Here is a 72,089-nt window from a genome sequence, read left to right as displayed (position 1 = left end):
ATTTCAGTCGCCAAAATCGGTCGCCTGTTTTATTTCTTTTTGTAGTGCTATCCGCTGATTTATTTTAGAGAATAAATACAACAATATCAACTTGTTTACGGAACAATATCACACTGGGTACCAAACCAATATCAAAGAAAAAAGATTTTAACAACCTTGTCTGCTGTTATTATTTCTGAGAACTAATATCACAACAACTTACGCAAAATATCACACAACTCCTGAAACAATATCACATCTCTGTCCTACCAGCATTACATTCCTAGTCCTACTTTTGTCCTCTTCCTCTACCCATCCCTCTACCTCTATTATTAGGATTTGCAGTCGTTTGTACTGGATTGTGGGTGTTTTTGCATCATCTTCACCATCTTGTCTGGATTCAGGTAGTCTGTAAAAACAGAAATGGCATGTTATGGTTCTATGTGAAATTTCTACCTTTGTGTCTTTTGCAAATAAAAGCAGAAACGTAATGTTATGATTCCATATCAGAAATGTAAAAGTCAGGTTTTTGGTTTTTACCTTCTGATTGGAGAATTGCGAAGAATGGGTATTTCTGTGTTAATTGTTGGTATTCTAGTAGCATCCTCCTTGGCTTTTGTTTGAACATTGACCCTCTCTTTTGGCGGACCTTCTGCCATTGTTACTTCCTCTTCCACAGTATTGTCCTTCTCAACAACATTATCCTTGCCTTTTATCTTACTGCCCTTGTCTTTTGCATCTTCGTTATTCTTCCTCTTTTCCTTTAATCTATTTAAAAGCTCTCCCTTTCCCGCTGTAAATTCTTTAACTTTTCCAATCAGCGCTGTCCTCATGTCATTTATGTCAGCTAAAAGTAATGCCATTTGCTATTTCTACCCAAAGAGTAGCGCCTATGCACTTTCGATCGCAACTCAAACTTCAAACAAGCGCCCCTCATACCGAATCATGTGCATCATTAAGAAGTTTCCCGATTCAGTATTGTTTGCTTCCTTCTTTTGCCAATTGAAACTCGTGTTGACAACATCAAAATCTATTATTTCATGCGCTCTATCAACATTTTTCCCTGCTAGGAAACCACTCATGTGATAGGCCTACAATAATGAGTTATACTATTAGTCATTATTTTCTCAAACAATCATATCCATTTACTGTATACACTCAACCTATCCTAGTAACAATATGAGACAATCATATGACATGTCACTAGCAAGAATATCAATAAATCATACCACTGAATCAGCAGCCTTGTATATTTCAGTCTGCTCCCAGTTGTCGTACTCTGTATTGTCTAACACTTCAATCGTCTCGGTTTTAAAATTTACACAAACACAGAAATAGTGTTCTTGCAACACCATCTGAATAAAAACCAAATCTGCTTCCATGTTACATGGAACTGTGTTACTTCTTATGAATTTGTCCCATTCTTCGAATATCTTTTCCCTATTCGCTTCTTTGCCTTCAGTAACTTCTACTATTGATTCCTGTAGTGTATATATATATATGTATATATATAAGTTAACAAATCCTTTACATTTAAGAGTTACTACATTTTAATCAAAACGTGAATATGTATAAACAATATCACTTTTACGTGTGCTATATCACCGTTCCTGAAGTGTGAACCTGATAAACAATATCACAGTCCATGCTAAAAAATATCACAGTCCATGGTAAATAATATCAGTACCCTTCTGAACCACTATCAGAACATCATACTTGATTGTAGACAATATCATCCCAATACTAAAAAATATCACTTATTTAAAAGGTGTCTAATATGAAACAATATCACAATCATTTAAAAAAAATATCACATGTCACTGGCAACATTTATAAATTTAAAAGCCCTACTTATTTTTCAGTATCAATTTAACAATATCAACCTGCGTATGTAACAATATCACACTGTGTACCACAACAATATCAAAATTAAGTGAACAAAAATCAGAACAATATCTTTCTTTATGTGACACTTGATTATATACAATATCATGCCTTATACCAAACAATATCACATATTTAAATGGTTTCTACTCTAAAACAATATCAAACCCATTAACGTACAATATCACATGACACTAGCAACAATATCAACTTTTGTAATTCTTTTTTCAAACTTAGATATCATTGCAAATATTATCAGACCATTAATAAAAAAAAGTTGCACAAAAATATATGTTTTAAAGAACCATACTCTAATGGGAGAATGTGGTCGTCTAATAGGCAGTAGTCAATCACTTCTTTCCTCATAGTCAACATGTTTTCACACAGCGACTTGTTTGCCTTCATAATCTTGAGACGAACTTCAATTTAGGATCAGCCACACCACAGTTCAACGTGCATCCAAGGCCATCGGATTTCCCCCTTTTACCGCTGCCAACGACACTGGCAGAACAATCTTCTACAGTAGCTAGAAACATTTTATATTACAGTATTCAATATATATTTTGTATTTATAATAATAATAAAAAAAAATTAGGACTGTACAATGTAGAAGTCAGTGTTTTAAAATATAACCTTTTATTTTCGATAGCGGCGTCTGAACTTTGTTTTGCCCACCCCTTTCTCTCTTGCTTTGGTTTTTTTTCTCTTTGTCTTTTTGCCAGCAATTTAGGTAACAATATACCTTTTGTGGCATTAAGGGCTGTAACTCTCTTCCATACCTGACTCCTATCTTTATTCAAATCACTCAATTCGAGCGTTGCTGCAATCTCTCCCATGTATAACTGTCTCATCTTTGCATCGCTTAGTTCAGAATCAAAAGGCTCACCAACAAAGAACATCATGTGAAACATCATGAATAGGCCACAGTCCAGGTTCAACTCTTTTAATTGCCAATGAAACTTCACATTATTCATTTCGTAGTCCTTCACTTTTAGCCCACTTTCAGTACCTTTCGTGTTGAGGTATTCACCATAAAGAGTCCCCTGTATATTATTAATGTAAACAACTTTTCAATTTCAAGCTTATCGAACAAAACCATTATACCATTAGTTCTTTGTTTTCAATATTGTACTTACAGCCATATGAGCCATGTGTACGTGCTCCTCGTCTTGGAATTCATCATACTCTCTGTTGTCCAAATAGAACATTTTCTGCCTCTTCAAGTCAACACAGATACAGACGTAGTGCTCTTCATAGACCAAATGTATGAACACCTTTACATGAAACAATAATATTAGGAAACAATATTACAAAAATATGAATAAAAATATCACAGTACATACTAGTCAATATCATTCTTAATAATATTTTTTGTCCCTCTGAAGTTTTTTTTGTATGTTGTAAAATAATATCAACCAGTGTACTCAATAATATCAGAGTTTGTACCGAAACAATATCAAAGTTAAAAGACTTTTAAATCCATATCCACTGTTGTTATTTTATTAGAAGCTATAAAACAATGTCAACCATTGTACATAATAATATCACACTGTTAAATATTAGAAAAAAAAAGTCATTCATTTTCATTTTTTGGAGACAATATCACAATTAAGAAGTAACAATATCACACAATATTGTGCACAATATCACAGTTGAATTTAAGAATTGTTTTTAAGAACAATATCAACAGTAACTGCTAACAATATCATACATTATACATAACAATATCACTGATAAAAGTAGAAATGTCTTACCATATATGAATTCAAATTCAGTGGCTCCTTAAAAAGAGCCGACCACGTATCCCATGTGTCATATACTGTTTGCTTAAGTTTTGCCAATTCATCAATATTATCTTCATCGAATTTTAAGATTTTTTCTATATCACCCTGTTGTTCATAAGGGCATCTTATTAGTCTCCATAACACACATTCTACAATACCTAATTTAAAAGATGATAAATGTGTGTGTGTTTAAATACCGAGTGGGCAATGCCATAGAAAATTCTTGTCAATTTGTCGTTTCCCTTTTGAGCAATTTGGAACTCATTGAGCAATATTGCCCATGCCTCAATTACCACTGCTTCTATCTTCGTGTTAGGCAACAAAAACTCAATATCTTCCCTTTGTATACAATGGTAAGTTCCAAAGTTGCAGACAATTTCTCTATACCATGTTGCAAAAATATTAGCATATTAGTTATTTTTTAAAGTACTAATATGGTGCAAATTAAGTCATGTCTTACATTTAAAAAATTGTTTAAAGAGTGACTTACAACTTGCTGAACGTATGGTCCGTAAGGAAGCAATAATCCATGATGTCCTTCCGATTCTTCAAGACAGGTTCAAATAAATTTCGCTTCGAACATTGATTCTGATACAAGGATATCATCTTTGACTGGCAAACCACATTGAAAAGTACACCCCAAATTGTGAGGTACCATATCGGCTGAAGCAGGTACTCTGTCTGAGTGCAACAAATTTTCACTGATATTTCCCTTCCCTGCTGTATCTAAACCAACATTTGTTAAAATTTCTTTTAATTTAGTCACCACATTACTATCGTCATTCATTTTATCAACCACAAGATCTGTTTCAACAGGCTCCTTATCAACCACAACATCTTTTTCAACTCCCTTCCCTGAATTGAACTGATTAACAGCCTCGTCCAATTGAGTCACCACATCGGGAACCTCATTGGCCTTCTCTTTCTCGGCCTGCACTTAGTCTGAAATTCTGTTCCCTTCTTTTTGTGTACCTTAGGCTGCTCAACTTCTTCAATTGCGACTTCTTTGTTGGTGTTTTGTTCCACCAGCTCCATAGTATTGTGTTATTTGTTATTCTTTGTTTTCCTACGTTTATACTTCTTTAATGTTGTTTCTTCAACATTATCAATTGCAGCTATTGGCCTCTTTTCCCCAATGGTTGTGTTAGGTTCATCTGTAACTGCCAGTTCCATTTTCTTGCTAGTAACTATCTGCATTTAAAATTTTAATAGTATCACATTCTGTTCATAATAGTATTAGATCATATAAATAAAAGTATCACGTTACAGCATAGTATCACAACCTATCCTTAACAGTGTCACACCTTATACTTAACAGTATCACTGGTTAAAGAAATGTTTCTCAATTGACCTAAACTATCAAATTTAAATAGTATCACTACCTAGTCTTAATAGTATCACACTTATATCAACAGAAAACGAGACATTCCTCATTAACAAGTCGAAATTTACTGGTTAACACTAAATTTCACATTGAACAATAGCTAACCCTATTTTTCGCGATTGAAAAAAACAAAACAACTAAAAAACATCTACAACTACAATCGATCATAGTTTTTTGTTCAATGTATCCATGTTATCAACAAAATACTGTTTAAACTCATTAACAACTAAGACATTGTATAAATTTACAACAACAACTTGAAAGTAAGCATTTAAACTCATTAACAAGTCGAAAATTAGTGCTTAAATGCTTTTTTTATCATATATTTGAACTTGATTACAGTAATTAAGAACAAAATCAATATGTATAATCAAATTAAAACTGCAAAAGATGAACAAAAATCGCAAAAATGTAATAGAAAGTGATTAGAGCGTACCTCGACGATTCTTCAACCTAATTTTGAAATTCAACTGATATTATGCAAAGGATTGAACGATTGAATCTATATTGTTGAAATTCAGTTGATATCGTCTTTGAATCTTAGGTTTTTGCGGATTTTCAGTGAGATTTTTTAGGGAGTATTTGTTTTTGTGTGATTTTTAGAGAGAGAAACAGTTTTTTAAAAAATAAACGGTTTTTCTACTTTTAGAAGTTTAAGCGCCTTTTTTTCTGTCAGTTTTTAGCGTGATATTCTTTCGCCTTACGCGTGATATTTTGGATGGACTTATGGACTCAAATATTTAGGTGGACTCACCGGATCCCGCCTCAAATATATATATAGAAATTGCATCCGGTGAGTCTAGGTATCTTAGGCGAGTCCGTCCTGCGAATCTCAACCACTAGATTTAAAACAAATGCGCGGCTGAGATTAATCCTCACAAATTATAATTAATGTATATAAAGTTTAGATTTCATAGCTTCCCTCATAATTCAATTTTACTCTCTCTCTCTCTCTGCATTCACTCTCTTTCTCTCTCTACGAATTTGTCTGTTTCTTTCGTCGTCTTCGCGTTCAATTCTCGAATCAATTCATTCAACAATTCAATCAACTTTCTATCATTTCGTTCAATTCAATCAACCTAATTTCTATTTTCAATTCATTTTTGAATTCAGTACGTTCATACAATTCCATTTTCCTTGTTTTTAGCTTTTTGTTACTAGTATGGATTCCGATTCTACAGAGAACACCATGTGCGCAGGTAATTTCATGAATCCTTTGCTTTTTAGGTTTTTTATTCTTTGATTTCAGGTTTTCATTGTTGTTAAATTGATGTAGCTTTGCAATTTCTGTTCATACTTTTTATTTCCTACTATTAAGTTTCAGTTATCATTAATAATCGTTCAACATACTGTGCAATTCTGTTATTTTAGCTCGAGATTACGATTTTCCGCTCAATCGCATCAGACCTAGGTTTTGTTGTTGTTCGTATGCAATGTTTTGATTGAATTGATGTAGGTATACAAATGAATTGCAATTATGCTTTTCACTTTCTCATTCGAGCTTTTCTGTATTGTAATTTGTCTCCTATTTCACATTAATTTATAGACATCAGCTGAATCTTAGGTCAATCAATTTAGAAGGATTTAGATTATATGTGTTCTTAGTGTTTGTCAAAACAAATAGAGTTCTGACATTGTCATATTAAAACCTTTATTTGTTTTCATGAAATTTTTAGTAATTATGGGGATTAAATCAGCGTTCTTAAAATATTCGACACCTGTTAATATAATATCATTACTATAACATTACAACTTGCTGTCAGCACTGAACTTGAAATAATTATGAAAACGTGTTACTGTATAATTGTGTAAGTACCTTCTTTTGATGAAGTTTTAGCTAAATGATAGTGTTATTCCCACTTTAAAATTGCAGAGTCTATTACTTTTGAAGAAGTTTTAGCTAAATGTGTACTTATATTGTGATAGTAACAGTGTTACTGTAACATTACTTCCCTTTTATATTACAGAGTCCAGTATTGTAAATCTAGTCCTTTCTACGCCAATCGCACAACAACACCCCAATATTCAACCAAATAATCAGCTAGTTTTGTCTCATACACCTAATGGAAGCGAGAGGTGGATTCGTATAGTTGAGAGCAAGTTCAGACCTACAATTGGTACAGTTTTCAGCTAACTTGAGGCAGGAATTGAATTCTACGGGGTTTACGCATGCGCATGTGGTTTTACTCCCAGGAAGTACACTGCCAAAAAACATCGAGGTGGTATAGCACACCAAAATTTTATAGTCTGTAATCGTCAAGGGTTTAGGGGAAATAAAAAAAAAATTGCGTTACATTCCTGTCAATGAGCATAATAATGGTGACAGCTCTTCCACAGTTGAAACAGTTAAAAGGCGCATTAAAATCACAAGAATTGGCTCAGAGCTTACGTTAGATTTGCCCTTCTTAATGGGCTTGAGGGACCTGCTATGATTGACGACTTTTCTGAGTTTCATAACCATCATCTAACCTTTGTTTATAATCGAGATCTCGAAATGATTTTGAGATGCCTTGACATGTTTCACAAACAGCTTATATTGGACAATTCCAAGTTGAACATCGGGGCTTCAAAGACTCTCAGGCAGGTTAAGCATGCAGCTTGTACATGGGTATCAAAATATAGGTGCTACATTGGTGGACTTAAAAACCTTTCAAAGAGATATCAAGTGTTATATAAGGGAAAGAGATGCTGACCTTTTCCTTGATTGTCTTGAAAAGCTTAAAGCCACCCAGCCCCATTTTTACTTTGCCTACGAAGGTTATTTGGGCTGATTCCATATCAATTAGAAACTACTCATTCTTTGGGGATGTTGTGAGCTTTGACCCCACCTATGGCACAAACAAGTATGATATGGTTTTTACACCATTCATAGGTGTTAATCACCACAGAAAGTCGGTGTTTTGCGCTGCTTGTTTACTGTTACACGAAGATGAAGAGTCCTTCAAATGGACCTTTCAGCATTTATTGACTGCTGTGGGTTAAAAGGAGCCCCATTTCCTTATCACGGATCAATGCCCTGGTATAAAAAAGCCCCTCCCCTCTGTGTTCAAGCAAGTTTGGCATCGTTATTGCATGTGGCATATAACGCAAAAGATCACAGACAAAGTGGGTTTAGCACTCTGCAAAGACAGCGACTTTCTTACTCGCTTCAACGCTGTCGTCTGGGACTCTGATTTGGAACCGTTTGAGTTTGAATAAAAGTGCCAGAAACTTATTTCAGATTTTCGACTGGAAGATAATGACCGCTTATCTACAATGTTCAATGACCGAAACCATTTGATTCCTGCCTACCATCGTGACCTTCCCATGGGCTGCATATTAAGAATAACACAGCGATCCGAATGTTCAAATTCTTTTTTCAAACGGTATGAGAATCACTATGGTACATTGGTCGAATTTTGGATGAGGTAAACAAACATCTCTGTTCCTTTGGTTACAATCTCTGTAAATAGATTACGTTACAGTAACACCATTATTGTATCATTGTTACATAATTCATATGTTGTTGTGCCCTTGTCACATTATTACTAGGTTCCAAACTGCTATGGACCAGCAGCGCTACACACAAAGGTGCGATGATTATGACAGCGACCACTCATTACCTAACCTAGACACAAACATACATTTAGAAAAACATGGTGCTATTGTATACACACATGCTGTGTTTAAGATGTTCCAAGAGGACGTAAAGGCTGCTATATCATGTGGTGTCGCTGACTTTGTCAAGGAAGACAATCTGCGGATAATTTTTATGGAAGATGCTAAATCAAACACAACTTTTAAGGTGACGTTTAACCTTTCAACCATGGATGCAGAATGTGCTTGCAAACTCTTCGAAAGAATAGGGTTACTTTGTAGACATATTGTGTGGGTGTACAAGGCCAAAGGAATTTGGCAAATACAAAGCAAGTACATTTTAGATCGTTGGACCAAGAACTCTCACGCAACTAACAGATTAGATTCGAAAACATTATCACTGACATATCTCCTTTCTTCCCCTTTAAAAGTTCGTACTCAAATATATTGTGACAGTGACAGTATTTTATTACGAACTTTGGCTTACTCTTTCACTTTGAGTCCTCACTCCAATAATTTATTAAAGTAACATTTTTACCATATAAAGCAGTAACATGCCGTTTCATTATCAGGCTTGACTTCAATGGGAATGTCATCGAGGATTCAAATATGGCACAGTCTGATAAAAACCATGTGTGCAAGCTAAAAGCAGAGTTCAGTGCAACAGTTGGAGTTCTCAAAACTTTGCCTACGGTTCACATGGACGAATTAGCATCCCTCCTAGTTGAGTTCCGCGATAAGTTATCTGTCAAACCACTTACAAAAGATCAAGAAATTGAGATGCTCTTGGGCTGCAGCTCGTCGTCTGAAGTCACTACCCGGCCTCCGGTTAAAGCACACAACAAGGGCAGCGGAGAAAGATTAACGTCAGCAAAAACACAAGCCATTGAAAAGGCAGCAAAGCCAAAGAGACTATGTGACTACTGCAAAGAAAAAGTTGACCACGACAAGAGAACATGCCCTCTTCGCATAGCTGAAGAAGCAGCTGTAAAAGCATCTAAAAAAATAGTACTCTGATACTGCCATGCTGTTACAGTTACATGTCATACCAAGAAGTAGTAGGATACTGTATTGTTGTGACACTAACATACCACAGCAAAAAGTAATCAATTTCTGATGATGAAACAATGATTTTTCATTCAAGAATTCACATGGAAACTTAATATTTCAACTACAGTACGTTTGTTTTATCCAACTAACTTCACATTTTTCTCTAGTATTAATACCTTTTAAATTAATAATCCTTATATATGCTGAAAGTAACAGTGTTACTATTTAAACTTGTCTAAGGAAAAGGGTTTAGGGTTGGATTAGGCGTCTCCGCAAAGCGGTGATGCGTAATCCAACCCTAAACCCTTTTCCGTCCCATTTAAGAAGCGTATTTCCCCTCTTTTAATCCCATCTATGACAGGGTATAACCCGTCCCTCCATAGGGTATAGTCATGGGTTTTTGCACTAGGAACGACGTTTGACTAAGGAAAAGCGTTTAGGGTTGGATAAGGCGTCTCCACGCCTAATCCAACCGTGAACCCTTTTCCTTAGTCAAACGTCGTCCGTAGTGCAAAAACCCAAGTCTATACCCTAGGGACTTCGCGGTGACGCCTAATCCAACCCTAAATATTTTTCCGTCCTGTTTTAGAAGCGTCTTTCCCCTCTTTTAACCCCATCCATGTTTTAGAGTCACAGTGTTACTATATGTTTCATTATGAATGACATTTGACAAAGGAAAAGGGTTTAGGGTTGGAGTAGGCGTCTCCGCGAAGCGGTGACGCCTAGTCCAACCCTAAAGCCTTTTCTGTCCCGTTTTAGAAGCGTCTTTCCCCTCTTTTAATCCCATACATGTTTTAGAGGCACAGTTTTACTATATGTTTGATTATGAACGACGTTTGACTAAGGAAAAGGGTTTAGGGTTGGATTAGGCGTCTCCGCGAAGCGGTGACACCAAATCCAACCCTAAACCCTTTTCCGTCCCGTTTTAGAAGCGTCTTTCCCCTCTTTTAATCCCATCCACGACAGGGTATCACCCGTCCCTCCCTAGGGTTTAGTCTTTGGTTTTTGTACTACAAACGACGTTTGAGTTAGGAAAAAGGTTTAGGGTTGGATTAGGCATCTCCACGAAGCGGTGACGCCTTATCCAACCCTAAACCCTTTTCCGTCCCGTTTTAGAAGCGTCTTTCCCCTCTTTTAATTCCAGCCACTACAGGGTTTAGGCGGCCCTCCCTAGGGTAGGGTTTTTTCACTACAAACGACCTTTGACTATGGAAAAGGGTTTAGGGTTGGATTAGGGGGCTCCGCGAAGCGGTGACGCCTAATCCAACCTTAAACCCTTTTCCGTCCCTTTTTAGAAGCGTCTATCCCATCTTTTAATCCCATCCATGTTTTAGAGTCACAGTGTTACTATATGTTTTATTATGAACGACCTTTGATTAAGCAAAAGGGTTTAGGTTTGTATTAGGCGGCTCCGCGAAGCGGTGATGCCTAATCCAATCCTAAACCCTTTCCATCCCGTTCTAGAAGCGTCTTTCCCATCTTTTAATCCCATCCATGTTTTAGAGTCACAATGTTACTATATGTTTGATTATGAATGATCTTTGATTAGGAAAAGGGTATAGGCTTGGATTAGGCAGCTCCGCGAAGCTGTGACGCCTAATCCAACCCTAAACTCTTTTCTGTCCCGTTTTAGAAGCGTCTATCCCATCTTTTAATCCCATCCATGTTTTAGAGTCACAGTTGATGCGTGCATTTTATATAAGGTTTTTACCCTATATTTACACGCATTTCTGTGTTATTTATGTAGTATCTAGCTACAAATGCCCCCGAATAGTCTACTTTGGTCTGTCTTGTATTATTTGCAGGTATGAACCGGAAAGGAGCATAATCAAGCCTTAACCAGTCCCGTTTGGATGCATTTTAGAGAAATAAGAATCGGAGTCCGGAATTTGTCACCTAGGGATGCGTGAAGTGGCTTCGGGATGTGTTTTGAGTTCATCTATGCTGATATAATGCTAGCTATCTCGATCGACTAAATTGATTGCCAATACTGGTCGATCGAGTACTTTTGGATGCAGAGAACCATCAATCGAGTACTTGCGGTACTCGATTGAGAAGGGTGTTTGCTGAGTTCCTCGATCGAGTACTTGATTTACTCGATCGAGAGGTTTGACCTTTATTCTGCTCGATCGAGTAGTTTGTTTCCACTCGATCGAGTACTTTTTGACGTTTAAAATGTTTTTACGCAATTTTTTAGATTTGCCTTTTGGATATTTTTAGTTCTATCCTAGAATAAAAGAAAGACGGAAGAGATAGAATTAGTATCATCTCTTTTCTGGCACTTTACCCTTTTAGACCTAAAAACTCTATTTCTTGGAATTCCTTTGTATTCGGTATTTTTCGGATCCTTAATTTGAATTTATTATTTTGTTGCAATTATTCTTCTTGTCATCTCTTTTCTCTATTGCTCTTTATCTTGTTTTCTTTAGTAATTTATTATCATGTTCGAGTTATTTATCTCGTTTGTCTTTATTGATTTCTCAATTTACATTAAGCATAGCTAATTTTCTTATGCTAGGACATAAGGGGAGCCATGGTAATTATGGAGATTAGGATTAGGTGATTAGACATGGCTAGAATTAGGTTTGTTTTGTTAATCACTGCATTTAATAGCAATTAGCTGCTTGAGTCAGCGCATTTAGCTAGTTGATTTTATAGCCTTGACCTAGATCGGAAGATTGAAGGGGTGAGATCTACAGTGAGCATTAGGACATTCTAATGAGGGCGGAAGCTAAGTTAGTAATGTTTTAGGGCGAATAGCAGACCGAAAGGACCTTTTCACTACCTTGCAGACCGAGTTCAAGCTGACCTTTGACCTTAGATTTGATCTCTAGAAAACCATGGTGAATCGACTGTCCTAGCTGTTTCTCTCTTTCTGGTAATTTCATTATAATTCATTGCTTGTTCCTTTATTATCTATTTTCTCTTTATCTCCGTAGTTTAGAATCAATAATCAACCCCCAAAGAAATGGTTACTTAGGCATACTTAGTTTAGCATACATTATTCCCATCTCCCTGTGAATTCGATACCCGAATGCCTCTACAACATTTTATAGAGACCGGTTGGTTTTATTTTTTATAGGGTTGCGACAGCTGTGTCAAATTTTGGCGCCATTGTCGGGGAAGTGGTGTTATTTTGTTTGCTTTATATTAAGTTTATCCCCAGTCTCAAGGAATTTGTTCCTTGAGACAGTTCTCATATTTTTCTCTAGTACTATAGTTGTTTTGCAGGTGATCCGTCCTAGAAGAGGGCACTGAAAGATCTGCTATTCTTAAAACTTCATTTGCTAAAATGCCTAACATTGCTAGTCACTCGGAACCCAATGTAGATTCCTTACCCAAAGGTTTCCTGCTTCCTGCTACAGATGCTTGGAATTCATCCATCCTATATGTAGTTGATTGAGAAGAATATTTTCAAGGGAGTAGCTGGTGAGGATCCAGGCAAGCATATGGAGTTGTTCACTGATTACTGCTCCGCCATTCCTTTAGTTGGTGGGGTTACTGATCGGTCCGTTTCGTATTCACAAATAAATAGATGTGGTCGTTGGTCACGGTCGAATCAAAACACAATTTATAGCTTAACAAGCAACTCTACAATTAGTAAAGAGGCAAGTAAAGGTCGGATCCCAAGGGACGGGAGTTGAAATGAGATTTCTATTGTAACTAGCGGTATCTAAGGGGTGTCACAAATTGGGTTGATGTAGAAGGTTACTAAACTAGAATAACAATGAAAATAAACAAGCAAGATGAATAGAAAGGGGGTGTAAACAATTGATTAAAGGCACTAGGGTGTCATGGGATCATAGGGGAATCATGGGAAATGATCATACAAACATGTTCTCAAATTATAAGCAAGCAATTATTGTTGTGATGGATTGAGTTGGGTTATATCTTACAATCCTAGGAAAGTTTGGGTCCCGGAGCCGAATCGATTAGATTGTACAACACCTACAAGTCGCCTTAATCTTCCCTACTCAACAACATGCATGGTCTAATGGGACTCGAGTTGGGTTATGTCTTACAAGTCTCATTGAAAAGATAGGAGATGATAGTAAATGCAAGGATTCATAGGCTTAGCATTTCATCAAGTATAACATGTGCATGAGTTGAGATCAAAACAAGCAAGCAAATAAAGCATGAAAGCATATTAATTTAAGCATGAATCATTCCCCATGTTGGTTTCCCCTAATCACCCATTAACCCTAGCTAAGAGACTACTCACTCATTATCATGTTGATCATGCTAGCAAGGTTGTCAATCATACTAACAATATGAAACATGATGAATAAATGAAAGTAATTAACAATAATTAAAAAGGGATTAAGAGATTATACCTACTAATGATTCCAATAATAAAGCAAGAATAATAGAAGTACTTGAATGCTAGATTGAGAGGTTGTCAATCTCCCAATAATAACCCAAATAATCTTCAATTACCCAAAATAAAGGATGAACAAAAGAGAGATTAAAGAACTAAAACTTGGATTAAAACTTGATTAATACTTGATTACAATATTGAAGAGAGTTTTGATTGATATTAACTACACTAATTATTGATAAGAAGAACATGCTCCTCTAATTAGCCTAATGGGGTATTTATAGTGATAATTAGGGAGGATGCATTAGGGTTAACTAAGGGCTAAACTAGTAATTACACTTTTTAAGTTGAGCAAGGAGGACCCGGTATTTTCTGAGAGAAGGGCTTCTCTTTTCGTAGCTTGAAGAAGGCAATCCGTGCTGTGAAGAAATCCGGGCGGAATAAGGTCGGGACGGCCGGATTTGGGCGATGGAATCCGGACGGATTGTTGAGGGGGAATCCGAGCGGATTCAGGTACGGGACGCTCGGATTGTGCAGGGGCTGGACGGGCGGATTGCTGGCAATCCGCTCGGATTGTCGATCAAGCATAGTAACTTCTACTTTTCTTCCCTTTTCTTCATAAATTCCTTGGGGATTTCCTTGGGGACTCAAGGATCTTTCCTCAACATTGCTCTTCTACTATGATATGTACAAAGGCCTTCTAATCTTGTCTCTCCTTGATGCTTGGTCATTGAATTCGATCAATTTAGTCTCGTTTTGCCATGAAAATGCAAGATTCTTACTCCTTTCCTACCAAGGGATCAAAATCTCAAAGAATATGCAAAACAAAGAACTAAAGATAAGACATGACCCAAATAAGCACTAAAAAGCATGGAAACAAGGCTAATTCGGGGGCTAAATATGCGCCAATTATGGTCACATCAAATATCCCCAAACCGAACCTTTGCTCGTCCCGAGTAAAGAGGTGACAAAGACTAGGACCAATACTAACCTATCCTAATAATATAGCCGATATGAGACAATTAGCGGGTCTCACTCTGCCCCTTCAACTCACAACAAGACAACCATGAGGTAGGATGCCTTCTTGCAAGGCAAGGTGGGTCTTGCCAAAATGGCGACGCATCCAAACATTAAAGCACACAAAAACACATAATGGATGCATCTACAAAAGAATAGCCACTTTCCTCATCTAAGTGGCGGAAATTATCTACAAGGGAAGCAATTCAAGGGTACACAATCCTTCATAGATGCAATTTATTCAAACTACTAAGCCTAGAAGGATACCAATAAATCACCTCCAAGTTGTGTCAAGCTAGGGTACCTTTGTCCTCAATCGTTAAATGCTTTTATCAAGAGTAGACTCCCTATGGCGTTAGAAACACTGGAGGATCGCGGAATTCCCCCTCTTGCCTAGACAAGAAGAAGGGTCGTCCCCTCTCTACCATGCACAAAAATGGATATGATGGATAAAGGGATCGATAGATATTTGAGTTTCATTTTGGGAGTTTGCTTTTGTTTTTGTTTTTGTTTTTTCCCCCCAATTTCTTGTGGCTTTTGACATTTGAGAACACTTTCTTTGCCATTTCTTTTTGATTTTTGGCATTTCAATGCTTGATAATTTTTTTTTGCATTTCTTTTTGAACATTTTCAAAGTCACCCCAATTAGTAACGAGGGTGCCTTGTATTTGAAGCTTAGGAGTTCTATTTTTGCTCCTTTTTTCTTTTGATGCATTTTTGCAAACTTTCTTTCACTTTTCATTTCATTGAACTCAAATTGATTTCTTTTTGTGCCCATTCCCTTTGATGACAAAAATGTGGTAGAACATGGATGAATGATGGATGGATGCATGGTTTCAAGGGTCACCTTGGAATAAACGGTAGCCAAGGAGTTATCACACCACAAGGTACTCTTGACTCGGCCTTAAACCATGGGTCAAAGGATACTAGCATGACACATCCTAGGGTGTTTTACAAGTATTCTAACAAGCAAAGTCTTAAGAAGAAAAAGCATCTACTAGGGCCTATATACACTTGTCAAGCTTCCCAAGTAGACGGTTTCGCAGAATTTTTCTAACATGCAAACTACATGCCATGATGCAACTACCATATAAACATCCTAATGCATATGATTCTACCAACTAATATGACAAACAATCTAAATGCAAGTCCTAAGTTCACATTGTTGTACCGCATCAATCAAAATGAAGCCACATAGTCATTAACATAAAGAGGAAAAAGGAGATTGGAAAGATCATACCATGCGGTCTTCAATATCCTCATGTCTCGGATGTGGCGTAGTCAATCAATGTGAACAAGGATAAAACAAACACAATATATACAAAACAATATACAAAGGAAATGAACTTGTTTTTGGGTTTTTCAAATTTTTTCAATTTTTATGATTTTTGAAATAATAGTTAAATGTTAGAATTCCCATCCCCACACTAATATGGGCATTGTCCTCAATGGCCAAAATGATGGAAATTATGCAAAGATGATGCATGATTTCTACACTAAATGCAATTCTACACTAAGTTACACTACATGATGCATGGTTTTTGTTATGACGGAGAGGATAATTTAGATTACCTCCCGTTGCGTATGCATTAACTTCCCCAAACCGAGTGAGACACTATTGCTAATGTCCAAGGATGGGTATAGTTCATGCATACACTATGCTTATGCATGAAACTAGTTTGTCATTTTGGATTTTACAAATGGGAACAATAAAATAAGAACACCTCAATGGTACCGAGGTGTGAGTCCTTTGATGTTGCTAGGACTACTCCAACAATGATCAAAATTAAATAGAATACAAAGAGATATAGACAAACCATGGGAGTGTAGGAGTCTTCAAGGCTTGCTAGTCTTCCATCATGCTATCATCATCACCACTTCCCTCATGAGAAGTGGTCACATTGCCACTTTCCTTGTCATTTGCTTCTTCACTTTCTTCCTCATCTTCCTCTTCACCATCCATTTCTTCTTCACTTGCTTCTTCCTCAATATTATCATCAACTTCTTCATCATTTCCAACAACCTCATTGTCTCCCACCACGTCCCTAGATGCACCCGGAAATAAGAGTTCTCTATCCGCCCAACTAGGCAAAGGACAAGATGGATCAAGGAGTCCTTGCCTAGCTAGATGTAGGAGGGGTGGATATTGAGCCAAATACGCATTTTTCCGATCTTCATGGGCTTGCTTGTGCATTGCTTGCATGAGGAGAGTCACATAGTCTTTCCCAATTTCAATTCCTTCCGGTTTGAACTCTTCATACTCAAAGGGGTAAGGTGGTATGACAATGGAAGAGGAGGGAGCTTCAAGATCACCCTTTTGTTGTTGAATGATATACTCGGCTTCTTCGGAAAGGGGAAGTAGATAATTGGTCCGGTGGACGCTTAGGCGACAAATCTTCGAGGGCAAGGTGAACGATCTAGCTTCACTAGTTAACCATCCATATTTAATGTCAAGGGGGTTATGAGCAACCCACTTGAACTTGTGAATCATAATATGCATATCAATAAGATGGCCACCTTCCTTTGCTTTGTACTTCTTATCCTTATTGAAATTAGGATCAAAGTGCTTGGCTAGGAGTGTGACTAGGCCGCCATTGACAATAACGGTTGTGCCCTTCTTCCCATTATCAACATTAAGCCATCTTTCTACCAAGAGCCACAAAGAATTGTAAGGCTTGGTATGAATTCTTCCGATATTCAAAGCCGATTCAAGGAGAATAAAGTCAAGTCTTGTGAAATGATTGGTGTCTTTCCTAGCAATTATGGTATTTCCCACAACCTTGTGCCATACTCTTATGCCCGGATGATGGACCAAAAGAGCACGACATGCATGAAAAGCCTCAAATTTCTTCCCGGAGATTGCCTCCCAAAGAGGCTCGGGGTCATACTTTCCATAATGCTTAAGATAACTTGATTCATCACTAAGACCCAAAATTTCACCCGATTCCGTAAAGGTAATGTGTCTACTAACATTAGCTAGACGAAACTCGAGAATTTCTCTATTCTCAACTTTGGTGACTTTTAAAGAACTTAAGAATTCCAAGACAAGGGAGGGGTATGTCAATTCCTTTGTTTCAAACAATTTCTCCAACCCCATGGCTTTGAAAAAGGCTTTTGTTTGTTCAAGAACACCCAATTTTTCCAAGGCATCTTTACATATGAATTTGGTGGATTGAATAGATTTCATAGCAAACTTGACAAAGGTATTTCTATGGGTATCGGAAATAAAAGTTACCTCCGGATAATGCAAAAGTTGATTAATTACCGGAGTAGAAGGTGTTGATGGTCCCATAGAAGGTTGTTGTTGTTGTTGCACTTCCAAGTTTTGTGTTGCCACCACCATAGCCAAAGATTTCTTTGTTTGAAGAGCCTTTTGCCTTTGTGAGAGTGCCTTAGCCTTTGGTGCCTTTGTTGCCTTTGTTGCACCCTTAGTCCTTGCCATTGATGAGCTTAACCAAGAAAAGAGTGAAAAATATTCAATTTTTAGGATGCCCAAATCGATTTGAAGGTGAAAGGCTTTGCCTTTATGAAAACAAAAATCGACTCAAAGGTTGAAGATTTTGTTCTTGGTTTTGGTTTTTGTTGAAGAAGGAGTGATTAATTTGTTGTTAGAAGGGTGGTTTGATTTGTTTTTGTTGAATGTTGTTGAGGGTTTTTGTTTTTATGATGGAGGGGATGAGGGTTTTGATGTTGTGGGTAGTGTTTATGAATGAATGAATGAATGAATGAAGGTGGGAGGGGTTTTAAAGAGGCCGAAAATTTCAAAACTGCAAGGGCAATCCGTGCGGATTAGGCTCAATCCGTGCGGATTCTGCTTCTTCTACCTTTGCAAAAGCTCGCCTAAAGACGGGCGGATTTGGTACAATCCGCTCGGATTTGCTGAACACGGGACGGGCGGATTTCTCCAAAGACGGACGGATTTCTGTCCAGAGAAATTTGCTTGTTTTTCTCAGCTGCAAAGACGGGCGTCTTTTTCCCAGGACGGACGGATTCTGCAGGACGGGCGGATTTTCAGGAATCCGCTCGGATTCTTTAACAGTCAAGAAAATTTCAAAATTCAGCTCAGTTCAGGACGGGCGTCTTTTCTGCAGGACGCTCGGATTGCATAAGACGGGCGGATTCTTGGGAATCCGCTCGGATTCGTCCTCTGTGTACACGGATTCAGTTCCACCCGTGCACAGCGCTTTCCCTTTATCATTCTTCCATTCTTTCTTTCAAGTCTTGTGTTCTTCTTTGTGGGGGCACTACTAAGGCATGGATAGCCTAGGCAATTGCCATCCCCACACTAAGGTAAAGCACTACACATCAATTGAAATTGTTAGTCCCTCCCTCACTTCTCTCTTTCATGACAATTATTTTGATCAAAGTAAATAAAAATCCAAAGATGACAAAAATGCAATACAAGAATTGAAATGTAAGTTAGGGAGTTAGAAATATTTACAAGTGGTGGTTTAGGGAGGACTCCACCAAACTCTCATTCTTGATGAGATGTCAAGGGGGCATGTTCAAGGTGTTGTTGATGTTGCTCAACACCTTGAAAAAGTAATCAAAAGCTTGTTCATTATTATGGTAGAGGTCCTCAAAGACCGTGGCCCTTGTTGTTGATCATGATCGATGGCATGCCCAATGTAGGGATTAAAAAACCTTTCAAACTCGTCGTCCCAAAGACCACAAACTTCATTGAGTTGATCATTGAAAATCTCTTGCTTAGATGGAGACAACTCTCCCAATTTCTTCTCTTGGCCAATGAGGCCATCCTCTTCTTCCTTGGTTGATTTTGATGAGCTTTGCAAGCTCTCCTTGTCATAATTCACTTGCTCTTTGAATGGAGCATCTTCAACTTTCTTCCTCCATTGGAGTTCCGATTTCTTCCTTTCATCTTTTCGGCTATAATGATCAATCATGAAACACGGCTCATGCAAACGAGGAGCTCTCATAGTCTTGTCAAGATTAAAAGTTATGCTTTCATCTCCCACTTCTAGAGTGAGCTCTCCATGTTTCACATCAATCACCGCACCGGCGGTGTGTAGGAAAGGTCTTCCTAGGATGATTGGAATGTTGGAATCTTCCTCCATATCAACAATGACAAAGTCCACCGGGATGAAAAACTTCCCATTCGCCTTTGGGACATCTTCCCATATCCCTAACGGTGTCTTCGTCGATCTATCGGCCATTTGGAGTGTGATGTTGGTGCATTTAAGCTCTCCCATCCCCAACCTTTTACTTACCGAGTACGGCATGACACTCACACTAGCCCCTAGATCACATAAGGCTTTGTTGATCGTTGTGTCGCCAATGGTACACGGTATTGAGAAGCTTCCTGGATCCTTTAACTTTGGAGGTGAACTCCCTTGAAGTATTGCACTACTCACCTTAGTGAAGGCGATAGTCTCAAGTTTCCGGATCGACTTCTTCTTTGTGAGGATTTCTTTCATATACTTCGCATAGGCCGGAACGTGATTGATTAATTCCGTGAAAGGAATTGAGACTTCTAAATTCTTCACAATTTCCATGAACTTTCCAAGTTGATCATCAAATTTGGGCTTGGCTTGACGACTTGGAAAAGGAAGTCTAATCACAATGGGCTCCTTCTCTTTGGCCTTGTCTTCACTTTTCTTTGAACTTTCTTCTTTTGTTGATTCTCCATCTTTGGAGTTTTGCACAATTTCTTCCTTTTCACTAGCTTCCACAAATTCATCCTCAACTTGCTTCTTCGGTGCTTCATACCTTGTACCACTTCTCAAGTGAATGGCACTAACCGTTTCATGTCTAGGGGGATTACTTTGAGGTGGTAATTGCCCCTTTTATCTTTGTGAGCTTGAAGATGCTAGTTGAGTCAATTGGGTTTCCAACATCTTGGTGTGAGCTAGAATGTTGTTGATGGTGGTTTCTTTTGCTTGGCTATCTTTTTGCATTTGGGTGAAAAATTCTTGTTGATTCTTTTGCATTTGGAGGACCGCTTTCTGGACATCAAAACCTTGGTCATTTTGGTGATTGTATGGATTTTGATTTTGGTAACCTTGGTTTTGATTGTAAAAGGGTCTTTGATTTTGGTTTCTCATGGGTGGTGGAGTGTATGTTGTTTGAGGGTTTTGAACATTTTGGCTTTTGTATGAGAGATTTGGATGGAACTTGGTGTTCTCATTGTAAAAATTGGAATAAGGGGTACCACTCTTGTAAGCTTGGAAAGCATTAACTTGTTCGGTTGTTCCCCTACACTCACTTGGGTCATGACCCAAAGTTCCACAATTCTCACATATCCCACATGTGATTGATGAGGATGCCATCATGGCATTGACATGATGCTTCGATGATTTTGAGTTTTCCTCAAGTCTAGCCATAGCTTGTTCAAACTTCAAGTTGATTGTGTCAATGTGAGCACTAAGTTGAGCACCCAATTGAGTAACGGAGTCCACTTCATGCTTTCCTCCTCTAGTAGCCTTGCGAGGTCTACTATATTGTGAGTTATGGACCGCCATTTCCTCAATCTTGTTCCATGTTTGATTGTCATCAACTTCGGTGAACATTCCATTTGATCCCATATTGAGAATGTTCCTAGAATCTTCATATAAACCATTCCAAAATTGTTGCACCAAAAACCATTCGCTAAGTCCATGGTGAGGACATGAGCGACAAATACCTTTAAACCGCTCCCAAGCTTCATACAAAGACTCTTCATCCCTTTGCTTAAAACCCGTAATTTGAGCTCTTAGCATGTTGGTCTTTTCCGGTGGGTAGAATTTTTGTAGAAAGCTAGAGCCAACTTCTTCCAAGAATCTATTCCAAGGGTGGCCTTATCAAGGCCCTTCAACCATTGCTTTTCGGTGCCGATTAAGGAAAAAGGAAATAAGACCCATTTAATTTGGTCTTGAGTCACGCCCGTTTGAGAGATAGCATCACAATAATCGCAAAAGGTTTCCATATGAGAATGAGGATCCTCACTAGGCATCCCCCCAAATTGGCTCCTCTCAACTAGTTGGATGAAGGCGGACTTGGCAATAAAATTTCCGGTGAGATGTTGCGGTGTAGGAGTACCATTTGGTAGATTATCCTCGATGGGTACGGAGTGTGACGAGAATTTTGGCATTGTAGGTGGATTTTGTGGGGTATTGTGTAATGGGTTTTCTTCTCCTTCTATTGCGAAAGGATTGACAAACTCACTAGTGGGTTGAACAACTTCACCAACACCTCTCAAATTCCTCCTAACAAGTCTCGTATTGTTCGTCAAGGTTCTTTCGATTTCACGGTCAAAAGGTAACAAATCACTTTGTAACCTTCTAGACATGCAAAATATCAAACAACTCAAAAACAATTAGAACAAACCTTGAGGAGTTTTACTTCCTCAAGATGAAGAAAGACACAACTAATAACAAAAAGAAGAAATCTAAATCAAACAAACACCGTCCCCGGCAACGGCGCCATTTTTGATCGGTCCGTTTCGTATTCACAAATAAATAGATGTGGTCGTTGGTCACGGTCGAATCAAAACACAATTTATAGCTTAACAAGCAACTCTACAATTAGTAAAGAGGCAAGTAAAGGTCGGATCCCAAGGGACGGGAGTTGAAATGAGATTTCTATTGTAACTAGCGGTGTCTAAGGGGTGTCACAAATTGGGTTGATGTAGAAGGTTACTAAACTAGAATAACAATGAAAATAAACAAGCAAGATGAATAGAAAGGGGGTGTAAACAATTGATTAAAGGCACTAGGGTGTCATGGGATCATGGGGGAATCATGGGATATGATCAAACAAACATGTTCTCAAATTATAAGCAAGCAATTATTGTTGTGATGGATTGAGTTGGGTTATATCTTACAATCCTAGGAAAGTTTGGGTCCCGGAGCCGAATCGATTAGATTGTACAACACCTACAAGTCGACTTAATCTTCCCTACTCAACAACATGCATGGTCTAATGGGACTCGAGTTGGGTTATGTCTTACAAGTCTCATTGAAAAGATAGGAGATGATAGTAAATGCAAGGATTCATAGGCTTAGCATTTCATCAAGTATAACATGTGCATGAGTTGAGATCAAAACAAGCAAGCAAATAAAGCATGAAAGCATATTAATTTAAGCATGAATCATTCCCCATGTTGGTTTCCCTAATCACCCATTAACCCTAGCTAAGAGACTACTCACTCATTATCATGTTGATCATGCTAGCAAGGTTGTCAATCATACTAACAATATGAAACATGATGAATAAATGAAAGTAATTAACAATAATTAAAAAGGGATTAAGAGATTATACCTACTAATGATTCCAATAATAAAGCAAGAATAATAGAAGTACTTGAATGCTAGATTGAGAGGTTGTCAATCTCCCAATAATAACCCAAATAATCTTCAATTACCCAAAATAAAGGATGAACAAAAGAGAGATTAAAGAACTAAAACTTGGATTAAAACTTGATTAATACTTGATTACAATATTGAAGAGAGTTTTGATTGATATTAACTACACTAATTATTGATAAGAAGAACATGCTCCTCTAATTAGCCTAATGGGGTATTTATAGTGAAAATTAGGGAGGATGCATTAGGGTTAACTAAGGGCTAAACTAGTAATTACACTTTTTAAGTTGAGCAAGGAGGACCCGGTATTTTTCGAGAGAAGGGCTTTTCTTTTCGTAGCTTGAAGAAGGCAATCCGTCTTTGTGAAGAAATTCGGGCGGAATAAGGTCGGGACGGCGGATTTGGCGATGGAATCCGAGCGGATTTGGGGAATCCGGACGGATTGTTGAGGGGAATCCGAGCGGATTCGTGTACGGGGACGCTCGGATTGTGCGAGGGGGCTGGACGGGCGGATTGCGGCAATCCGCTCGGATTGTCTGTCAGCATAGTAACTTCTTCTTTTCTTCCCTTTTCTTCATAAATTCCTTGGGGATTTCCTTGGGGACTCAAGGATCTTTCCTCAACATTGCTCTTCTACTATGATTTGTCTAAAGGCCTTCTAATCTTGTCTCTCCTTGATGCTTGGTCATTGAATTCGATCAATTTAGTCTCGTTTTGCCATGAAAATGCAAGATTCTTACTCCTTTCCTACCAAGGGATCAAAATCTCAAAGAATATGCAAAACAAAGAACTAAAGATAAGAAATGACCCAAATAAGCACTAAAAAGCATGGAAACAAGGCTAATTCGGGGGCTAAATATGCGCCAATTATGGTCACATCAGTTACACAAGATAGAGTCAAGGAAATTCTTTTTCCTTTTTCTTTGACTGATGACGCCCGGGATAGGTTGAAAGATATGGATATGGAGGCTGCTGGGGTGACTAACTGGAGTTCTCTGGCATTAGCCTTCTACAGAAGGTATTTCCCACCACAGCGCACCAACACATTGAGATGCCAAATCACTAACTTGACAGAATTGGCCACTCAAGATTTGAGTGAAGCTTAGGCTAGGTTCAAGAAGCTAGTTCGCTTTGTAACTCATTATGGTTTTCAACAATGGTTCTTGTGCAACCAGTTTTACAATGGGTTGTATGCCGATTAGAGAGCTGTTTTGGATGTTGCGGCTAAAGGAAGATTTCCGAAAAATACTGAAGCCAATATGGGATGCCATCTTATTGAAGACATGGCCATTCATGTAGATGAGTATGGGAATCCCAGAGGAGGTAGGCGAATGAGCGAAAGAGTTGGTGAGTCCCTTGTAGCTGAGGTAGAAGTTCTTAACGGGGGTGTGACAAGTCAGAAAGTCCGCCAACATTGGATGATATTCAACAGGTCCATGCTATGATTGAGCAAGAGGTGATTTGTGGTAGATGTGGCGCGGATGGACATATGATCCTATCACTTGTATGGCAGAAGTAGAGCGAGTCTGAAGAGTCTATCACACCCGAAATACTCGAGAGTGGGGGGGGGGGGGGGAATTGAGTATTTAAAAACTTATGCCTACTTTTTATTTTATATCAAGGTAATTAATTACTTAAAGTTTATTGATTAAACTTTAACTAATTAAGTTAAATGATTATGAACATAATGAAATGAAAGAAAGAAAAACTGCAAGGACACACGATATTTGAAGTGGTTCAGCTTCACACGTCGAAGCCTACGTCCACTATTCTCGATTACTAATTTTAGTACCTTACTCCGGGTTACAAAATTATCAACCCAACTCGTATAGCTAACTCTAGGTATAACTCAATTTGAATATCACTAGATATTCGGTTTTGACTATCTTAAGTTACTAAGAAAGCACTTGATTGTTCTTCTAAGTTTTCACACAATTGAACGAGTAAGAAACAATATGAAGTACTATTATCTTATGACGTAACCTTAAGAAAAATAAGCAAATTAAAGAGCACGACTTTTCGCAGATTTTCCAAACGCAAAACAATAAGAATAGCCAATTAAAAATTAAACTCAATTTTGTTTGCAAGGGATTTTTAATATTTCGAAAAGCTTAACTAGAATAAGTGTGGACAAGGCCCTCGGGAACTGCGTCCGCGGGATCCACACTAGGCATAATCGACTCGAGGTTCTTTCGAATCGAATTAAGACAAATTAGAGTCGCCACCAAGTTTTTTGGGAACTTGGAACCGTTCAAGTCAACTTTACACCTTTCATCGAAAAGCATAAAGCCAATCGACTACGAGTGATTAAAGATAAAGACTTGTACCCTATATCACTCGATTTGAATGACTCTCGTAATCCAATGGTATTTAGACGGATCCACAAACCATAGATCTTGAGTAAGGGGTGAGGGTACGTGTTAGGAAGCCCATAAGGACACCTAACCCCGCCCGTCAATAACGGCCTCTACTAAGTCAAGTGTCGGATTTCAAACAAGGTCATAGCTACTACGATATATGATATGCAAACATCGTTTTTAAAACCCTAACATGTGACAACAATTTCTATGTCGTTTTAGATGCAACTAAACTAACTTTGTCAAAGTTGTAATTTAGCATGTGGGTTGATTTATCTAACAACATGTAAAGCAAACAAACAAGGCTTGATGGGAGTGGGGGAGCCGTTGGGATCTACCCTATTACAGCCCAGGCATTTCATGCCGACACAACGAGAAATTAAAGATACAACTCGATCTAAATACAATTTCTATATACGACACCATACACGACACATGGCCATTCGGCCTAGGAAAACGTGCACAAAGGGGTGGCCCACGGCTTACATGACTCACGGCCTTGGGTCACTCCTCGTAATGTGTGCTTTCACTTAATCTCATCGAATTAGACATAAGGCCACGCACCAAAGCATGCATTAGCATAAATCGGGCCATGTTGCTTTAAACAACATGCGATTTACTACGCTCTTACTTGCATTGGGGCACAACCGTCTAACCAAACAAGACTAAGGTTTTTGAAAGAGGTTTTGACTCGATAAAAGAAAACTAACTTGAAAATTACAACTCGATAACAAACGATAAATTACAAGCGACAAAACAAATAAAGAACAAATGATGTAAAACAAACGAAACAAGAAATACCAAAGGACACGGCCAAATCACGGCCAAACCAAACACGGCTACCCTAGGTCTTAGGTCAGGTTCATTAGTTAGATCAAATGATTGCGAAACGAGCTCGAAACAAATTAGAAAACAAGTTGAAAACGACGTTGATCGATTGAGATGATGTCGCGCAAAGGTGCATTCTATACGGCCTAAAAGGGGTCAAATTAGGTCAAGTTCGCTAATTAATTTAACTCATCGAGTGTTAATAAGAAGGTTCTAATCACGCACTCTTATACTAGCGAGAAATTAGGTGAAAGAGAGATGCATTCGATTAAATTACAGAATCGTCAGTTGATTTTTAAAGCTTATGTCGAAGCCACCTATCGTGTCTAATTAGGTTATTAAATTGACCTAATGTCATCTAAATAAGTTATATGTTAACAATCAGAGGTCATACTAACATGTAAATGATCCTAAGGTGGGTCGAATCACACGAAACAAAGGAGGGGTCAAAAGCGAAGAACGAAGTCAGAAATCATTTTATCAATGCCCTACCTTGATCACGAGGATATGTAAATGAGACGGGGGTGTACGACCGACTGATGTAGCGGTTTCTTTCCCATCTCAAGTTAACGCGGGTGTTCATGGTGGTACTTTAACTCATACTCGGACTAAACTAGTTTCATAGTTAATTAAACAACCGATAAACAAAAACGATAAACGAATAAAAACAAACTATAAAAAACAAACATAAAAAACGAAATAAAAGGGAGAAAGAGGAGGATTTGATGCACCCTCAACCTATATGTATCGTTGACACCGTCTTGGGTCGTAATCGATGGTAGATTTTATCTCGAGAGGCCGTCGTCGACGAAGAAACAAAGCAAACAACACGTTTTTGGCAAATCTGGACAGCAACTTTCAAACAGCGATTTCTCTCTCGTTTCACGGTGAAAATTAGATTTAAAAGATGTTTTGAAAACTAGAAAGAGAGGAGAACAGAGATCTTAAAGCAATCCCTGCTCGTTTTGAGTTATTGGGCACGAAAATCGAGCACAAACAGAACTGCACAGACAGGAAAAAGCCGCGAAAACAGAGTGTATAACACTCTGTTTTTCGAGGGAATTCGTGTACTCTCAAGGGCAATTTGGCTCGTAAATCTTTGTCTAATGTGTAGATGGATGTTGTATGGTTAATTTGGAACAAGAAACTCGAATTTTGATGGAGGAACGAATTGTTTTTCGAAGAGGACACACAAACTGTTCCAGTTTGCAAGTCGGTTTTGTGGAGGGTTTTTGAGAGGCAATTAGGGTTTGTTTCTGGAGTTTAAAGCTTCTAAGTGACGGTTGTATGTATGAAGAACTTAGAGGAATGAATGTATGGTGAAGGGTGGGTATTTATAGGGAGTTAAAGTAGGGTAAAAGAGAGGAGAGGCAGACGGGCTCGGCTGAGCATAGCTGCTGTCCAGCAGCTTTTGGGGGGTTTTCTAGGGTTCGTATGGGGGGTTTTCTTGGTGATTAAGGTAAGGTAATGTGGGTAGGATATTAGGGTATGGGTTAGGGTTAATGGGCATGGGTTTTGGTGGTGTTTGGAGCGGGTTTTGGGCTCGGGATTGAGCTGCAAAACAGGGGGGCTGTTTCGTGTTTTGCGAGCTGGTTGGGGGTGATTTGGGACATGGTTTGGGCCGTGGTTATGGGGTTCGAACTGGGGTTGGATGGGTAGTGGTCTAGGTTGGTTAGTGTACTCGACATTCGTGCCAACTCGTAAAGAAAACGGGCTCAAAAACCGAGCTAAAATCGAGCTCAAAAACACATGGTTGAAACGAGTTCTTTTCGATTTTTAAATCGATTTTTCAAATCAATTAACACATTAAAATAAATGATTTTTCAAACCAAATATACTCATAAAAATGATTTTTCAAATCAAATATTTATTTTATTTTCAATAAAATAAACTTGGGAAAATAAATTCAAGATAAAATAAAATAAAATAAATTGAATTCACCTAATAAAAGCTATAATTTAAATATCATTTAAATTAATAAAATGAACTCACTAAAAAAACATTAATTTAAATATCATTTAGATTAATAAAATACTTCATCGACGACGTCCATTCTACATCGTAAAACGAGCTCCAAATAATGACAATGACAACTAAAGAATACATGTGTCCTATCATCATCGGGTGTTTGTCGGGTTCTCTATAAATTCCAGTATCGACGGATACGGGTATCTCTGAGCCCCCACTTTGACCGAGGCTTGGACAAGGCGAAAGTCAAAGTATACCCCAGTCCCTCTCGACACGAGGATTCTCGCGGGTCGTTTATAGTCCACTAGACTTGCGTATATAAGCTCGCCAACCATAAGAAGAGATCATACCTGAAACTTCGTTGGGGATTGACTCTTGCTTCTGTTGAATCAAATTATCGTCGTTGGCCGTCGACCCATAAATTGCATATATGGTGGATTGAGCCTTATCCTTAGGCGCCTACGTATCCGTTTCTGACGGAATCAAACCCGCGTCGTAGTTCGGCAACTGCTGACACATGCCCAAAGTTTATCATATTCTGGCGTATGTCCAAAATTCATCATCTGCTGACATTTGCCCAAAATTTATCATCTATTTGGCAGGTGTCCAAATGGGACGGGACTTTCGAGGAGGTTGCCGCCGCTTTCATCATTTGCTTTCAGCTACGGAATTCTTCCATTTCATACTCTTGTAATTTAATTGAATTCTTGGTGGATGTCATCCTTTACATCTTGATAATGGTCTCTGAAGCCAACGGCTTCAGAGCCCCCAGTTTGTGATGGCTCTAAAGTCGAAGACTTTAGAGCCCCCAGTTGAAGCATATCCTGCTATATTTGCAACATAGAAAATATACGAGCAGTAATCATCACATAAGCACATTTGGATCATCGATCTTGAAATTGAATCATTTGAAATACTGGGTCATCGACCCGAAAATTGAATTTGAAAATTTTGAATAATTGGGCCATCGACCCGAAGTTTGAATTTGACATCACTTGGTATGTTGGGCCATCGACCCTTCAAAAATTGAATTTGATGATTTTGAATAATTGGGCCATCGACCCGGAAAGATTCTACTACTTGGATCATCTATCCACAATTCGTAAAAAGTTTTTGGAATTTTGAAATTTTGAAATTTTTGAAATCGAACCTTGATGGGTGAGCATGAAACACGACTCAGACACTCTGTAAGACTTGCAAACAACGTGGGCGTAGCCCGCTACCGTAAAACAAAAAAGGAAAATAAAACCGTAAGTGTGCACGGGTTTTAATTCAATTATTGACTTGTTGGGGGTAGAAATGTGAATTTGCCATTCTGACGCCAAAAGATGACAAACGGGAATCACAAGGTCGTCGGACTTGGGACGAAGATTTCGTATGGCATGGGCGTGCTCCCGAGGGCACATGGGAATCAAGATCACTTGGCATTAACAAGGTGGATTAAACTCATGGAGCAACAACGTTAGCTTCGCCTAGACACTAAACACAGACTGATTTTATGAGAACAGTTGGACATCACACATCACTCTTGTTGGGAACATTCTGCCACTCTTCTCCTCGCCTCCTTTCTTTTCAGCGAGTATTCAACATTTCTTGCCACCGCCTTCTTTCTTTTCAGCGGGCTTTTGCTATTTTTCTTCCACGCCTTCTTTCTTTTTAGCGGGTTTTTCATATTTTCTGTTCCCAACACAAACCCACATCTATATGACTCAGCATCATTGCCTAAACCGTTCGATAAAGCTCATTCTGAGACTTGATACTATTCATCCGAACCTATATCCTCATCCTAGCTTACATCGAGTACTAAGACCAACTCAAACAAAGGTGGCTTCATTTGGACTTGGTTAAGACCCGTAAGAAACCGACAAGATGATAACTTGGATGATGGGTGGATTGAATCCCTTATTCTGAAGGACTGCCTACGTATTCGCGTGGAGCGAAATCAAATCCGACGTAGTTCGATCCTGGGGCATAAACATGGCATTTTGATTATGTGTACACACTCGAAGGTTTCACCTAAGGTATCATTTCGTATCCCATTCTAGCCTGTAAGGTACCGTTGTATCCCGTGTCTAGGGTTGGTACAAAAGGTTTTGATTATTTGGGATGTGGAGCTTGGTAAAAATAGGTTTGCAAGGTAAACCGTCATTCTTGAAGGTTTGTTTTGTGGTGCTAAGGCCAAGGGCTATGGCTTATACCGTGGTTGGAAATGGTGTCTCGGGTTTGATGAAACCCGAGTGCAAATGGGTTGGAAAATGATGTGGGTTCAAATTTCCATGTCTGGACCCTAAAGGCTAGGTATAACAACACAAGCGGAATGATTCTCAAAATTCCCGACTATACCCTTTTAACTGTCTCAGGAAGGACTTAGGGGTAAAGAGGTTACTACTTAAGCTTTTAGGCTTCGCCCATTGAACTTCAACTATGGGTACTTGACTTATGGCTTCCGTAACTTCGACATTCAACCAAAAGCGTTCTGCAATAACTTCAACATCTTTTTTTCTTTTTTTTTTTCATTTTTCTTTTCATCACTTTTCTTTTTTTTTTTTTTTTCATTTTTTCATTTTTCCAATTTTTCTCTTTTTCTCATTTTTCATTCTTTTTCATCTTTTTTCTCTCTTTGAAAATGATCTTCTATTCATTCTCTTAGTCATAAATGGATACACCTTGAAAACTGGGCTTCGCCAACTAATTTGGATAGGAACTAACAATTCCTTGTTAGAACGGGTTGATATCTTCTCTCTTCGAGAGGGGATGATTTTGTGGGGATGGGCTTGCCTTCCATCATCGATAGGGGAAACAAGGAGCTAGTCCGGGTTTGTCATAGAATCATCTAAAAGCTTGTCACAAACATTGGTTCAGATGGAGGTTTTCTACCACCAGACATGGAATAGGTAAAAGAATCAAACACTGGATCCTAGTGTACCTTACATTTTGAAACAGGACATATTTCTACCCCAGGGATGCCTTTGAGTGTGTTGTGCATTTTATCATATTTCGGAATGATTGAGGATGGGAAATAAGACATATTTGGAAACGAAACTGCAACTTTTATTGAATGGCAAATGCTTAACATACTCGAAGGAACGACTCCTAGGACACACCCTAGGTCATCGCGGAACAAACGACTCAACTTCAAGAAAAGAAAGTCCTAGACTCGACTCAAATAAGATAAGAAAACAGATCCCGACTCATAATTTTTCAAATCTGGTCTTGAGCTTTCCCTTGTCCAGCTGTCAGCTTAGATGCTCGGTTCTAGTCCTTGATCCCTTTGATGGTATGCCTCCATCCCAAGGTAGTCCTCTGAGGATCTACGCCAATGATGAAGGTCGGTGAATCGAATTGTCCTTTATTAACTTCGTTTACGAGAGGAGTACATTCTGGAGCAAGACTCCCGACTTGAATTTCATTCTTCGGGTTTGGCAAGAATTCAAAGCAATCCGCAAATATCTTCCCGATAAACACCCCTTTCAAGTGACATGGGCGGATAAGATGGGAATAATCGACATTGTCTTCGACAGAAACAAAGTTGGCGTGATCGCCAAATGGATTGGTGATGAAATTGGGTTTTATGGCTGGGATTGGGAGCGTTCCATTCTCAATCATGTCTTGAATTTCGTGCTTCAGTCGATAACACTTTTCAGTATCATGGCCTTTCCCTTGATGAAAGGCACAGTAGGCATTTGGTTTATACCATTTACCTTGTTGATCAGCAGGAGGGTCCGGAGTTGGACCAATAGGCTTCAGCTTTCCTTGGGCTATGAGCCTTTGGAGAGCGTATGTATAAGTGCATCCGATATCGGTGAATGCCCTTGGAGCTTGGCGCTGCGGTTTTTTCGATTGCCCTTCTAAGAGATTGATGGCTTCATCAATATGGGTGGTTGCTGGGGCCTTGGCCTTAGACGATGAGGCCCCGTGGTACCCTTTCGGCTTTTCAACCTCTGCCCTTCTGACATCATCCTCTACCTTTATCCCGATTCTTATCAATTCTTTGAAAGAACCAAAATTCTGGTATTTTAGAGCATTACGGTAAACAGGTCGTAAATTCTTCACGAACTTATCTACCATTTCAACTTCATCAGGCTTCTTAGCTAGTTTCACGCTTTCAGCGCGCCATCTTGCGAGGAATTCAGTAAAGCCTTCTTTTTCTTTCTGTGTCATCACCTCCAACGTTCTTATGTTGGTTTGAATCTCGACATTGTCAGCATAGTGCTTACAGAACTCCACCGTAATATCTTCGAAAGTGGGGAAGTTCTTAAGGTCAAGATTGTAGAACCACGCCTTCGGGTGTTCATCCAGAGATTGAGCAAAAATTTCAGAGAGCATGTCAGCAGGCACTCCCTTTAGTGCTAAGTACCCCTTATAGGCCTTAACATGGTGACTGGATCTTCTGTGCCCTTAAACTTTGGGATGTCAGTGAGTACCATGTTCGTGGGCAACTTATCCTGCACCGGGGCATAGGCCCTAGCATTCTCATAGTGAATGTTCTTCCCCCGGGAGAGTTTCAAACGGTCTTCGATGAACTTGAACCGTTTCTCCAGCTCGGTCAGAGGTGGAGGGGAATCTTCACCCAGCTTAGATTCGATTGCATCCATTCGGGTCATCATGAGGTTCACGGCCTCAGTGAGCTTGTTAACAGCATCTTCCATTGCTTGACGTCGGGTTTTTGGCGGCCTTTCTACAAGAAAACCCCGTACTGAGTCAATATTTGAAGTAAGAGCCCCTGCACACTTAAGGACATGACCCCAACTTGACTCAAACAAAGACTCGGCTTGAGACTGACTAACCAAAGGTTCGACTCACGGTTGGATTTAGACCTTGATTCATTTGGACTCGACAAAACGACACGACCCGAATCATCATAATTCGGTTCTAAACCGGACTCGGTGTGACTAAACCCGTGATTGGACTAACATAGCCCATAGGTTCGTATGAAACGTCCACAATGGCCTAGCTTGGACGTTTCTGTGGACTATCCTAGACCAAATGGTCGACCAACATGACTCAAAGCCCAAGAGGTGCGCTTGGGTGACCCAACAGGGTCATGTTCTAGACTCTTAGAACGAAACACACCCGGCCTAACACGGCCATGACCCGGACACGCCTCGACGCATTTCATGCTTGGTTGAGGTTCGAGAGGCATTTTGGATTGATTTTGAAAAACGAATGATCGATTTGAATAATGAGATTTGAAATGGGCAGCATGCTGGCTATAAAAGCTTGTTTTGGCCGAAATTTCTAGTCCTATTTGGGCAGCATTCCGCGTTTTTAAAACCATGCTAATTTTGAAAGTAAGTTGTTCAAAAGTTCGGTTTTGAAATGGACATGGAAAATTTTGAAAAGACTCGGGAAAACAACTTGCACATTATCATTCTCATGTTATAAGGATGTATGCTCCTAAACATCTCTAAGTCTCGGCAAGTCTTCTACAAGAAGGTCTATGCCCTCCATCCTTTTGCGGTCTTATAGAGCAAGGGCCTTAAGGTAAAGTACCTAGAAGAGCGTCCCCACCATCAAGAACCACGCGAGGTGAAGTGGAAGCGAGCAATGTGCAGCTTCCTGGCATAGTGGGACGTCGCCCCCACGCATCACAAAGAAACGCTGGGACGGCCCGGGAAAATCCTTAAGGGTTTATGCATGAATCGTAGCACTATGAGTAATGTTTTACTTTCCAACACTTTCTTTTCAAGTTTCACCTCGGAGGAAAAGACCCTAGAAACAAAGTGTAACTAGTCCTCTTTTCCCCAGCAGAGTCGCCAAACTGTGGACAAGGCCCTCGGGAACTGCGTCCGCGGGATCCACACTAGGCATAATCGACTAGAGGTTCTTTCGAATCGAATTAAGACAAATTAGAGTCGCCAACAAGTTTTTTGGGAACTTGGAACCGTTCAAGTCAACTTTACACCTTTCATCGAAAAGCATAAAGCCAATCGACTACGAGTGATTAAAGATAAAGACTTGTACCCTATATCACTCGATTTGAATGACTCTCGTAATCCAATGATATTTAGACGGATCCACAAACCATAGATCTTGAGTAAGGGGTGAGGGTGCGTGTTAGGAAGCCCATAAGGAAACCTAACCCCGCCCGTCAATAACGGCCTCTACTAAGTCAAGTGTCGGATTTCATACAAGGTCATAGCTACTACGATATATGATATGCAAACATCGTTTTTAAAACCCTAACATGTGACAACAATTTCTATGTCGTTTTAGATGCAACTAAACTAACTTTGTCAAAGTTGTAATTTAGCATGTGGGTTGATTTATCTAACAACATGTAAAGCAAACAAACAAGGCTTGATAGGAGTGGGGGAGCCGTTGGGATCTACCCTATTACAGCCCAGGCATTTCATGCCGACACAACGAGAAATTAAAGATACAACTCGATCTAAATACAATTTCTATATACGACACCATACACGACACATGGCCATTCGGCCTAGGAAAACGTGCACAAAGGGGTGGCCCACGGCTTACATGACTCACGGCCTTGGGTCACTCCTCGTAATGTGTGCTTTCACTTAATCTCATCGAATTAGACATAAGGCCACGCACCAAAGCATGCATTAGCATAAATCGGGCCATGTTGCTTTAAACAACATGCGATTTACTACGCTCTTACTTGCATTGGGGCACAACCGTCTAACCAACCAAGACTAAGGTTTTTGAAAGAGGTTTTGACTCGATAAAAGAAAACTAACTTGAAAATTACAACTCGATAACAAACGATAAATTACAAGCGACAAAACAAATAAAGAACAAATGATGTAAAACAAACGAAACAAGAAAGACCAAAGGACACAGCCAAATCACGGCCAAACCAAACACGGCTACCCTAGGTCTTAGGTCAGGTTCATTAGTTAGATCAAATGATTGCGAAACGAGCTCGAAACAAATTAGAAAACAAGTTGAAAACGACGTTGATCGATTGAGATGATGTCGCGCAAAGGTGCATTCTACACGGCCTAAAAGGGGTCAAATTAGGTCAAGTTCGCTAATTAATTTAACTCATCGAGTGTTAATAAGAAGGTGCTAATCACACACTCTTATACTAGCGAGAAATTAGGTGAAAGAGAGATGCATTCGATTAAATTACAGAATCGTCAGTTGATTTTTAAAGCTTATGTCGAAGCCACCTATCGTGTCTAATTAGGTTATTAAATTGACCTAATGTCATCTAAATAAATTATATGTTAACAATCAGAGGTCATACAAACATGTAAATGATCCTAAGGTGGGTCGAATCACACGAAACAAAGGAGGGGTCAAAAGCGAAGAACGAAGTCAGAAATCGTTTTATTAATGCCCTACCTTGAACACGAGGATATGTAAATGAGACGGGGGTGTACGACCGACTGATGTAGCGGTTTCTTTCCCATCTCAAGTCAACGCGGGTGTTCATGGTGGTACTTTAACTCATACTCGGACTAAACTAGTTTCATAGTTAATTAAACAACCGATAAACAAAAACGATAAACGAATAAAAACAAACTATAAAAAACAAACAAAAAAAACGAAATAAAAGGGAGAAAGAGGAGGATTTGATGCACCCTCAACCTACATGTATCGTTGACACCGTCTTGGGTCGTAATCGATGGTAGATTTTATCTCGAGAGGCCGTCGTCGACGAAGAAACAAAGCAAACAACACGTTTTTGGCAAATCTGGACAGCAACTTTCAAACAGAGATTTCTCTCTCGTTTCATGGTGAAAATTCGATTTAAAAGATGTTTTGAAAACTAGAAAGAGAGGAGAACAGAGATCTTAAAGCAATCCCTGCTCATTTTGAGTTATTGGGCACGAAAAACGAGCACAAACAGAACTGGACAGACAGGAAAAAGCCGCGAAAACAGAGTGTATAACACTCTGTTTTTCGAGGGAATTCGTGTACTCTCAAGGGCAATTTGGCTCGGAAATCTTTGTCTAATGTGTAGATGGATGTTTTATGGTTAATTTGGAACAAGAAACTCGAATTTTGATGGAGGTTTGATGGAGGAACGAATTGTTTTTCGAAGAGGACACACAAACTGTTCCAGTTTGCAAGTCGGTTTTGTGGAGGGTTTTTGAGAGGCAATTAGGGTTTGTTTCTGGAGTTTAAAGCTTCTAAGTGACGGTTGTATGTATGGAGAACTTATAGGAATGAATGTATGGTGAAGAGTGGGTATTTATAGGGAGTTAAAGTAGGGTAAAAGAGAGGAGAGGCAGACGGGCTCGGCTGAGCATAGCTGCTGTCCAGCAGCTTTTGGGGGGTTTTCTAGGGTTCGTATGGGGGGTTTTCTTGGTGATTAAGGTAAGGTAATGTGGGTAGGATATTAGGGTATGGGTTAGGGTTAATGGGCACGGGTTTTGGTGGTGTTTGGAGCGGGTTTTGTGCTCGGGATTGAGCTGCAAAACAGGGGGGGCTGTTTCGTGTTTTGCGAGCTGGTTGGGGGTGATTTGGGGCATGGTTTGGGCCGTGGTTATGGGGTTCGAACTGGGGTTGGATGGGTAGTGGTCTAGGTTGGTTAGTGTACTCGACATTCGTGCCAACTCGTAAAGAAAACGGGCTCAAAAACCGAGCTAAAATCGAGCTCAAAAACACATGGTTGAAACGAGTTCTTTTCGATTTTTAAATCGATTTTTCAAATCAATTAACACATTAAAATAAATGATTTTTCAAACCAAATATAATCATAAAAATTATTTTTCAAATCAAATATTTATTTTATTTTCAATAAAATAAACTTGGGAAAATAAATTCAAGATAAAATAAAATAAAATAAATTGAATTCACCTAAAAAAAGCTATAATTTAAATATCATTTAAATTAATAAAATGAACTCACTAAAAAAACATTAATTTAAATATCATTTAAATTAATAAAATACTTCATCGACGACGTCCATTCTACATCGTAAAACGAGCTCCAAATAATGACAATGACAACTAAAGAATACATGTGTCCTATCATCATCGGGTGTTTGTCGGGTTCTCTATAAATTCCAGTATCGACGGATACGGGTATCTACAATAAGGAATGATCATATGTATTTATAGTAGAGGAAAGAACTAGGGTTTGCACGAAACCCTAGGATGCTGTGAGATAGGCGGATTATCTCGCAAGAGATAAATCTCTATCTCTTTCCTAATTCAATCCAAGATATATTTAGTTTAGGTAAATAAGATAAAAGTGAATCTTATTTTTCTATAACTATATCTTTAAGATTTTCAGATAAGTAAACAAATTAAATCATGTATATATTTAAGATAAGAGAATATCTTATAAAAATATAAGCTAGATTTAATTAGATAGGTTACTTGAACTAGAGGACTTGTAAACCCTAAAGATTCAAGGCCAGCGGCCGAAACCCTAGGCCCATGTCCATCTAGACGAAAATCCCTCTTCTTGGATTAGGGTTAGGTTAAAATAAACTAGCAAACCCTAGGTAGCATGACAACCCATAAGTCGTTTTACTAACCAATAGAGATATGCAAGTTATCCATTATAACAACCACAAATCAACTCCACTATAGATACAAATGATTTCGAAATATGTTTAAAGAGTTTTATCCTTTGAAAAATGATTTTAAAACTATTAAAATCATGCTATTAAAATGCTACCCAAAGTTATAGTAGAAACAACTATAACTTTAAGTTTGGTAAGTAAAGTTATAGGTGAAATAGCTATAACTTTACCTTCCAAATATTCTCTTCTTAAGATACCGTCATTAGATGAAGACCTACACTAGCTAATCTTCCCGGAGATCTTCAGTGATAGAATCTTCTCTTTATCTTGACCAAAAGCTCTTCATCTTGAGCTTATTGAAGACTTGATCTAGCCTTTTGCTTAAGTGATCATCATACTTGAAACTTGTTACAGTTACTATGATGCTTTAAGAATCTTGAATGTTATAGCTCAAGCTGCTATAACATTACTTGAATGATGCTTCACAAATCTTCAATGTTATAGCTAAAAATGCTATAACATTACTTGCTAAACTTGTAAACCTAAGTCAATCTAACAAATACTAAACAAACGATTACGAGCAAGAGTATATATAAAATGAGACACACACTTGTCATTATCAAAACTTAATCATATATCTATATGGTCCAACAAATTCCCCCTTTTTTTTATGATGACAAGTCTCTTACGATTTGTGATTAAGAGGATGTTCCCGCTCAACATAATACTATAAAAGTCATAGTCAGTCAAACACAAGAACAATACACTAATATACAAAGTATAGAATCTAAGGACCTTAAGAGATTAAAGGTTATGACAAGGAGCAAGCTTAGGCAAATACTAAAGTCACGATAATTTTCTTCCCCCTCTTGACATCATCGAAAAGACGAGAAAAGACATAAAACAACTAGAATGATATAGATCTAGACACGTATTAATCATGCAAAGAAAGATTATAAAACGAGAAAATAATCTACATAAAGCATTCCAAATATAAAATAAGAGTACTACAAACCAAGGTAGTCTAATTGCCAATTGGGCCGAATAAGAAGACAAGGGATAAAGCCAAATGGGCCGAATGGAAGAGCAAGCCAAAAGGGCCGAATTAGACAATTATTCAAAAAAGAAAGTCTAAGAAAAAGAAAAGCAAGGTAAGGATGAGGACGGGTTAAGGGTAGTCACGTTTCACGACATTCGGGTTCACATAACCGGGACGGGTCCTAAACTCAAGAGAGTCAAGACGATCAAAGCATGAGCGGACATGGTTAGCTTGTGCCGTGAGACACCTCTCGAAATTGAGCACTTTCAAAGACAAGGCTTTAGTAGCCTCGTAAACAACCCGCATATCCTCATTCATAGCCTTCCCTTCACGCCATATTGCCCCTCCTTGACTAGCTAAATTAGCCAGGGACCCGAAATGACGGACACACTTCTTAGCCGCCGTAGCCGCATCCTGAGCCATAGCATCAACCCGAGCTTCCAACTCATGCAAATAAGACAAGACCTCGGCAAGATCCGAACCTTTCGAACCCAAAGCCCCATTCCTGTCTTGACCCAAACCCAAGACCAATTCCGCAACCATCTTATTTTGTGCATCCATTTTTTCACAAATACTTGCCATAAACAAGTCCAACTTTTGTTCAACAACTGACACCACATCCGACGATTTGTCCACGACATTCCCTTTCGCCAAAAACACCAAATCGGGTCCAATTGCACCAATCTTCATAAATTTAAGATTAGTGTCACACATCTCATCTTTCACCTTTACACCATAGCTAGAAGTCCCAATTACCCCTTTGTTTTCTAAAAGCTGAGAGACCCACATACCATATGGCAAATCCAAAGTAGAATAGAACTTTTCCTCAGTGACGGAAATACTTTTTTGAACGATTTTATGAAACACGAGACGAGGAAGACTAACTTTGGACCCTTCAAGCCACTTAGACATCAATACCATCTCATAACTCGACAATTTATCACGACCACCCCTCCTCGGAACAACCGTGTTCCAAAGAAAATTAAGAAACAATTTCAATTTTGGAGCGAACGACCCCGCAAGCATATTACTTGACCCCGTAGCATCAACATCAAACGACTTCTTAATTTTAAGCTTTTATTCCTCCGTCACATCTCCCCATTCCGCACTCGGATTTATTTCGATCCTATCATCAGGGACCGAAAACAGAGTAAAAAAATTGGCAAGGGAGATTTTGACTTCGGAATCATTCACCACCGCATGCAACACGTTATTTTTTACGGAGACGGAAGAGTAAAATGGGATTACCTCAATAGGATAAACCGGACCAACAAAGGAACAAACTTTCTTCCATTCTTGAAAATGCAAGAAATCCCTAAGGAATTGTAAAGCTTCGATTTTTCCATACCATTTGTCGGAGTAGGAACGACCACCATGAATACCATACCGCATAACATAGTTAACGCGGGTTCTCTCATCCGCGGTGAGTTGAAGCTTATCAAGCCCCGTTGATGTTGCATTCGGCATATACTCTCGAAACATTGCCCTTTGATGACCTTCTTGAGTAGCCACAACCTCGGTTTCTTCCACCGAACCTTCAAACCCTACGGCCTTCTTTTTCCCTTTATTTAACTTTCGTCTTTTCCCTTCTAAGTTAGGATCAACCCGATTATGATCGGGGTTAGTTGGTTTTAGGTTTGATGAAGGTGAGGGAGTTTTGAGAGGGACATAGGTTTTGTTGCATGGTGATTTGGAGCACCCGGTCTGAGTTGTTGACCGAGTTGAGTGTGAGTGGAAGCGAGTTGAGGGAGGAGTCATGATGATGATTGATTTTGGAGGTTGTGTGTAGAAAAGTCTAAAAAGAAAATCTTTGGGTGTTGTGTTTTGATTGTGACGGTGGGAGGTGGGTATTTATGGGGAGCGTTAATGGTAAAAGAGTTTAAGGGAAATAAGGAATGTGGGGGTGGCGTGTGGAAGTAGGTAAAGAAATTTACCCTTTTTTTTATTTACTTACCAAAAGATGAAACAAGTGGTTAGGGTAGATTGTTTAAAAGATATGATAAGATATGGCAAGAGATATAATTATGGTGGAGAATTTCGATTAAGGCAAGATTACAGAAGCAATATGATACGACTTTTTGGTTCGTAATAAAACTTAAGATACACATGACTAGAAAATGGAATATTCTCATATTATAAAATAACTTTTGACATAAATAAACTTGCAACGAAAAATACGGACACAGTCATACAATCTCGTCAAGTTTAGTCAGTCATACGGAGAGTAAAATATTTGTGATAAGTTTAGGTGCCACCGATTAAACCAATTTCCAACCGTAAAATCTCAAAACGTTCTCTAGCCAATGCTTTGGTAAAAATGGCAGCCCATTGTTTTTCTGTGCTACAAAATTCAAGTCTTATGTTGCCCTTATCTACATGATCACGTAGAAAATGATGTCTAATGTCTATATGCTTAGTCCGTGAGTGCTGCGCAGGGTTCTTAGATATAATTATAGCACTCGTGTTATCACATAAAATAGGTATACACCCAACATTAACACCGTAATCACATAATTGTTCCTTAAGCCATAAAAGTTGAGAACATACCAACCCAGCGGCAATGTATTCGGCATCAGTAGTAGATAACGCAACGGATTGCTTCTTTGACCCCCCATGTAATGATACACGGTTTAACAAACATGGCTATGCCGGAAGTACTTTTTCTGTCAAGTGAACAACCCGCATAATCTGCATCTGAATACCCTATGAGATCGAAATTACACTCAAGAGGATACCACAGATATAAATTAGATGTACCAATTAAATACTTCAAGATTCTTTTAACTGCAATCATATGCGATTCTTTAGGGCACGATTGAAACCGAGCACATACGCATACACTAAACATAATATCCGGATGACTTGCAGTTAAATAAAGAAGTGAGCCAATCATACCTCGATAAGCCGTCTCATCGACAGACTTACCGTTTTCATCCAAAGTCAACTTCATCTCAGTACCCATAGGAGTTGTCTTAGAATTAGAATTTTCCATACCGAATTTCTTGATTAGCTCCTTGATGTATTTTTGTTGGTGTATCATAATTCCTTCAGAAGTCTGTTGAATCTGGAGTCCAAGGAAGAACTTGAGTTCTCCCATCATGCTCATCTCGAATTCTGAGGTCATTAAATCTGAAAACTACTTACATAAACGATTATTAGTTGAACCAAAAATAATATCGTCAACGTATATTTGTACAACTAATAAATCGGAATCCTCAGTTTTCAGAAATAGGGTTTTGTCGACAGATCCTCTTTTAAAACCACTTTCAAGAAGATATTTTGGCAATCTGTCGTACCATGACCTCGGAGCTTGTTTCAAACCATATAATGCTTTATCTAATTTGAAAACATGGTTTTGAAACTTGCTATCGAGAAATCCTGGAGGTTGTTCCACAAAAACCTCTTCGTTCAAATAATCGTTAAGAAATGCTGTCTTATTGTCCATTTGATAAAGTTTGATTCCCTTATGAGCAACAAAAGCTATTAACAATCTAATAGCCTCAAGTCTGGCTACAGGGGCGAAGGTCTCATCATAGTCAATTCCTTCTTGTTGATTATACCCTTGTACAACCAATCTAGCTTTATTTCGTACAATAACTCCTGTATCGTCCAACTTGTTTCTAAAGACGCATCTCGTACCGATAACCGTTCGGTCTTTAGGTCTTGGAACCAAATGCCACACTTTGTTCCGTTCGAACTGTTGGAGTTCTTCTTGCATAGCAACGATCCAATCTGGTTCGGCAAGTGCTTCTTTAATGTTTGTAGGCTCAATGGTTGAGAGAAAAGAGTAGAACGAACAAAAGTTGTTAAGTCTTCTACGAGTTCGAACACCTTCATTCAAATTTCCTAGGATGGTTTCCATTGGATGAGAATCCTTATATTTCCATTTCTTAGAAACATGAGGCACATCTTCATCTGAACTAGTCTCGCCTTCATTGAATGATTGGGGTTCAAGCCTTGTTCCCCCTGAATCCAATCCTGGAGTTATAACAGAATCAGTTATAACATTGGATCTAATTTGTTGATTTGGAGTTGAAGTTATAGCTTCATCAGTTATAACTTTATCCTCCAATTTCTTAGATTGAGAAGAGATTTTAGTATCATGAACAAAACTCTCAGTTCTCTTTTCTTTATCATTCGAAGGGCTTCCTTGTTCATCATTTGTGCTCTCAATTTCTTTATCTACTTCATCCAATTCTGGAAGTTCATCCCTGGAAAGTCGGAAATTAGGTTCGTTCAAATCTTCTTCCTCATCCTGTTCAGCTTTGTCAAACATATTATTCTCATCAAAAACAACATGAACACTTTCTTCGATGCATAAGGTTCTCTTATTGAAAACCTTATATGCTTTACTATGATTAGAATAACCGACAAACACCGCTTCGTCACTTCTGGGATCAAATTTGCTTAATCTATTTTTGCCATTATTATGGACAAAACATTTACTCCCGAAGCAACGTAGATGTGATATGTTAGGTTTACGTCCCCTAAGAAGCTCATAAGGAGTCTTCTTTTAGAATGGGTCTAATCAAAGCTCGATTATGAACATAGCATGCAGTACTAATAGCTTAAGCCAAGAAATTTCGAGGTAGACTGCTACATAACAACATCATGCGTGCCATATCCTCCAATGTTCAATTCATACGCTTAACAACACCGTTTTGTTGTGGGGTTCGTGGTGCTGAGAAGTTATGCCCAACACCATTATCCCTACAATATTCTATAAATGCATGATTATCAAATTCGGTGCCATGATCCGTACGAATGGAAACTAATTTTGATTTATACTTATTTTGGGCAAGCTTCATTAGAACTGCAAACTCTTCGAAAGTTTCATCCTTTGAATTGAGAAATATAGGCCAAACATATCTAGAATAATCATCAACTAGAACGAAGACATACCTGGATGCACCTCTGCTTCTTACCTTCATTAGGCCACAAAGATCCATATGCACGGGTTCTAGTGGTTCCTTGGTACATACCATTCTCTTGGGTTTGAATGATGATCTCACATGTTTGCAACGAGCACACGAATCACATAATGTTTCTTGATCGAATTTGATTGAAGGAAGTCCTTCAACCAAATCCCATTTCTTTAGCTTATTCAACGTTGTTGAATTTATGTGAGCAAATCGTTTGTGCCAAAGGCACGGATCATCTGTCGTTACTTTCATGCATGTGAATGAATTAGTAGGAATATTATTTAGATCAATCATATAAACATTCCTTCTATGTTATCCTTCAAACACAACACTACTTGTTCCTTCAATTATTATTCGACAAGAATCTGAATGAAAGACAACTTTATTTCCTTTGTCGCATAATTGAGAGATACTCAGTAAATTGTGTTTGAGACCACTAACAAGATAAACATCACTGATAGCATGAGAAGAGGATATTTCAACTTTACCAACACCGATGATCTTACCCTTCTTGTTGTCGCCAAATGTGACCTTACCTCCATCGAAAGGTTCAAGTGAAAGAAATAAATTTACATCTCCAGTCATGTGCCTTGAGCATCCACTATCAAGGTACCATAAGTTATTTTCTTTCACCACAACCTGCAAGATAATTAGATACAGTTTTTAGGTACCTAAGCTAAGTTGGGTCCTTTGACGTTAGTCACTCTAAAAACTAGATCTTTTCTAACCCAAACCCTTTTTATAACTTTTCGTTTTGGAGACGAATGGGTTTGTTTAGGAACCGTCTTAGGTTTAGTTGTGGGTTCCTTATGTCGTGGTCTTTCAGGTTGTTTTGGAGGAGCTTTGGTTTTGAAGGGCTCTTTAGATTTAGGTGTTTGTTTTGATTTGTTAGCCTTCTTGAAATCAAAGCTCATATAGTAGAACCAACGATGATCATTGTTGCGTTCTTCACTTGTACTTGGTTCTGATGGGGTAGAATCATTATCCTCCAAAATAGTGTCAGATGCTTTAATAAAATTGATTCCTTTTCTTAAATCCTGAGCATATTTGACACAATTTTCTTGTATATGTCCAGTATGACCACAATAATTACAAATCAAATATTCTGGTAAATACGTATATTTTCTCCTTCTGAAATCTCGTTCGGAAGGGGTTGATTTGCATTTAGAGTGATCTCTACGACCATAGCACTCATGTCCTAATCCCATTTTCATGTTATTATCTGATTGCTCAGTTAGGAAATTTAGGACACGTGTGCTACCTTCCCATTTCTCGTGAACGTTTCTAGCATGCAAGAGTAATTCTTTTAAGGACTCTATTTCTTTATTGCATTTGGAATGGTCTGACTCTACGACCTTGGGAGGGTGAGTCTCTTCATAATTGTCACGAAAGTTCTGGAATCTGTCATTGAGAACTCGTACCGTCTCAGTACGCGTTCTTTTAGTATTTGAAAGAACGGTTTTAGATTCCTTTAATTTCTGAGTTAGAGATTCAATCTCCTTCTTTTGATCTGAGATCACGGCTTCTCTAGCCGTAGCCTTGGACTCAAGAAGCTCTTTGACTTTCCTCAATTCCAATGTTATAGCTTCACTAGCTATAACTTTGGCTTGAAGATGCTTAATGTTGAGTTTCAGGTCTGAGGTTATAGCTTCATTAGCTATAACTTTAGACTCAAGAGCCTTCTTCTCAGCATTTGTCGTATCTGAAGTTGTAGCCATATTAGTTGTAACTTTAGATTTGATCTTTTTGGCCTTTGCTTTAAGGAGATGATTCTCTTCAGCAATATCGAGAATTTGTTCTTTCAAGTCTTTCAGTTCCATCTCTTGTTCGTGACACTTATCAACAGATTGCTCAAAATATTCAATTAAAGCATTCTTGGGCAATTTCTGAACACTTTTCTTAAGTTCAAGATAACTTACCTCTTCTTCTTCTTCTGAATCGGAATCTCCTAGGAAGCAGCAGTAGGAGTCCACGCTATCTTTATCATTGTCTGAGAAGAGGTCAAGACCGACGTTGCTTAGACATAGTTTAACAACTTCTTCTTCTTCTGATGCTTCGTCGTCCTCAGGGTCAAGATCTCCCCAGCAAGATGCCATCATCACTTGCTTGAATTCCTTCTTGGTCTTCTCATGTTTTGCTTTATCTTTAATTTTCTCCCATGTGGGACAATCCTTAATCATATGACTCGATTCTCCACACTAGAAGCATCCTCTATTAGCAAACGTATTCTTTGACTCAGAAGTTTTCTTATTAGAGAACTTGTTGTTATTGTTGTTGAACGATTTTGCTTGCTTATTTCTGAAGATGCGTTTGTTAAATCTTTTAGCAAACAAAACCGTTTCGCCCTCTATTTCAACATCTTCTTCTTCCTTAGCAGAAGCTTGTAAAGCCATGCTCTTAGTGTTACTGGCCTCGGCCTCATCATCTTCCAAGACGAGTTCATGAGCCATGAGAGCACCAATAAGTTCTGCATAAGGAAGAGAAGTGAGATCTCTGACTTCTTCCATAATCGTGACCTTGGGACGCCATTTCTTGGTTAGACTCCTAAGTACTTTTCTAGCAATATCCTCGGAGTTAAAGGTTTTCCCAAGATTCTTAAGCTCATTGACTATAGTGGAAAATCGTGCTGACATGCTATCAAGAGATTCATTCTTTTCCATTCTAAAGAGTTCATATTTTTGAATCAGCAAGTCAATACGATATTTCCTAACAGCCGACGTTCCTTCATAGGACAACTCAAGACCATCCCATATTTCCTTGGCCGAAGTGCAAGAAGAAAAACGATCGAATTCTGTTGATGTCATGCCGTTTTGTAACAGGCTTATTGCTTTTGAGTTTTTCTCAGCCTTCTTGTAATCAGCCTCAATATAGTCTTCTTCCTTTTTCTCATAGGTAGTGCCTTCCGAAGATGCGACCAAACTTTTATGTGGTCCGTTATTTATAATCGTCCAGCACTCCCAATCATGTCCTTTTATGTAGTGTGTCATCATGTTTTTCCAAAGTCCATAATTTTTCCCATCAAAGACGGGACACTTAAGATACTTGGAATCCATTTCACACGTGTAAGGCAGCGGAATAAAAATAAAATAAAAAGATAAAAAGATAGACGGATCTAGCCTCTTTGCGGTTAGGCAATCAAGAGCACGAGGCTCTGATACCAATTAAAGAGTCTATCACACCCGAAATACTCGAGAGGGGGGGGGGGGGTGAATTGAGTATTTAAAAATTTATGCCTACTTTTTATTTTATATCAAGGTAATTAATTACTTAAAGTTTATTGATTAAACTTTAACTAATTAACTTAAATGATTATGAACGTAATGAAATGAACGAAAAGAAAAACTGCAAGGACACACGATATTTGAAGTGGTTCAGCTTCACACGTCGAAGCCTACGTCCACTATTCTCGATTAATAATTTTAGTACCTTACTCCGGATTACAAAATTATCAACCCAACTCGTATAGCTAACTCTAGCTATAACTCAATTTGAATATCACTAGATATTTGGTTTTGACTATCTTAAGTTACTAAGAAAGCACTTGATTGTTCTTCTAAGTGTTCACACAATTGAACGAGTAAGAAACAATATGTAGTACTATTATCTTATGACGTAACCTTAAGAAAAATAAGCAAATTATAGAGCACAACTTTTCGCAAGATTTTCCAAACGCAAAACAATAAGAATAGCCAACTACAAATTAAACTCAATTTTGTTTGCAAGGGATTTTTAATATTTCGAAAAGCTTAACTAGAATAAGGAAAGATCATATGTATTTATAGTAGAGGAAAGAACTATGGTTTGCACGAAACCCTAGGATGCCGTGAGATAGGCGGTTTATCTCGCAAGAGATAAATCTCTATCTTTTTCCTAATTCAATCCAAGATATATTTAGTTTAGGTAAATAAGATAAAAGTGAATCTTATTTTTCTATAACTATATCTTTAAGATTTTCAGATAAGTAAACAAATTAAATCATGTATATATTTAAGATAAGAGAATATCTTATAAAAATATAAGCTAGATTTAATTAGATAGGTTACTTGAACTAGAGGACTTGTAAAACCTAAAGATTCAAGGCCATCGGCCGAAACCCTAGGCCCGTGGCATCTAGACGAAAATCCCTCTTCTTGGATTAGGGTTAGGTTAAAATAAACTAGCAAACCCTAGGTAGCATGACGACCCATAAGTCGTTTTACTAACCAATAGAGATATGCAAGTTATCCATTATAACAACCACAACTCAACTCCACTATAGATATAAATGATTTCAAAATATGTTTAAATAATTTTATCCTTTGAAAAATGATTTTAAAACTATTAAAATCGTGCTATTAAAATGCTACCCAAAGTTATAGTAGAAACAACTATAACTTTAAGTTCTGTAAGTAAAGTTATAGGTGAAATAGCTATAACTTTACCTTCCAAATATTCTATTCTTAAGATACCGTCATTAGATGAAGACCTACACTAGCTAATCTTCCTGGAGATCTTCAGTGATAGGATCTTCTCTTTATCTTGACCAAAAGTTCTTCATCTTGAGCTTATTGAAGACTTGATCTAGCCCTTTGCTTGAGTGATCATGATACTTGAAACTTGTTACAGTTACTATGACGCTTTAAGAATCTTCAATGTTATAGCTCAAGCTGCTATAACATTACTTGAATGATGCTTCACAAATCTTCAATGTTATAGCTAAAAATGCTATAACATTACTTGCTAAACTTGTAAACCTAAGTCAATCTAACAAAGACTAAACAAACGATTACGAGCAAGAGTGTATATAAAACGAGACACACACTTGTCATTATCAAAACTTAATCATATATCTATATGGTCCAACAGAGTCCATGCTTACCAACAATATAAGCAAGGAATTTCGTTCTCTAAATTTTATGAATATTTAGCCACATCAAGTATCTCAAGTCTTACTCATTCGACGCCGCAGCAAGATAATTCTCCTTCTTCAAATAAAGAGATAGCGGAGTTGAAATATTTGGTGCTTTCTTTTGCATTTCAGAAAACTGCGGAAGAAAATGATAATTCCATAGAGAAGTTGAAAAACTAATTCACATAATTTGCATCCGAAAATCGATCACCCTCTTGCGACCTGATTAATACAATTAATCTCTGAAGTGTTCTTACTTATGACGGACCCATGATATTTGAAAATGCAGAATTACCTGTTCATGGAAGTCCGGAAACTGTTTTGGAAGAACAATTTGACGAAGACGCTGCTGAACCTCATCAAAGTGCTCGATCAAGTGAACTAGGTACTCGATCGAGCAGTTCGCCCTCTGAAGGCTCTCGATCGAGTGATAAAAGTGCTCGATCGAGCACTGCCAAAACTGGTGCTCTCGATCGAGCAAGTCAATCTCCTCGATCGACCATATCCCAGGAGAAAAGTACTCGATCAAGTGAAAAAAATACTCGATCGAGCACATGCAATAGCGAAGACGCTGTTTCGAAGTCTAAACACGCTGATGGATTATGTTCCCCTACTGCGGAGATGCCAAGTTTAGACAAAGGTAAAGAGAAAGTCGCAGACCCGCTTACTGTTACCAGAATTCCTTATCCGGGACGTCTGAAAGATGCTAAGGTTGAGCGACAGTTTGGTAAGTTCGTGGATATGGTCAAGAACCTTCAGGTGACCATTCCTTTTACCGAGCTAATTACCAAGGTACCTTTTTATGCGAAATTTATGAAAGATATATTGAAGCGTAAGAGAAAGCTTAGTGAATTTGAGACTGTAGCCTTCATGGAAGGGTCTAGTAATTTAATTTCTAATAAAGCTCCGAGCAAATTGAAAGATCCGAGTAGTTTTCTATTACCTGTGTAATAGGAAATGAAGTGATAGAAAAGGCTCTTTGTGATTTAGGACCAGTGTCAGTGCCTTGCCTTACTCTGTTTGTAAGAAACCTAATATGGGTCACCTTAAAATGACTAATATCACCCTCCAGATGGGTGATAGATCGGTTAGACGACCCTAGGACATCCTAGAAGACATGTCTGTCAAGGTAGGCAAGTTCTTTATCCCAGCAGACTTTATTATCTTAGACATAGATGAGGATGCCCGAATCCCAATTATATTGGGAAGACCGTTCTTGTGTACAACTGGGGCCATTATAGATGTCAAACAAAGGCGTTTGACTCTTGCGGTGGGGGATGACGCTATCACTTTCAGTTTGCCTGGTACACTTACTAAACCGATGATAGAATATACTTGTTATTCATTTGATATCATTGATGAGTCTGTTTATGAGGTCTGGTCGGATTCCTTGATAAGGGATCCGCTGGAAGCTTTGATGTTGTTAGATGAGTGTGCAGATAACCTGAAGAGCAATGACGCTGTGTTGGATTTGCTTGAAGCTGCGATACATGAGCGTGAACTCATGAACGCTGAAGGAGAGAAAGTAAAACAGCTGGTTAACACTTCTTGCGCTATTGAGGTAAAGGTACCTGAGCGTAAGCCTCTTCCTTCTCATCTTAAATATGCATTTTTAGATGATACTGAGCAGTATCCAGTCATTGTTAGTGTTAAGCTTGATGATAAGCAGCTGACCGCTTTGTTAGCTGTTTTTAAGAAAAACAGGAAAGCGATGGGTGATGCGTGTCCTAAATATGATGTTTTATACCCCATTTTACACGCATTTCAGAGCTCAATTATGTAGTTTATGCTACTATTTTCCCTATTTTCGTCTACTTTCGTGTTTTTGTGTAATATTGTAGAAATGGGAAGAATGCAGCGGAAAATGAGCCGAATCCGTCCCCGAGTATTTATCATAGGACCTGACATGAAGTAGTGACTCGAGAGATGAACTTGGTGCGCATTTCAAGGCCTAAAAGATAGCAAAAGCATGGTTGCGTACAAGTTGCAAAGCTTAAACAAGCGAAGAAGTGCTTCTCGACATTGCAGCCTTATTCAGATGGATATATCTCGAGTTCTAGAGCAAATAATCAAGTGATTCTAATTGGAGGTAAAAGCTTATCCTCTTAGCTTTCCAACGCCGTGTAGAACACCTAATTTTACCATGTAACGAAGAAATGGCAGCTGTTTTAAGATCGATGCGCGCTGCAGAATTCGTCAGAATGCATTACTGTACAACACCTTTGGTCGATCGACTGGTATCAGTGGTCGATCGACCACCCCACGACTCTGATGCGCAAATTAAAATTAGAATTCCGAAGCCCACTTGTAATTAGGTTTAGGAATAAGTTACGGGACTTCTCTATAAAAACAAAACATCATTCATAAATTTGAGGAAAGAGGTCTCTCTCGCATGAGAGAAGAACGGTAGATTAGTTTACAATAATTCGATACTTTACATTCATGGTTTTAGCATTCTTAATAAAGTTCTTCTTTGCATCCAGGTTTGTTCTTCCTGCTTTCCTTATTTCTGGTAATTCTTGCTCTGAATTTTGTTCTTTCTTTATAGATTAGAATTGATTAGTTAGAATCCCTAAGCCCTAATTCCTTCTTTTATGCGGTTTTAGTGTTTATTTAATTTAATTATGAATTCTGTTAATTGTATCTTTAGTTTCGTTATCATTATTAATTCCAGTATGAGTAGCTAAATCTCCCGCGCTAAGATGTGAGGGGATCCGTAGTGTAGACGGCGTAGAATAGGTAGACCTGAGTCGGGGTATGGTCGATCGACTGACATTGTTGGTCGATCGACTGTACCTGTTGGTCGATCGACTGGCTTAACTGATCGATCGACTGCATCGTGTTGGACTAGCACCGTTTCAATGTTTTAATTGCAATATTAACGACGAGACCGAGAGGAGACTTGTTAAAATGCCTAGTATTGGACCAACCCACTAGATCGAGAGATAGGGGAGGGAAAATAGATTAATAAATTGAGACGACTAAATTGCTAAGATCGAAAGATAAGTAATTTAGGCTTTAGGAATCACTATTCAGGGCGAGAGCTAGTTTTAGTGAGACTTAGGGACTAGTAGCATAGGCCGAAAGGAGCTACTAGTTAACTCGGACCGAGAGGACATGTTATACCCATCCTACACGACTGTATTTCGGACTTACCTAGGATTATTTGCCATCACAGCTATAGTGAACCGACCATCTTAGGTCGTTTTTATCATTTGTTTACACCCATTTCTTATTGCTTGCTTATTTATTTTTGCATTTAGACTTAGATATAATTCAAGCAAAACCCCCTATCTTAGACTAAAATTAAGACAATTAGAACTCCCTACCTCCCTGCGGATCGACCCTTACTACCGCTTGCTAGTTGTAGTTTGGAATTTGTATATATTATTTTTGATACTCACAAGGACGGTATCAAATTTTGGCGCCGTTGTCGGGGAGGCAGTGTAGTTTTATCTGTTTTTATTTACTTTATTTCTTGTCTCAAGGAGCTTCGGTTCTTTGAGACCGTTCTCATGTCGTTCCTTCTGAGATTTCCGCAGGAAGAAGACGAGATTTTTGGTGCTTATTTAGCAAGGTTTTTGGAGTGGCTCGAGCCCAGACGAGATGCATTTTTACGAACTCCAACTATCTTTGGACTATCATCCATGGAGTGAATGACCCTACGCGAGCATACCTAGAATCTATTGGTAAGTGGGATTTCGAAGGAATCCCCGTAAATGAGGTATTAGAATTCTTTGATTGGTTTGCTGCTGAACCTCTTAAACCCAACTTTTCTCTTCTTGTTGACTCAGATGAGGGGGTGGGTGAGACCTTAGAAACCAATCTAGGAAATGCTGACGGAGACATAGAGAAGACCATTAGCGTGGTTGACAATCCTTTTTATGAGGATATTTTAGAACCCCTTTATGATTCTTGCACTGATAGTGAGGACGATTGGGAGGATCTCTTTCAGAACCTCCAAATTGACGAGTCTAGCGATAAAGAGAGTGAGGAGGAAAATTTTGATAGTCTTGAGGTCATATGGGATAATTATGACAATGTAGATGAGCCTATTATAGAGGACCGGATTGACCCAATTGACTTTACTGACCCCTTGCATCCGGGATGATTATCCACCTTCTCCTTTAGCCGACGCATTCCTCCACCGACAGTCCTTACCCGTCCGAGCATCCGGATTCTACTCGCGTTATTTTTGAGTCAAATGCTACAGAGCTCCTTCATTTACCACCTGCGGTTAATTTGAGCTTTTATATTCCGCCCTTAGCTGGAGGGCAGAATTATTTTGTGAATGATTTTGGGAGCTGTCATAGGAAATTCGTTAGGCTTAAACGATTTTGCATTTCAATTTCCTATGCTATTACTATATTATGGTGCTACTTACAGTTTTGTGTAGCACATGCGCATTATTTGATTGATTCTTTGCCTGCGAGCTTTGAGTTGCTTTGATTTGGTTCAATTAGAGTAGTTGGCTGAAAAAGAGGTCGAGCGGGACCTGACTGAAACCAGCGCTAGCCGGGAGGCAACCCGGAGTGTGTTTCTTGTTTAGTTTAGTTTTTTTTTTTCCGTCTTTAGACTTTACAATTGGGTTTAGCGCAAATTTTGGGCGCGTATTTATGTGCACTTGCACGTATTTAGACCAAATTAACTCAATTCATTGAGTTAATTCGAAGAAGAGATCTGTTTCGTCAGGTAGGCCAGTCGATCGACTGACCTAGTTGGTCGATCGACTGCCATATGCAGTACAATAGCTTATGTTCATCGAGCACTGGTCAATCGACAGGTGCCATGGGTCGATCGACCAGTATTGCTGCTGTTCCTTTTCTTCTATTTTTATTCTTTGCACGTAATTTCCGTCCCATTTTTGTTTTTCTCGGATTATGCACGGTATTGTTTGTCTTTTCAGGTACCTTACGGTAGCACTGCTGGCTACCGAAACCTCCTTGCTCACGCGGGTTTGGGGAGGTTTCCTTTAAAGCGCTTAAAATCTTTTGAGTATTCTGAGTTTAGCTTCATGTTTTGTTTGTTTAATTTACCGCAAATCCCATTTCCTTTGCTATTTTCTTATATGATTTCGCACAATGAGGACATTGTGTGATTTGGTTTGGGGAAGGGTTTTGCGTTGCATTCATTTTGTTTTGCATTCACGTTTAGTTTTTGTCTTGCATTGTTTATTTCATTTCCTATATATATACAAAAATCAAAATCCAAAAATTTCAAAAATTTCAAAAAAAAATTCAAAAAAAAAATACAAAAATGCACGTTTATTCTAGCATGTAGGTCGAGTCGGAACGGTAGTAGTTCAATGATGACATTGCATTTTCATCTGTTTATGCCTGAGCCTTGCTTAATTGACATGTTATTAGTAGAATCATATATGCATAGTCTACGAGTTTTCGTTAATTTATTCCCTGAATCTTGAGACTTGACTAAGATTTTTGGCAAACTACATCATTTTCTGAGATTTAGAGCCTTATAACTGGTGACATCTATGACCAGTTTATTTAGGAATGTGAGTAGTACTCCTTATGAGACGTGTTATATCAATATGCATAAATATGAACTTAATCTGCTTAATACCTGTATGCATTAGGGTTTGTGGTTAGTTGACACATGTTGAAGAGGTTCCCCTTTATTCATTTTACCCATGAGCCCCACAAAAGCCAAATTTGCCTTTTTTGTCCCATAAGCTACATTCCATATTTAGCCTACCCTTGCTGAGCTAGTAGGGATAGTCGTTCGGGAGTATTTTATTGCATTTTGGTTTTTATGTCTCGTGTTGAGAATATGTTGGTGAAATGTTGAAGGGAAAGTTTGAATTGAAAAAAAAAAAAAAAAACAGGAATTCGAAATAAAATAGGTTAGTCGATCGACCGTCCCACTTGGTCGATCGACTGCTTGCTGCAGTAGCGAAAGAAAATTCGAAAAATCACATGGTTGTTATTATTATTAGATAGTGATTTTATTCCCATGTATTATTTATATCAATTGGGGAATTAATATTTTATGGAGATTGTGAGAATTGTGCTAGTATAAGCACCGTTTTGATTTATTTTGAGCAAGAAGTTGGGATGTTGTTATAATTTGGTTTTCAGTAATTACTAGCTTGGCTATAACTCTGCTTTCCCAAATTCATTTTAGCCCCTTCTTACCCATACATCACATATCTAAAATTGCCTCGGCATGTGTCATGGTCTTTTATGGTTGGAATGCATATGTACGGTTGTAGAGATTATTTTCATATTAGACTGCAGGCATGTTCTTATAGGTCGTAGTTAGGTGAGAGTCATTACAAAATTAATTCTTTCTATCTTTTACATATATTCACCTACGCTTATTTGTGTGATTTGAGCGACCCGTGAGAGTCTATAATGATAAGTCTATATAGTTGACGGTTCAGCAGTTTTTTTTACGACTACATAACTCGTTTGCATGATTCATATTGCTAATTGATTGTTGATTTTTAGCATTAAACTGGTTTAGGCTTTGCAGTTTGCATTTAGCTCTGAGATTGAACGCGTTCCATTAGGTTTTAAGGTCGAGTCTAGTTCTTGCTTGGGGACAAGCAAGGGTTTGGTTTGGGGAAGTTTGATGCGTGTCCTAAATATGATGTTTTATACCCCATTTTACACGCATTTCAGAGCTCAATTATGTAGTTTATGCTACTATTTTCCCTATTTTCGTCTACTTTCGTGTTTTTGTGTAATATTGCAGAAATGGGAAGAATGCAGCGGAAAATGAGCAAAATCCGTCCCCGAGTATTTATCATAGGACTTGACATGAAGTAGTGACTCGAGAGATTAACTTGGTGCGCGTTTCAAGGCCTAAAAGATAGCAAAAGCATGGTTGCGTACAAGTTGCAAAGCTTAAACAAGCGAAGAAGTGCTTCTCGACATTGCAGCCTTATTCAGATGGCGATATCTCGAGTTCTAGAGCAGATAATCGAGTGATTCCAATTGGAGGTAAGAGCTTATCCTCTTAGCTTTCCAACGCCGTGTAGAACACCTGATTTGACCAAGTAGCGAAGAAATGGCAGCTGTTTTAAGATCGATGCGCGCTGTGGAATTCGTCAGAATGCATTACTGTACAGCACCTTTGGTCGATCGACTGGTATCAGTGGTCGATCGACCACCCCACGACTCTGATGCGCAAATTAAAATTAGAATTCCGAAGCCCACTTGTAATTAGGTTTAGGAATAAGTTACGGGACTTCTCTATAAAAACAAAACATCATTCATCAGTTTGAGGAAAGAGGTCTCTCTCGCATGAGAGAAGAACGGTAGATTAGTTTACAATAATTCGATACTTTACATTCATGGTTTTAGCATTCTTAATAAAGTTCTTCTTTGCATCCGGGTTTGTTCTTCCTGCTTTCCTTATTTCTGGTAATTCTTGCTCTGAATTTTGTTCTTTCTTTATAGATTAGAATTGATTAGTTAGAATCCCGAAGCCCTAATTCCTTCTTTTATGCGGTTTTACTGTTTATTTAATTTAATTACGAATTCTGTTAATTGCATCTTTAGTTTCGTTATCATTATTAATTCCAGTATGAGTAGCTAAATCTCCCGCGCTAAGATATGAGGGGATCCGTAGTGTAGACGGCGTAGAATAGGTAGACCTCAGTCGGGGTATGGTCGATCGACTGACATTGTTGGTCGATCGACTGCACCTGTTGGTCGATCGACTGGCTTAACTGATCGATTGACTGCATCGTGTTGGATTACCACTGTTTCAATGTTTTAATTGCAATATTAACGACGAGACCGAGAGGAGACTTGTTAAAATGCCTAGTATTGGACCAACCCACAAGATCGAGAAATAGGGGAGGGAAAATAGATTAATAAATTGAGACGACTAAATTGCTAAGATCGAAAGATAAGTAATTTAGGCTTTAGGAATCACTATTCAGGGCGAGAGCGAGTTTTAGTGAGACTTAGAGACTAGTAGCATAGGCCGAAAGGAGCTACTAGTTAACTCGGACCGAGAGGACATGTTATACCCATCCTACACGACTGTATTTCGGACTTACCTAGGATTATTTGCCATCACAGCTATAGTGAACCGACCATCTTAGCTCCTTTTTATCATTTGTTTACACCCATTTCTTATTGCTTGCTTATTTATTTTTGCATTTAGACTTAGATATAATTCAAGCAAAACCCCCTATCTTAGACTAAAATTAAGACAATTAGAACTCCCTACCTCCCTGCGGATCGACCCTTACTACCGCTTGATAGTTGTAGTTTGTAATTTATAAATATTATTTTTGATACTCACAACGACGGTATCAATGGGTTATTTATTGGACGATATTCATGGCATCAGCCTTGATATTTGTATGCACGGGATTGAGCTAGAGGAAGATCATAAGCCTTTCAGACAGGGTCAGCGCAGGCTGAATCAGAAGATGCAGGATGTTGTGATGGGTGAGGTAATGAAGCTACTTGATGCAGGTATTATCTATTCTGTTGGTCATTCTAAATGGGTGAGTCCAGTTCAGGTAGTTCCTAAGAATGGTGGAACTACCGTGGTCAAGAATGATAAAAATGAGTTCATACCTACTAGAGTTGTGAGTGGTTGGCGGATGTGTATAGACTATAGACAGCTGAATGCCGTCACAAAGAAGGATCACTTCCCCCTTCCTTTTATTGATCAGTTGGTAGAAAGGTTAGCCACTCATAAGTTTTTCTGTTATTTAGATGGATACTCAGGGTTCTTTCAGATTTCTATTCATCCGGATGATCAGGAAAAGACTACTTTTACTTGTCCTCAAGGTGTTTTTGCTTATCATAGAATGGCTTTTGGTTTGTGCAATGCCCCTGCTACCTTTCAAAGGTGCATGATGGGGCTATTTTCTATGTATATAGAGTCTATTATGGAGTTTTTTATGGACGATTTTAGCGTGTGTGGGAGTCATTTTGATAACTGTTTGTCTAACCTTGATAACGTGGTGCAGCGCTGCATTAAGATTAATCTTGTGTTTAACTGGGAAAAGTGTCACTTTATGGTCAAGGAGGAAGTTGTCTTAGGGCACGTAGTTTCTGATAGGGGCATCGACGTCGATAGAGCAAAAGTGAAAGTGATTAAGCAATTACCTCCTCCTGTTAATGTTACAGGAGTGAGGAGTTTCCTTGGACATGCTGGCTTTTACCGCTGGTTCATCAAGGATTTTTAAAAAATTTCTAAACCACTTACACAGTTGTTACTAAAAGATGCCCCATTTGTATTTACTGATGAGTGTCTTTCTGCTTTTCACAAGTTGAAACAGACCTTGATTTCAGCACCGATCATCCAGCCTCCCGATTGGGAGCTTCCATTTGAGATTACGTGTGATGCTAGTCATTATGCACTAGGAGCGATGTTGGGTCAGCGGAAAGACGAGGCTTTGAGTGCAATTTACTTTGCGAGCCGAACTCTGGATGAGGCTCAAGTGAAGTATACTACTACCCTAAACCCTTTTCCGTCCCGTTTTAGAAGCGTCTATCCCATATTTTAATCCCATCCATGTTTTATAGTCACATTGTTACTATATGTTTTATTATGAACGAACTTTGATTAATGAAAAGGGTTTAGGTTTGCATTAGGCGGCTCCGCGAAGCGGTGACGTCTAATCCAACCCTATACCCTTTTCCGTCCCGTTTTAGAAGCGTCTTTCCCATCTTTTAATCCCATCCATGTTTTAGAGTCACAATATTACTATATGTTTGATTATGAACGACCTTTGATTAAGGAAAAGGGTTTAGGCTTGGATTAGGAGGCTCCGCAAAGTGGTGACGCCTAATCCAACCCTAAACTCTTTTCCGTCCCGTTTTAGAAGCGTCTATCCCATCTTTTAATCCCATCCATATTTTAGAGTCACAGTTGATGCGTGCATTTTATATAAGGTTTTTACCCTATATTTACACGAATTTCTTTGTTATTTATGTAGTATCTAGCTACAAATGCCCCCGAATAGTCTACTTTGGTCTGTCTTGTATTATTTGCAGGTATGAACCGGAAAGGAGCATAATCAAGCCTTAACCAGTCCCGTATGGATGGATTTTGGAGAAATAAGAATCGGAGCCCGGAATTTGTCACCTAGGGATGCGTGAAGTGGCTTCGGGAGGTGTTTTGAGTGCATCTATGCTGATACAATGCTAGCTATCTCGATCGACTAAATTGATTGCCAATATTGGTCGATCGAGTACTTTTGGATGCTGAGAACCATCGATCGAGTACTTGCGGTACTCGATTGAGAAGGGTGTTTGCTGAGTTCCTCGATCAAGTACTTGATTTACTCGATCGAGAGGTTTGACCTTTATTCTGCTCGATCGAGTAGTTTGTTTCCACTCGATCGAGTACTTTTTGACGTTTAGAATATTTTTACGCAATTTTTTAGATTTGCCTTTTGGATATTTTTAGTTCTATCCTAGAATTAAAGAAGGACGGGAGAGATAGAACGAGTATCATCTCTTTTCTGGCACTTTACCCTTTTAGACCTAAAAACTCTATTTCTTGGAATTCCTTTGTATTCGGTATTTTCGGATCCTTAATTTGAATTTATTATTTTGTTGCAATTATTCTTCTTGTCATCTCTTTTCTCTATTGCTCTTTCTTTGGTTTTCTTTAGTAATTTATTATCATGTTCGAGTTATTTATCTCATTTGTCTTTATTGATTTCTCAATTTACATTATGCATAGCTAATTTCCTTATGCTAGGACATAAGGGGAGCCATGGTAACTAGGGAGATTAGGATTAGGTGATTAGACTTGGCTAGAATTAGGTTTGTTTTGTTAATCACTGCATTTAATAGCAATTAGCTGCTTGAGTCGACGCATTTAGCTAGTTGATTTGATACGCCTTGACCTAGATCGGAAGATTGGAAGGGGTGAGATCTGCAGTGAGCATTAAGACATTCTAATGAGGGCGGAAGCTAAGTTAGTAATGTTTTAGGGCGAATAGCGGACCGGAAGGACCTTTTCACTACCTTGCCGACCGAGTTCAAGCTGATCTTTGACCTTATATTTGATCTCTAGAAAACCATGGTGAATCGACTGTCGTAGCTGTTTCTCTCTTTCTGGTAATTTCATTATAATTCATTGCTTGTTCCTTTATTATCTCTTTTCTCTTTAGCTCCATAGTTTAGAATCGACAATCAACCCCCAATGAAATGGTTACTTAGGCATACTTAGTTTAACATACATTATTCCCATGTCCCGGTGGATTCGATAACCGAATGCCTCTACTACATTTTATAGAGACCGGTTGGTTTTATTTTTTATAGGGTTGCAACAGCTGTGTCAAATTTTGGCGCCGTTTTCGGGGAAGTGGTGTTATTTTGTTTGCTTTATATTAAGTTTGTCCCCAGTCTCAAGGAATTTGTTCCTTGAGACAGTTCTCATATTTTTCTCTAGTACTATAGTTGTTTTGCAGGTGATCCGTCCTAGAAGAGGGCACTGAAAGATCTGCTATTCTTAAAACTTCATTTGCTAAAATGCCTAACATCGCTAGTCACTCGGAACCCATTGTAGATTCCTTACCCAAAGGTTTCCTGCTTCCTGCTACAGATGCTCGTACCTTTGGAATTCATCCATCCTATATTCAGTTGGTTGAGAAGAATCTTTTCAAGGGAGTAGCTGGTGAGGATCCGGGCAAGCATATGGCGTTGTTCACTGATTACTTCTCCACCATTCCTTTAGTTGCTGGGGTGACACAAGATAGGGTCAAGGAAATTCTTTTTCCTTTTTCTTTGACTGATGACGCCCGGGATAGGCTGAAAGATCTAGATAGGGAGGCTGCTGGTGTGACTAACTGGAGTTCTCTGGCATTAGCCTTCTACAAAAGGTATTTCCCACCACAGCCCACCAACGCATTGAGAGGACAAATAACTAACTTCAAGAATTGGCCACTCAAGATTTGAGTGAAGCTTGGGCTAGGTTCAAGAAGCTAGTTCGCGCTGTACCTCATTACGGTTTCCAACAATGGTTCTATGTAACCAGTTTTACAATGGATTGTATGCCGATCAGAGAGACGTTTCGGATGTTGCAGGTAAAGGAAGATTTCCGAAAAATACTGAAGCCAATATGGGATGCCATCTTATTGAAGACATGGCCATTCATGTAGCTGAGTATGGGAATCCCAGAGGAGGTAGGCGAATGAGCGAAAGAGTTGGTGAGTCCCTAGTAGCTGAGGTAGAAGTTCTTAACGGGGGTGTGACAAGTAAGAAAGTCCGCCAACATTGGATGATATTCAGCATGTCCATGCTATGATTGAGCAAGAGGTGATTTATGGTAGATGTGGCGCGGACGGACATATGATCCTATCACTTGTATGGCAGAAGTAGAGCGAGTCCATGCTTACCAACAATATAAGCAAGGAATTCCGTTCTCCAAATTTTATGAAGATTTAGCCACATCAAGTATCTCAAGTCCTACTTATTCGACGCCGCAACAAGATAATTCTCCTTCTACAAATATAGAGATAGCGGAGTTGAAATATTTGGTGCTATCTTTGGCATTTCAACTCCAGAAAACTGCGGAAGAAAATGATAATTCCAAAGAGAAGTTGAAAGACTAATTCACATAATTTCCATCCGAAAATCGATCACCCTCTTGCGACCTGATTAATGCAATTAATATCCGAAGTGGTCATTCTTATGACGGACCCATAATATCGGAAAATGCAGATTTACCTGTTCATGGAAGTCCGGAAACTATTTTGGAAGAACAATTTGACGAAGACGGTGCTGAACCTCGTCAAAGTGCTCGATCGAGTGAACTGGGTACTCGATCAAGCATTTCGCCCTCTGAAGGCTCTCGATCGAGTGATAAAAGTGCTTGATCGAGCACTGCCAAAATTGGTGCTCTCGATCGAGCAAGTCAATCTCCTCGATCGACCACATCCAAGGAGAAAAGTACTCGATCAAGTGATAAAAGTACTCGATCGAGGACATGCAATAGCGAAGACGCTGTTTTGAAGTCTAAACACGCTGATGGATTATCCTCCCCTACTGCGGAGATGCCAAGTTTAGACAAAGGTAAAGAGAAAGTCGCAGACCCGCTTACTGTTACCAAAATTCCCTATCCGGGACGTCTGAAAGATGCTAAGGTTGAGCGACAGTTTGGTATGTTCGTGGATGTGGTCAGGAACCTTCAGGTGACCGTTCCTTTTATCGAGCTAATTACCTAGGTACCTTCATATGCGAAATTTATGAAAGATATATTGACGCGTAAGAGAGAGCTTAGTGAATTTGAGACTGTAGCCTTCATGGAAGAGTCTAGTAATTTAATTTCTAATAAAGCTCCACCCAAATTGAAAGACCCGGGTAGTTTTTCTATCAACTGTGTAATAGGAAATAAAGTGATAGAAAAGGCTCTTTGTGATTTAGGACTAGTGTCAGTGCCATGCCTTACTCTGTTTGTAAGAAACCTAATATGGGTCACCTTAAAATGACTAATATCACCCTCCAGATGGCTGATAGATCGGTTAGACGACCCTTAGGCATCCTAGAAGACGTGTCTGTCAAGGTAGGCAAGTTCGTTATCCCAGTAGACTTTATTATCTTAGACATAGATGAGGATGCCCATACCACAAGTATACTAGGAAGACCGTTCTTGTGTACAACTTGGGCCATTATAGATGTTAAACAAGGGCGTTTGACTCTTGCGGTGGGGGATGACGCTATCACTTTCAGTTTGCCTGGTACACTAACTAGACCGATGATAGAATATACTTGTTATTCAGTTGATATCATTGATGAGTCTGTTTATGAGGTTTGGTCGGATTCTTTGATAAGGGATCCGCTGGAAGCTTTGATGTTGTTAGATGAGTGTGCAGATAACCCGAAGAACAATGACGCTGTGTTGGATTTGCTTGAAGCTGCGATAGATGAGCGTGAACTCATGAACGCTGAAGGAGAGAAGGAGAGAAAGTAAAACAGCTGGTTAACACTTCTTGCGCTATTGAGGTAAAGGCACCTCGGCGTAAGCCTCTTCCTTCTCATCTTAAATATGCATTTTTAGATTATACTGAGCAGTATCCAGTCATTGTTAGTGCTAAGCTTGATGATAAGCAGTTGACCGCTTTGTTAGCTGTTTTTAAGAAAAACGGGAAAGCGATGGGTTATTTGTTGGACGATATTCAGGGCATCAGCCTTGATATTTGTATGCACAGGATTGAGCTAGAGGAAGATCATAAGCCTTTTAGACAGGGTCAGCGCAGGCTGAATCAGAAGATGCAGGATGTTGTGATGGGTGAGGTAATGAAGCTACTTGATGCAGGTATTATCTATTCTGTTGGTCATTCTAAATAGGTGAGTGTAGTTCAGGTAGTTCCTAAAAAAGGAGGAACTACCGTGGTCAAGAATGATAAAAATGAGTTCATACCTACTAGAGTTGTGACTGGTTGGCGGATGTGTATAGGCTATAGACAGCTGAATGCCGTCACAAAGAAGGATCACTTCCCCCTTCCTTTTATTGATCAGATGGTAGAAAGGTTAGCCTCTCATAAGTTTTTCTGTTATTTAGATGGATACTCACGGTTGTTTCAGATAGCTATTCATCCGGATGATCAGGAAAAAACTACTTTTACTTGTCCTCAAGGTGTTTTTGCTTATCATAGAATGGCTTTTGGTTTGTGCAATGCCCCTGCTACCTTTCAAAGGTGCATGATGGGGATATTTTTTGAGTATATAGAGTCTATTATGGAGGTCTTTATGGACGATTTCAGCATATGTGGGATTCATTTTGATAACCGTTTGTCTAACCTTGATAAAGTGTTGCAGCGTTGCATTAAGGTTAATCTTTTGTTTAATTGGGAAAAGTGTCACTTTATGGTCAACGAGGGAGTTGTCTTAGGGGACATAGTTTCTGATAGGGGCATCGAGGTCGATAGAGCAAAAGTGCAAGTGATTAAGCAATTATCTCCTCATGTTAATGTTACAGGAGTGAGGAGTTTCCATGGACATGCTGGCTTTTACCGCTGGTTCATCAAGGATTTTTCAAAAATTGCTAAACCACTTACACAGTTGTTACTAAAAGATGCCCCATTTGTATTTACTGATGATTTTCTTTCTACTTTTCACAAGTTCAAACAGGCCTTGATTTCAGCACCGATCATCCAGCCTTCTGATTGGGAGCTTCCATTTGAGATTACGTGTGATGCTAGTGATTATGCACTAGGAGCGATGTTGGGTCAACGGAAAGACGGGGCTTTCAGTGCAATTTACTATGAGAGCCGAACTCTGGATGAGGCTCAAGTGAAGTATACTACTACTGAGAAGGAGTTACTAGTTGTGGTCTATGCGTTGGAGAAATTTTGTTCTTATTTGATAGGTTCGCAATTTACTGTTTTTACGGACCATGCAGCGGTGAGACACCTTCTTGCTAAGAAGGAAGCTAAGCCACAATTGTTGAGGTGGATACTCTTCCTCCAGGAATTTGATCTGCAAATCAAAGACAAGACGGGCGCCATGAATGTAGTAGTTGATCACCTGTCACGGTTATCGCAGGAGGAGGGAGAGGATCCTTTGCCTATTGATGATTCTTTTCCTGATGATTCTTTATTTGCGGCTGCTACTAACACATGTGTTGATTCATGGTATGTAGATTATGCTAACTATGTTGTAGGTGGTGCGCTTCCACCTAACCTGTCATATCAGCAGAAGAAGCGATTCTTTCATGATGTGAAGCGCTATTTCTGGGATGATCCTTATTTATTTAAGGAGTGTGATGACGGTCTTTACAGATGTTGTATTCCGCAGTGGGAGGCTAAAGCAATCCTAGCGGGATGTCATTCTTCCTCTTATGGCAGTCGCCACGGTCCGTCGCGAACCGTGGCCAAGGTACTTCAGTCTGGTTTCTTCTGGCCTACTTTGTTTGCAGATGCTAAATTGTTTGTTTCAGCTTGCCAGCGCTCGCGAAATATTTCTAAGAGACATGAGATGCCCCGGAACGGCATTCTAGAGGTCGAGGTGTTTTATGTGTGGGGCATTGATTTCCAAGGACCTTTTCCGTCTACTAAAGGTAACAGGTATATTCTAGTAGCTGTAGACTATGTGTCTAAATGGGTAGAGGCTGTTGCTTCACCTAACTGTGATGCCAGGACCGTGATTAAGTTGTTTAAGAAAATTATTTTCCCCCGATTTGGTGTCCCTAGGGTCGTCATTAGTGATGGGGGTATGCATTTTAAAGAAAAGAAACATACAGCTTTACTGTCTAAAGTCGGTGTCCAACATCGTAGAGGTTTGGGGTATCATCCCCAATCCAGTGGGCAGGTTAAGGTCTCTAATAGGGAGCTAAAGGAGATTTTGGCTAAAGTTGTTTCTAAATCACGGAAGGACAGGAGTTTAAAGTTAGATGACACATTATGAGCATATCGGACTGCCTTTAAAACACCGATTGGTGCATCACCATATCGGTTGGTTTATGGGAAGTCTTGCCATTTACCTGTTGAACTAGAATGTAAGGCTTGGTGGGCTATACGTGAATTGAATTATGATTCTAAGTTGTGTGGTGAGAACCGTTTATTGCAGCTAGATGAGCTAGAAGAATTTAGGTTAAATGCCTACGACACTGCGTGCATCTACAAGGAGAAAACGAAGAGCTGGCGCGACAAAAGAATCATACTGCGAGAATTTCATGTCGGGCAGAAGGTGTTGCTATTTAACGCCCGACTGCGCTTGTTTCCTGGTAAGCTGAAGTCCATGTGGAGTGGCCCTTATACAGTGACTGCTGTCAACAAGTTTGGGTCTGTTGAGTTAGAGAATTCCGAGGGTAGAAGATTTAAGGTGAATGGCCATCACGTGAAGCATTACTATGGAGCAGATGATTTTGTTGGCAATGTCGAAGTGTTCTACTTCGACCATCTAGATGAGCAAGAAAACTGAAGCCAAAAGGTCGTACGGGACCTCTTAAACCTGTGCTATCCGGGAGGCAACCCGGCTTGTAATTTATTGTACTTTGCTTAGAACTTTTAGTTAATTTCGTTGCTTTAGTTGGTAACTTACGGGCGATAAACCGGAACGTTTGAGCTGTTTTCGTTAGTTCTCTGGGTCGTTTGTTGCGTGCTTGCAGGTACTTCAAATGACGCCTAGGAGTTCACGCTTAAAGAGCTCGATCGAGTACTTTTCCTCTCGATCGAGTACTTTCCTCACTCGATCGAGAACTTCACCCTCTCGATCGAGCACCCTGAATAGATGACCTCTCGATCGAGTGCTCTGGTCCCTCGATCGAGCGCTTCTGATGCCCCATTTTACTCGATCGAGTACTTTACTCCTTCGATCGTGGTCATTTACCTTGACTCGCGTGCTGCGATATTATGGGGCTGTTTACGACCTCCCTTGTTGCTGGCTCGTTTGGGGAGGTCCCTACTTCGCGTTATGTTGTAAGTTTTCAGAAGCTACATTCTTCTTTTCAGCTTGCATTTCCTTTCCCTATTTTTGAATACAATGAGGGCATTGTACGGTTTGGTTTGGGGAGGTGATATGCATCCATATCTATGTCTACATACTGTTTTTATTGCATTTCAGTTTGCACGTTTATTTTTGCATGCATTGTTTATTTCAATTTCTTCAATTTCAAATTAAAAAAAATCCTATAAAAATTAAAAAATTTAAAATTTAAATATCAAAAAATTCCACATTTATTTTTGCATATAGGTTGAGTCGGAACGTTATGACTTTTATGCTACACTGAGTCCTTTTACCTTTGCCTTGCACATTTTTAACATTTTTAGTGGCATAACCATTTGCATAATCTACGAGTTTTTGTCTAAACATAGCTGAACGAATAGACTTGACTCCTATAATGGCAAGATACATCTACATTCTAAGATTTAGAGCTTGATAAACTGGTGTCATTCATGACCGGTTTCATTTAGGATGTGAGTAATATTCCTTATAAGACATGTAACATCAAATTGCACAGACATGACATTATTTTCATAGCACCTATATGCATTCGGGTTCGTGGCAGTGACACATGTGGAGATGTAACTTACGACCCCTTCTTTCATTTTTACCAATGAGTCTCACATAGCCAAATTGACATGTTTTTACCCATTATTTAACTACGATCCTAAATTTAGCCTACCCTAGTCAAGCTAGTTTAGTAATTATTTTGGGTGTGTTGTGATTATCAATTTGGTATTCCGTCTTGAATTAAGATGATGAGGAGAATGAAAAAAGTGAAATGGAAAAGAAAGAAAAATATGAAAAAGTGATGAAAGAAAGTTAAAAAGAAAACAAAAAAAAAGAGAAAAAAATGAATCATATGAAGAAGGCTGCTAAATATGAATCCCATGCCTATCATTATTTTTCATGGGGAGCCTTTTGATGGTGTGAGTGATGTTTTGCCACAATGGCACGATTTTATGTTTTGTATATTGAGTAGTGAAGCGGAATGAGTTTATAATTTGGTTTCGGTTGTACGAGCTTGGCTTTACCTCCACTTATCCAAATTGTTTTGCTCCTTCCTACCCAATTACCTCACCTTACATTATATGTAAGTCCTGGCATGTGTCTTGACCTTAATTGGTTGGAACGCATATGTACGGTCGGTAGAAATCGGTTTCAAGTTAAGTTGCATGCATGTTCTTATAGGTCGAAGTTTAGGTGAGCGGCTTTATTTCTTTCTATCTCACAAAATTATACTCACCTTGTGCTTGATTTTTGTGATGTGCGACGTGCGAGAGTCCGATATATATGAGTCTTACAAGGTCGACGGTTCAGTAGTTTCAAACATTGACTTAACTCGTTTGCATTTGACCCATTGCTAATTTGTTAATTTGTTGCATTAAATTGGAATAAGCGGACAACTTGTAGCTGGTAAGTTGGTCTCGTTCCACTAGTTGTTCTTAGTTGCATTTATAGTTTGCTTGGGGTGAAGCAAAGGTTTGGTTTGGGGAGATTTGATGCGTGCATTTTATATAAGGTTTTTACTCTATATTTACACGGATTTCTGTGTTATTTATGTAGTATCTAGCTACAAATGCCCCCGAATAGTCTACTTTGGTTTGTTTTGTATTATTGGCAGGTATGAACCGGAAAGGAGCATAATCAAGCCTGAACGTGTCCCGTTTGCATGCATTTTGGAGAAAGAAGAATCGGAGCCCAGAATTTGTCACCTAGGGATGCGTGAAGTGGCTTCGGGAGGTGTTTTGAGTTCATCTATGCTGATTCAATACTAGCTATCTCGATCAACTGAATTAACTGCCAATACTGGTCGATCGAGTACTTTTGGATGCTGAGAACCATCGATCGAGTACTTGCAGTACTCGATCGAGAAGGGTGTTTGCTGAGTTCCACGATCAAGTACTTGATTTACTCGATCGAGAGGTTTGACCTTTATTCTGCTCGATCGAGTAGTTTGTTTTCACTCGATCGAGTACTTTTGACGTTTAGAATATTTTTACGCAATTTTTTAGATTTGCCTTTTGGATATTGTGAGTTCTATCCTAGAATAAAAGAAGGACGGTAGAGATAGAACAAGTATCATCTCTTTTCTAGCACTTTACCCTTTTAGACCTAAAAACTCTATTTCTTGGAATTCCTTTGTATTCGGTATTTTCGGATCCTTAATTTGAATTTATTATTTTGTTGCAATTATTCTTCTTGTCATCTCTTTTCTCTATTGCTCTTTATCTTGTTTGCTTTAGTAATTTATTATCATGTTCGAGTTATTTATCTCGTTTGTCTTTATTGATTTCTCAATTTACATTATGCATAGCTAATTTCCTTATGCTAGGACATAAGGGGAGCCATGGTAATTAGGGAGATTAGGATTAGGTGATTATACTTGGCTCGAATTAGGTTTGTGTTGTTAATCACAGCATTTAATAGCAATTAGCTGCTTGAGTCGACACATTTAACTAGTTGATTTGATAGGCCTTGACCTAGATCGGAAGATTGGAAGGGGTGAGATCTGCAGTGAGCATTAGGACATTCTAATGAGGACGGAAGCTAAGTTTGTAATGTTTTAGGGCGGATAGCGGACCGGAAGGACCTTTTCACTACCCTGTAGACCGAGTTCAAGCTGGCCTTTGACCTTAGATTTGATTTCTAAAAAACCATGGTGAATCGACTGTCCTAGTTGTTTCTCTCTTTCTGGTAATTTCATTATAATTCATTGCTTGTTCCTTTATTGTCTCTTTCCTCTTTATCTCCGTAGTTTAGAATCAACAATCAACCCCCAAAGAAATGGTTACTTAGGCAGACTTAGTTTAGCATACATTATTCTCATCTCCCTGTGGATTCGATACCCGACTGCCTCTATTACATTTTATAGAGACCGGTTGGTTTTATTTTTGATAGGGTTGCGACAGCCGTGTCAAATTTTGGCGCCGTTGTCGGGGAAGTGGTGTTATTTTATTTTCTTTATATTAAGTTTGTCCCCAGTCTCAAGGAATTTATTCCTTGAGACAGTTCTCATATTTTTCTCTAGTACTATAGTTGTTTTGCAGATGATCCATCCTAGAAGAGGGCACTGAAAGATATGTTATTCTTACAACATCGTTTGCTAAAATGCCAAACATCGCTAGTCACTCAGAACCCAATGTAGATTCTTTACCCAAAGGTTTTCTGCTTCCTGCTACGGATGCTAGTACCTTTGGAATTCATCCATCCTATATTTAGTTGGTTGAGAAGAATCTTTTCAAGGGACTAGCTGGTGAGGATCCGAGCAAGCATATGGAGTTGTTCACTGATTACGTCTCCGCCATTCCTTTAGTTGCTGGGGTGGCACAAGATAGGGTCAAGTAAATTCTTTTTCCTTTTTCTTTCACTGATGACGCCCGGGATTGGTTGAGAGATCTGGATAGGGAGGCTGCTGGTGTGACTAACTGGAGTTCTCTGGCATTAGCCTTCTAAAGAAGGTATTTCTCCATCACAGTGCACCAACGCATTGAGAGGCCAAATCACTAATTTCACAGAATTGGCTACTCAAGATTTGAGTGAAGCTTGGGCTAGGTTCAAAAAGCTAGTTCGCTGTGTATCTCATCATGGTTTCCAACAATGGTTCTCGTGCAACCAGTTTTACAATGGGTTGTATGTGTTAGGTTTATATACCTATTATTAGACATTTCTAATAGTGATCTAATTAACATTTTAACTTTGTGACATAAGATCTAGTGCATGCATAACTAAAAGAAGAGATAAAAGAAAACAATGTTCCTTACATTGTGTTTGGTTCAAAATTTTGGGCACAAATAAGGACACCTTCCTTATTTGTTCTTGAGCTTAAATATTATGGATGATCCTCCAAAAATTTCAAGTGTAGAGATTCTCCTCTTGTTGCACCCAAAACAATTACCCTTAATACTAATATACTAATTAACTAGATTAACATATTAGGATCCTTAACAATTCTAAAAATATTTATATTACAACACTAGTAATAATGTGATGTAATATTAGAATTTAGATGAACAATTTTTATATGATCTAAAACTATTTTAGAGAGAATTGGGAGAAGTATATAAGAAATGATGAAATTTCATTAGAGAAAAATGAGAACATGTTTCTCATTATAGAGGAGGGGAAGAGAGAATGTAGACACCGTCCCTTTCTCTACTCCAGCTCTCCACTCCTCAGTCTTAGGATCCAAAGCCTGTTTCCTGTGAATCTCATCGTAAAGATCTGGCTCCACTATCAAGTCCCCTCTAACATCTCTTTTCTGTATCATATGTATCCCCATCTTCCCCACCTCATCTCTCAACCTCTTCAAAGACATAGATGTGCAAAGAGAATGCACACTCTTCCTACTCAACGCATCTGCAACCGCATTAGCCTTCCCTTCATGGTATATAATATCCATGTCATAATCCCCAATCAGCTCCATCCACCTCCTATGTCTCATGTTCAACTCCTTTTGTGTGAAGACGTACTTGAGACTCTTGTGGTCTTAAAACACTTTAAAGGTCGCCCCATAAAGATAGTGCCTCCAAATCTTGAGAGCAAACACAACAGCACCTAACTCCAAATCATGTGTCAGATAGTTCTCCTCATAAGGCTTCAATTGCCTAGAAAGCATAGGCAATTACTTTCCCGTTCTGCATCAACACACATCCCAACCCATTATTTGAAGCAACTGTATATACCTCAAAGTTCTCACTCCCTTCAAGCAATGCTAAGATTGGAGCTGTGGTCAAACGCTCCTTTAATGTTTGGAACGCCGTCTCACAACTTTCATCCCAACAAAACCTGTTCTCTTTCCTCATCAAAGCTGTCATAGGTCTGGCTATCTTGGAAAAGTCTTTCACGAACCGTCGATAGTACCTTGCCAAACCCAAGAAACTCCTGATCTCTGCCACATTCTTCGGTGCTTCCCACCGAGTAACTGCCTCTATCTTTGCAGGATCCACAACAACACCCTTCTTTGAAATCACATGCCCCAGAAAAGCAACTTTCTCTAAGTAGAACTCACACTTAGACAATTTCCCATACAGCTGATTGTCTCGCAAAGTCTGCAACACTATCCTCAAATGCTCCTCATGCTCTTCCTTAGTCTTAGAGTAAACTAAGATGTCATCGATAAAGACAACCGCAAACCGATCCAAAAACTGACTAAAGACCCGGTTCATAAAATCTATAAACACTGCAGGTGCATTGAACAACCCAAACGGTATCACAACATACTCATAGTGACCATACCTCGATGTAAAAGCTGTCTTTGGTATGTCCTCCTCCCGTATCTTCCCCTGATGATAACCCGACCTCAAATCGATCTTAGAAAAGACCGCTGCACCGTTCAACTGATCAAACAAATCATCTATCCTCGGTAAAGGATACTTGTTCTTCACTATAACTCTGTTCAGCTCTCTATAATCGATGTATAACCTCAAACTCCCATCTTTCTTTCTCACAAACAAGACTGGTGCTCCCCACAGTGATACACTAGGTCTAATGTATCCCTTTTCAATCAAATCATCTAGCTGCTTCTTCAGCTTCTCCAACTCGTTTGGAGCCATACGATACGCTGCCTTATAGATTGGCCCCGTCCCCGATTTCAACTCAACACTGAAATCTGTCTCCCTCTTCGGTGGCAAACCTGGTATCTCATCTGGAAAAACATCTGGGAACTCTCCCACCACTGGAATCTGCTCAACTATCGAACTCTCCATACTATGGTCTCTCACATGGCATAAGATCAACGGACATCCCTTTCTCGGATAAGACTTCAAGGTCACTACTGCAATCAACTTGACTTTGGGTTTGACAATAAACCCACGATAAGACAGGTTAATCCCCTTAGGACCTCTCAAAGAAACTCTCTTTTGATGACAGTCTATCTTAGCCTTATACTTACCCAACAAGTCCATACCGACTATCATCTGAAAACCATCTAAGGAAAACTCTAACAAGTCCACTGGTAG

General features: G+C 38.9%; 1 protein-coding gene and 1 non-coding gene across 2 annotated transcripts; both read left to right on the top strand.

The window, feature by feature from the left end:
• The first annotated feature begins 8,575 nt into the window (after positions 1 to 8,575).
• On the top strand, positions 8,576 to 9,624 carry LOC141590341 (protein FAR1-RELATED SEQUENCE 3-like). The gene is made up of 2 exons (XM_074410937.1): positions 8,576 to 8,940; positions 9,180 to 9,624. Exons 1-2 carry the CDS (start codon positions 8,576 to 8,578, stop codon positions 9,622 to 9,624), a joined length of 810 nt encoding a protein of 269 aa, XP_074267038.1.
• Positions 9,625 to 21,601: 11,977 nt separating this feature from the next.
• LOC141593652 (small nucleolar RNA R71) lies at positions 21,602 to 21,708 on the top strand. The gene has a single exon (XR_012521725.1). It is a non-coding gene; the product is annotated as a small nucleolar RNA R71 (small nucleolar RNA).
• Positions 21,709 to 72,089: the final 50,381 nt, after the last annotated feature.

The sequence above is a fragment of the Silene latifolia genome, chromosome 7 (genome assembly GCF_048544455.1).
Source record: "Silene latifolia isolate original U9 population chromosome 7, ASM4854445v1, whole genome shotgun sequence".
Classification (NCBI taxonomy): Eukaryota; Viridiplantae; Streptophyta; class Magnoliopsida; order Caryophyllales; family Caryophyllaceae; genus Silene; species Silene latifolia.
Note: the sequence above shows the minus strand (reverse complement) of the source record. Positions and strands in the feature narration are given on the sequence as shown.

Coding starts and splice junctions, on each gene's coding strand:
- LOC141590341 (XM_074410937.1), top strand. CDS start 8,576: ATGGACCAGCAGCGCTACACACAAAGGTGCGATGATTATGACAGCGAC. Junction 8,941..9,179: donor ATTTGGCAAATACAAAGCAA/GTACATTTTAGA, acceptor TTTCATTATCAG/GCTTGACTTCAATGGGAATG.